This window comes from Cibotium barometz, chromosome 4 (genome assembly GCF_041138505.1).
Source record: "Cibotium barometz isolate CiBa-2024 chromosome 4, ASM4113850v1, whole genome shotgun sequence".
Lineage (NCBI taxonomy): Eukaryota > Viridiplantae > Streptophyta > Polypodiopsida > Cyatheales > Cibotiaceae > Cibotium > Cibotium barometz.
The window spans coordinates 45,776,282-45,848,370 of NC_141049.1; the positions used below are offsets into that span (position 1 = coordinate 45,776,282).

At 43.3% G+C, this 72,089-nt stretch overlaps 1 protein-coding gene across 21 annotated transcripts; it reads left to right on the forward strand.

Annotated features, from left to right (window-relative positions):
* Nucleotides 1-2,558: 2,558 nt before the first annotated feature.
* LOC147639312 (B3 domain-containing protein Os07g0679700-like) lies at nt 2,559-41,534 on the forward strand. 21 transcript variants are annotated; one of them, XR_015264608.1, is made up of 17 exons: nt 2,559-2,946; nt 3,040-3,086; nt 3,171-3,385; nt 3,636-3,747; nt 7,948-8,038; nt 8,153-8,921; nt 9,016-9,112; nt 9,288-9,462; nt 9,551-9,627; nt 9,755-10,186; nt 36,419-36,468; nt 36,640-36,756; nt 37,156-37,223; nt 37,330-38,196; nt 40,389-40,445; nt 40,577-40,634; nt 40,978-41,160. XR_015264608.1 is itself a non-coding variant. In XM_086789991.1 (16 exons), exons 5-16 carry the CDS (start codon nt 8,026-8,028, stop codon nt 40,391-40,393), a joined length of 2,565 nt encoding a protein of 854 aa, XP_086646117.1. In that variant the 5' UTR covers nt 2,565-2,946; nt 3,040-3,086; nt 3,171-3,385; nt 3,636-3,747; nt 7,948-8,025; the 3' UTR covers nt 40,394-40,847. The 21 variants fall into 21 exon arrangements, 7 of the variants coding, with proteins under 7 accessions (XP_086646038.1, XP_086646096.1, XP_086646117.1 ...); XR_015264606.1 differs by having other exon boundaries at nt 40,580-40,634; XR_015264616.1 differs by having other exon boundaries at nt 37,330-38,106.
* The last annotated feature ends 30,555 nt before the right edge of the window (nt 41,535-72,089 follow it).

Sequence of the window (72,089 nt, forward strand, 5' to 3'; positions counted from 1 at the left end):
GGAATGTGCTTCAAAATTATAAAAATGGACTTTACCTCTATAAGGACCTTCATGTTTTTGATGTTACACTAGAAATTGGAATGTATAATCTTCTTTGAGAATGATTTGCCACTTGGATTAATGAAAGTCTTAATCTAATGCTTTGTTCTAAAAGGTTTTTTTAACAAGCGGGTTGTGCTTATGAAGCTTGCGTATACCCAACGATTTGCCTTAGTTCTAACCATGTATTACTTATTGGATGGATTAGGTGAGGTGCTACCCTTGGGTGATGGTTTACTACCCCCAATTTTGTACAAATAAAGTTTTTTTGGGCAAATTACAGTAATAATATCATGGTTATGTGTATGTCCTCGAAAACTTGTTCCATTATTTGCACATTCTAAATTTCTAATGCCCTCGTCCCTCTTCATGGCATCTTAACGCTTTTGGTTAATGAGATGTAGCACCTTCTTTATCTTTACACACACACACACACACACACACACACACACACACACACACACACACACCCCTCTTGTTTATTGGTGAAGTCGACTATCTTAATAATTTAATAATTAATGCACCACCTTTGTTTCTTTCTTTATCTTGTGTAACTTGTAAGATTTTATTTTGAAAAAACTCTCTTCACAAGGAATGTTCTCAATTCAAAGTTAACTTTGGAAAATTTCTATTGAAGTGATTATGTGATCATGCAAATGTTTTGTACAGGAGATATAATGACTTTTAAAGACACAAAGCTTTACTAGGCTTTTTATCAAAATAAACTTTTAAGGTATGTCAATCCAAGACGTGCACACTGTATACGTGATTACATTGTGCATAACCTTACTTGAACCTATTTATAAGATGATGCTTGATCAAGCAATGCATGCATAAAGTGACTCCTATATTCCGTTCCACTGTAAAGTACAAGTAACATGTAAAGTAATGCATGCCATGATAATGGCAACATGCCCATTTGTTACGGAATGATGGAGGAGTTGTGCTATTAATCATGTCATGAGTGTGAGCATAAAAGTGAATCTTTGAGTAGAATCCATCCAACCTCTTTTGTGTGGGAAAGTGGAAGTGAGATGGTGATGAAAACGATGTGAGGAGAGAAACAATTTTTGCACGCAAAGATCAACTAGTAGGGCAAAGCTACATGAATACACAAAGTGAGCTAGTCAATCTCAACAAAGACTTATATGCATCTGGAACAAGGAACAGAAAGGTAGGCTTAGATAAGGATTGGGAAAGTGGATGTTGGCCATTAAAAAAAAAAAGAGAAAGACATTAGGATGGAAACTAATGTTATGTTTGGTTTTCAAATTGTTAATAATTTGAGGAGCATGATGATACGAGTTAGTGGCACACTTGTTGCATGGGAATGAATAAAAATAAAAAGAAGACTCACCAACCAAAATGTCTATTAATGGAGTAAAAAATGTGGTGTCAAATGTTGCATGGCCCAATTTGATCGCTGGCGGATTTAAGACTATAATCACCACTACTCAACTTTTTCATGCATGCTAATATTTAAAAATCAACCCTTTTATGCAAGCAATTAATGTCAACTCTAGGAATATTATTTTCATGACTCATATAAGCACAAATTCACCAATAGGTAAAGTTGAAGCATTTTTGGAGAAGGAAAGCTTCACACACCACATTGCTAGATGGAACTTAACTACAAAAGTACATCAAGTGAATGCATCGTGTTGTTGGTACATGTGGGCTAAAAAATGTTCATAATGACATATGAGCACTAAAGAACTTGGGTCTTTGGGAGACACCAACTTTACTTGGTCATTCACACGTGTTTTTTTTTTCAAAATATGAAATGATTGACAAAAACTATCTTTTAGCTCTTAAGAGGATATGCAGATGACATGGTTTTTATATGTATGTGCAATGATTGAAAAATTCATCCATTATTCTCAAGAGGATTGATGACATGGTTTTTATATGTATGTGCAATGATTGAAAAATTCATCCATTATTCTCAAGAGGATTGTGAAGCAGTGCTCATTATAATGGTGTTTCTAAATCATTGAATATGACCAGGCTACTTGAAAATTTTGGAGATTGTTGAGTCAAATTATAACTTATGCCAAATAATTACGAGCAAAAATGGGAAACGAATTTTATGCCAGCACATGTGAAGATAATGAGCTAGGAGTTTGGCACACTATACATACTTGTGACAAAGCTCTTTCGAGGGTGGGTTGTGCCAGCGCACTTCTCTCCCTTGACTAAAATGCCATTAGGCATTTGCAAATTCCCTTGGTGATGTGGGCCATGCATGCAGAGCGCGTGTGATGTGGTCAACATGCATGACAGACACATCATCACACTAAGGGGGGGTGGGGTTGGCTCACCAAGGCCGTGCTTAATAGACAGGAGTTCACATGTAGAGTGAATGGCAAGTCATCTTGTGAAAAAAAAATATCAGGAAACGACACGTCAGCTCTTAAGTGGTGGGTCATGCGCCATTTTTTTAACAAAAAGTTGTTGGGGGTGATAGCTGAGTCACACCAACCTCCTTAAAGCTTGATAGATGATGACACGTCAGCTCTAAGCGGGGGGTCATGCAATGAAAAAATGTGCCTAGCAAGCAGGGGGTCACACGCGCGAAAAGGAGTATAGTCTTCTTTACTGTATGTACTGTGTCGGGTCGAGAGCATTGGCTCCCTTTTTACAGTACAGGGGTGAGGCTTTGCGAGAATCGATGTTCCCCTCCCTCCCTCCCTCCCTCTGTGATAAACATTCCCACCTCGTGCCAGGCAGCCCAGCTCAGTAGAAAACCTTTGCTTTTTTTGTTTTTTTTTGTTTTTTGAGCTCTGCAGTCTGTGGGCTTTTCTTGTTTGTTTGGCCATGGATGTGGTAAAAATCACGCGAAGTTCTGAAGCTGGATTTGCCTGATCTGTAGCGTGTTTGAACGTAGGATCAAAGGGGGTTTCTTAGGTAGGATTAAGAGTTTGTTTGTTTGTATATTGATGTTGAGAAAAAGTCAGTCAAAATTTGCGCAGTAAGGTTGACACGGAAGTTTTTCTACAGAGCTTTTCTGCACGCCGCTTGATGCATGTACGCATGCTGTTACTCAGGTAACCACCCGAGAGAGAGAGAGAGAGAGAGAGAGAGAGAGAGAGAGGTTTCATCACACCTCATTCTTCTCTGTTAATGATTAGGTGACCTGTGTAATCATAATCATGATCTGGACGATGATTAAGATGACCTAGGGCATCATGTTTTGGACGCTGATCATGATCTGGGCCATTATGGGAAACGCAATCAATTGAAGTGATTCTTTGATGAGTTGCCAGCACAATGATGATTTGGGCGAAACTTGAACACAATTATGATTATTATGGGCGATAATCCTGCGATTAAGGGTGATAATCAGGTGATTTGATTTTCCAAGAATAATCTGTTGATTTAGGGTGACAAATAATCACGGTGGTGATCTTGACTTCTAGCATGCTCTGCTTGGGTGTTTTTTGCATAGCCCAAAATGAACCAAATGCACTTATTCAGCTTAATCCCACATCAATTAACCATCCTAACTTGACCTCAGCATAATCATCACATGTTTGCAATTTCATTTTTCGCTGATTTTATTTATTCACCTTAGACTCCCGCAGCATATTTTGCAGAGCATTCAAATGCAGCAATGCAACTGGAGGATTTAGCAGACTTGTAGATTTGGTGATCTGCATCTACCTCAGATTGAATAGTGGATGCTCATTTTTGAGTCTCCACTCCAAGGTAATCATCTTTTTATGCAAATCATATGTGCAGTTTTTCAATGATACAATGTTTGCCTTCATATATATCCAGATAATGTGTGCAACAGCATATGATCATTACGAGCCCACTGAACGACATACTAGAGATGATCTTTACACCTGTTTTTGGGAGGAATGGGGATACAGTTGGTAGCATGTCTTTTGTTTGGGAGACGTAAATTCTATTGCCTTAACATAAAGTTTAGATCTTCGGAGATTGAGTCAGAATATGCAGCAGAAATGATAACCAAACTTGGGTAGACAAGAGCAAGTAGACTGCAGAAAATAAACAGCACAAGAAACACAGAGAGATAGGTGTGTAAACTCTTCTCTATACACAAGATCCCGAGAAAACTGAATGAGTGAGTGGTGGGGGCAAGGGGCCTATATATACATCCCTGGGAGAGCAGTCGGCCAGCATAAAAAGTGCCCACAACTGTTGAAAATGGTCCCACGACTGCATAAATGTAGTCGGCCAGCAGAGAAGTGCCCACGACTGAGAAAGTGAAGTCGGCCAGCAGTCGAGTAGCCCACAACTCATCTGTATGCAGTCGGCCAGCACTGGAGTGCCGAGGAGAATTCACCTCCTTTGTCAGCCCTGAGAGTCTTGACCTGAAATCCAGACTCTTTCTCCACCATCACATGCCAATCCTTGAACCGAGCAAAAGCCTGGTCCTTCTGGAAAAGAAAGTAGACCCACGTGAATTTGGTACAATCATCAACAAGCAACATAAAGTAGAGAGATTCTCCCAAAGATGGTATCTGCTGAGGTCCACACAAGTTAGTGTGAATCAACTCCAATGGTTTCGAAGCCCGCCTGGAAGCCTGCTTCAGAAAGGATTCCCTGTGTTGCTTACCACGTATGCAAGAACTGCAACGTCCTTGCCTACTACCAACATCTGGCAAGCCAACCACCATCTGGTCCCGGAAGGCGCGCCTCAAAGCATCCACATTTAAGTGGCCAAACCGAAAGTGCCACAAATCTCCGACCTGAGAACCTGTCAATGAGGAGAGTGCAGAGAGCTTGTAGATGCCATTCTCCACACCGCCTTCCCAAACAACTTTGCCAGTCTCACGGTCCCTTAGAGCAACTGAATGCTCCTCAAATTCCACCCGAAAGCCAGTCTTGCATACCACATGCACTGACAGAAGATGAAAACCCAGAGCAGGGACATAAAGAACACGGGAAGCATGCTTGCCCCCCTTGCCGTCGGGAATAATCTCCATCCGGCCCTCACTATGTATCGGAATAGTGGAGTTATCGCCAATAAAGATACGACCTGACTGCCGTTTCAGATCCAGAAAGAAGTCACGCGATGGAGTCATGTGCCTGGAAGCACCACTGTCGAGAATCCATTCCCGGGTATCCTTCACGGTGAAGCCAACTGCCTCCTCGCTCGAAGATGATGAAGCATCAGAGTCCACCATCTCTAAGTGCACAAATGCCGGAGTCTTTGCAGCTGAGGCTGAGGAATCAGCACTCTTCCTTGTCCGCTTAGGGCACTTCCTCCAGTAGTGGCCTTTCTCGCCATAATCATTACAAGATCTTTCGGCCTTCAGCTTCTCTCGTTCTGGATCAGGCTTCTTCTCAGAAGGCTTCTCCGGTGAAGCCTTCCCTTTGCCCTTCTTGTTATTCTGTCCTTTCGACCGTTGGCCAGTTAAGGCCTCCGAACCTCCGCCATGAGGAGGGTTCGTGAAACGTTCCTCCTGGTCCAAGACCATTGGCACAAGCTCCTCCGAAGTAATGGTGCTGAGCCTGCCACTCGTGATCAACGAGGAATAGAAAGCAGAATACTGTCCAGGCGAGTGGGAAAGCAAAGTGATGGCCATATCTTCAGATGATATCTCTTTCCCAGCTTGTAGGACTTCCTGCTGAAGGGCCTGCAGCTTGTTGATGTGTTTCCGCATCGTCGAAGACTTTGCAGGGTTCATAACCCGCATCTGCACTCCCAAGGAGATCCGTTTCATGGGGGATACCCTGTTATACAAAGAAGCCAGGTGCTCCCATATGCCTCTCGCCAGCGTCATGTGCTTCACATGATTGATCACTTGTGGTGTGCAATTGAGGAAAATAAACGACCGGACCCTGGCGTTGACACGATCACACATGTGTGCTTGTGCCTCTCAGTCCTTCCTCGTCGATAGAAACTCCCCTTCCTCAGCTTCCGGCCGTGGAACCCCGATGATGATAAAATCAGCAAGGTCATATGACTCCAGCATTGACTCCATCATGACCTTCCAGATGCCGTAATTGGACCCGTCCAACTGTCGATCCACAGGGAACGTGGGGAGAGTCGGAATCTTCACGTGCTTCTCAGCCATCTCTAGTAAATCGGCCATCGCGGAGAGTAACCTGAAAGGGTGGGTGGGTGGGAAAAAAAAATCTGAAAACCTGCAAGTGGCTGTCCAGCACCTTAGCCCGCCTTCCTCTTGCACCTTCTCTTCCCGTTCAGCCCAAAACAGTCCACCAATCAGCAGCCTAACGCTCCCCCTCTTGCTCAGAAAAACTCCCAAGATCTATCTCGAGCCTAGGGCTCTGATACCATGTCAGAATATGCAGCGGAAATGATAACCAAACTTGGGTAGACGAGAGCAAGTAGACTGCAGAAAATAAACAGCACAAGAAACACAGAGAGATAGGTGTGTAAACTCTTCTCTATACACAAGATCCCGAGAAAACTGAATGAGTTGAGTGGTGGGGGCAAGGGGCCTATATATACATCCCTGGGAGAGCAGTCGGCCAGCATAAAAAGTGCCCACGACTGCTGAAAATGGTCCCACGACTGCATAAATGCAGTCGGCCAGCAGAGAAGTGCCCACGACTGAGAAAGTGAGGTCGGCCAGCAGTCCAGTAGCCCACGACTCATCTGTATGTAGTCGGCCAGCACTGGAGTGCTCTTGGCATCCTCTAGAAACCCTCCCCACTACTAGGAAAAATGGGAAAAAATAGGGAAAAATACGGGGAGTGTGGAAAAATGATAAAACACCTTATACAGGGCGGGCACACCCACAACAGAGGCCCTGGTGTATAAATATAGACAGGAGATGACTTCTAACAATTGAGACGTAAAAGAATGCACCCATAAAAGGGGTTCATTTTATAGGGGCCAAGATACCAAGGTAAGGAGTTTTATAAATGCCCTTTCTTCGGTCGGAAACAAAGGGGTGTATGGGAGCAAAAGGGCCTCGTCTGTAAGTTGTTTGGGGACAAAAGATTTCCCCCATGCATGTAAGGGGACGGACTCATCAGTGTAGGTCTCCCAATATCGAGTACTTCACGTGAATGTGTTAGTTCAGTCGGTAACAGCAGAGGTGGTCATATGTCCAGCACTAGGATGAAGGGGCCTTGTCCAAGTGGGGGATCAATCATATGCCTCCTGGGCTATAGCCCCAGCGGTACGCCCATGCCTCTGTAAAAGGAGCTACTGGATTGTGCCCTTTGTCCTTGCATCAGGAATTGAACTAGAGATGCTTTCATGACATTTTTACTTCAATTTTTCAGGCAGATTAAAGGGGTCATTTTGCATGCATTTTCTTCCATATGGCCTTGTCTTCTTTATTTGAGATCCATGGCAACACACACGGTCAAAAATTTTGAAATCAGGAGGTATCCCGTAAGCTGAGTGCTTCCATTCGACTTAACCATGAATACAGTGATGGAATGCGTATGAGCGCTAGGATTCCTTCTATAGCTTGCATTTGCAAACCTTTGATGAATGTCCTGAATCCCGATGCATGCAGAAAATCTTTGTATTCTTTTGCCATGTTCACAATGGTTGTGTGTTTCACGTGGCCATACGATTACGATTGATTGACTTGGAGGATGCGTACTTCAGTGGATCTAAATGGTAGTAGACATCACTTTAGATTTATGGAGGCTAGAAGAGAGTAATTTCTTCAAATGCTCTGTGAAGATCGTAGTCCTTGGAGTTGGACGTCTGGTATGTTTTTTATATCAAGGCAGGAGTTATAGTGTGCAGCGACTGCAGAGGCTCATACTCCCGCCCCTGGTGTGGGTCTATTGTTTACAATAATCTGCATACAATCTTCTGATACCATCTTCTTTGATGTGAACTTATACCTTTATTGTCATGGTTCTCATGTTACCTTGATGCTTTTGATGTCGGTGGATTAATGTGTTTGCAATTACACTCTAAAATAAACTCTTAATTCATTGCAGGAGACTAAACTTTTTGTGGTCTAAGTGTGGGTCAATTCGAGAAGTCAGGGGGAAGGTCACAGCAGGGACAAACCATCCATGGATTGCAGAGGTGAGGTATCAGCTGCCATCTCTATGGCATGACTACTAAATGCTTCAATGTCTCACGATGGTGCACCTTAATGGTTTACAAGGTGACAGATTTTCCGTAGTCACATTGTTACAGGTAATAGCATGGCGGATAGAGATTCTGGAACGGACTCCAACAAAGCCAACAAATATTATATGGAAAGCACTGAAGTCGAAAGCAAGGGTGTACAGAATCCATCGATATATTCAGAGCTACAGCAGGATGCTGCAAAATGTAGGGAGGATTATGTTATGGCAACAGCTATTGAAGAAAATGTTGCCATAAAGGAGGGTGGTGCCCAACCTGGTACTATCACAAGTGGGATGATGAGTACAGGTAGTGACGTGGTTGTTAGGCAGCTAAAACCTGTACTTGAAATTGACAAGGGTTTAACTCAATCATGCCATGCACCATATGGTAATGATATCCATTCAGTGATGGATGAAAGAAAGCTGCCCAGTAGTGCTTGCCTGACCATGCTGTTGGGCTTATGTCATACGAAAAGTGCTGATACCGATGGCAACAGTCTTGCTGTATTGAACCCGACTGGGATGCTTGTGAGCCCTTTCGAGCCTAATGGAGATGAAAGGACTCAGATAAAGATGTCCGGGCTGAATCCAATACGCACCAAGCCGAGGCAACTTCTTCCCAAACAACCTCAAGTACACCAACCGAGCTGCCTGGAGACACCCAAACAGCCGCAAATGCATCAACTGAACCAGCCAGAGACGCCCAAAAAAATCTCTCCACAGGTACCAATCCGAGTTGCGAGGCCACCGGTTGAGGGTAGAGGCCGAAATCAACTGTTACCACGTTATTGGCCACGCATAACTGATCAAGAGCTTCAACAAATCACAGCTGGAGAGTATCCTTGTAGCATGTCTAAGAAATTATTTTGTATATATATATATATATATATTTCAAGAGACAAGGATCATGTAGCCGTTGACAATGAACAGCTGTAATTCTACCATCACTCCGCTTTTTGAAAAGATGTTGAGTGCAAGCGATGCAGGCCGGATAGGGAGGCTTGTTCTTCCCAAAGCATGTGCAGAAGTACGAACCTATTCTTTCGTTTTGATTCGTTACCCCTTATGATTATCAGGTTTGGGTTGCATTATTTTCAGGCAGTGCCGTCCAAGAAATGTCGATAACTGCTTAGCTTTACAGGTGCCTTATTGTACTTTGCTGTGTTCGTGCCATTTTGTATACTCACAGCCAACTTCAACAGGCTTATTTTCCACCCATCTCACAGCCAGAAGGGTTGCCTTTGAAAATCCAAGATGTTTCCGGTAAGGACTGGGTATTTCAATTTCGTTTCTGGCCCAATAATAATAGCCGGATGTACGTTCTGGAGGGTGTCACACCTTGCATCCAATCAATGCAGCTACAAGCTGGGGACACAGGTAAAGGAAATGAAAATCCAATTCATTTATGCATTCTGTGATTATAGCTTGAAAATATCTGAGGAGATTTTGGGCAATTGTAATGCAGTAACCTTTAGTAGGTTGGACCCTGAAGGAAAGCTTGTCATGGGCTATCGGCGAGCACCAAGTTCCTTGAGTTCACAGGTTCAGACAGGCTAAACATTGAGGACTTGTTTACAAAGCATTTCAGACAGACCTTTCTTAAAACTTTACTTCAGACGATTTGGTCAGAAAATTGACCTCTAAGATCTATTCTGATTTTGTTATGCAGGAGACTCAACCATCCATAGTGGGCTCTACTACAACAGTACCTCTGACTTTGATAGATGGCGGTGGTGGCATGGATAATTTCTCAACTATTGCAAGCCTCACTGGCCTTTTGTCACAGTCGGTAAAAAGCGTGGAGGCGCAAGCAAATGGTATGCCTGGACATTTGAATTTGTCCGACACAGGCTATGGATGGTATAAATCCGACAAGGGGGTATACAAAGAAAAAGAAAGCTCGTTTTTCCATTCTTTTCTAGGTGGTGAGAAGAAAAAGTCCAGGCCAGCCAGCTCAATGAACAAACGACCACCTGCAGATGCAGACGAAGCTGTTGAATTCCGGATCACATGGGAAGAAGCCCAAGATCTGCTGCGTTCTCCGCCGAATGTTGCTCCGAGCATTGTCATGATTGAAGGCTACGAGTTCGAGGAGTATGAGGTTTGTTAAGTAAAGCTTTGCTTTCTCAAAAGGATCAAATTTTAGGGTAAACAAGTGTTTAGAATTCATGTAGAACTACCTCTAGAATGAATTTTCTTTGTTCCTTGGATCCGAGCTAGCTTGATACCTTGGAGTAGTTGAAGCTGGAAGAGTAGATGACCTCAGGGTTCAAAGTGTTGTGGAGTATGCACAGGCGGAAGCATAGACAAAAGATAAGAGAGAGAGAGAGAGAGAGAGAGAGAGAGAGAGAGAGAGAGAGAGAAGGAGAGACAGAGCGATTGTTGACAAGATCACCTTATTGATTAGCAAGAGGCTTACAATGGCAATAGCCAGCAAATGGGTGTTACAATGTGCTTGGGATTGGATACTGAACAAGTGATGAGGGGAGGCCTTTATATAAGGAGGCCTTGTAGCTGGCCGACTGCACATGAACTGGCCGCGATAGCAGCCCATGGCCTAGTGAACAAGAGAAAATACAAGTGTGCCAAATAAAAGGCCAAGTTTCCAAATCAATAAGATGCACAATATTCTAACACCCCCTCTACAGCTCATAGTGTGCAAAAAAGTCTGAAGAAGATAAGTTGATGAAGATGCAACCATGGACACTCTAGTGTTGCGCAGTACTGGATACACCTCAGAAAGAGCACCTGCCAACTTGACTCCTCGAAACAAAATGACACCTTGAACAACAAAGAAATTTTCTTAGCTCCGAATTCCCACACCAGTGTACATTGAACTCCAAGACTAGAGAATGATGAGCTGTTGGATGCCCATTCACTTCTTACAGGTGGTCATGGTATGCACTCATGGATCATTGATTCAGGTGCCTCCTTTCATGTCACAGGTTGCAGAGACTTGTTTGTCAGGTATACTGCTGGCAATGAAGGAGTGGTTTATTTGGGTGATAACCATGCATGCAAGATTCTTGGCAGAGGTGATGTGAGGCTTGTATTTTCAGATGGCTCACAGCTTATGCTCCATGATGTCAGGCATGTGCCTGAGATCAAAAAGAATCTGCTTTCTACTGGACAGCTTGATGATGCTGATTATGTTACCACATTTGGTAGTGGAAAGTGGAAGATTAGTAAGGGCTCACTGGTTGTTGCCAGAGGCTCTAAGGTGGACACTCTTTATTTCATGCATGCAGGTGTTTGTCACCATGCTAATGTAAATGCAACCGAGCTGCCGGAAATCTCTATGTGGCATAGCCGGTTGGGACACATGAGTGTCAAGGGAATGGAGCAATTGTCTCGTTTGGGTTACTTGCCTTCTCTAAAGTTTTCAAGTTTTCAGTTTTGTGAGCATTGTATATATGGTAGGCAACTACAGTGTCCCCACAAGAAAGCTCTTGGACAGAAAGATGCTCAGTTAGAGCTTGTGCATAGGTAGTAGCCTGTAGTCGTAGGCCCTATACTTGGGACTTGGGCACTAGGTGATTTAGGCCAATGCATAGGCTGGGTTTATCCTCTTCGTTTGAAGAGTGATACATTCTCAGTGTTTGAGAAGTTTGTTGCTCTTGTTGAGAATCAAACTGGCAAAACACTGAAGGCTTTGCGTTCCGACAATGGTGGAGAGTATACGTCCAAACAGTTTCAGGACTTTTGTGATGCTAAAGGCATCAAGAGGGAGCTCTCTACTCCTTATGATCCTCCACAAAACGGGACAGCAGAGAGGATGAACAGGACCATTCAGGAGAAGGTCCGTTCTATGTTGTCACATGCTGCATTACCTCATGGTTTTTGGGCTGAAGCTGTTATGACAGCCGTTCACCTTATAAACAGGTCACCTAACACGAGGCTTGGTGGGAAAGTGCCAGAAGAAGTATGGACAGGGAAGCCTCCGTCATACAAGCACTTGAGAGTGTTTGGTTGCGTTGCGTACGTGCACATACGCAGGGAAATGCACACCAAACTTGATCCTAAGTCTCACAAATGCATATTCCTAGGATATGGTGACAGAGGTGAAATGGGGTATAGACTTTGGGATCCCATGAATAGAAAGATCATACGCAGCAATGATGTCATTTTTGATGAAACATGCATGTATAAGGAGCCTGCAAGGCAACAGGAGCCTAGCAGAGTCATCTTTGATGATGATGGACATCATGGACAACAACAAAGGGCTGTAAATCAGCCATTACAGCAGGAAAACCAGCCCTTAAATGGTGCTGAAAATGGTCCAAATGGACAGCCAGAGATGGCAGAAGATATCCCTATGGATATACCACAGTTAGAGGAGATACCGGGCATTATATTTCAGCCTTATGGCATGGAACAGGAGCCACCAATGGGTGATATGCAGGCTGGACAGCAACCTGCAAATGATGGTCATTGGGTACGGAGGTCCACTAGACCCTCCAGAGCCCTTGACAGGTTTGTTCCAGGGGTTGACTACTTGATGCTCACTGACTGTGGGGAGCCCTCATGTTATAAAGAGGCTTTACAGAGGGCAGACAAGGCTCTATGGGAGCGTGCCATGAAGTCAGAGATGGATTCTCTGCATAAAAATGGAACTTGGAAGTTGGTGCATTTACCTGCAGGCAAGAAGGTTTTGCCATGCAAGTGGGTATACAGGCTCAAAGTTGCATCAGAGGCAAAGCCAAGATACAAAGCCAGGTTAGTGGCTAAGGGCTTCAAGCAGGAATATGGTGTGGACTTTGATGAGATCTTCTCTCCAGTGGTCAAAATGACCACACTTAGAGCCGTGTTAGCTTTGGTTGCACATGATGATCTGGACTTGATTCAGATGGATGTGAAGACTGCTTTTCTACACGGTGATCTCCATGAGGAGATATATATGCAGCAGCTAGAGGGTTATGCAGTAAGTGGAAAGGAGAAGCTTGTATGCAAGCTGAAAAAGAGTCTTTATGGGCTCAAACAGGCACCAAGAGAATGGTATCATAAATTTGATACATTCATGAAATCTCAGAAATTCAGGAGAAGTGACATAGATCACTGCTTGTACACCAAGAAAGCTTTGGATGGCAGTCTATTGATTCTCATTTTGTATGTTGATGATATGTTGATTGCCGGGAAATCTCGTAAAGAAATGGATGCATTGAAAAAGAGGCTGCATGAGACCTTTGATATGAAGGATCTGGGTGATGCAAATCACATTTTGGGTATGTGGATACTTCGGGACAGAAATCAGCATGTGTTGTATTTGTCTCAGAAGGAATACATTGGCAAAGTTTTGCAGAGGTTCAATATGGACGGGGGGAAGAAGACTAGTACTCCTTTGCCTCCATATGTGAAACTCAGTGCTATGGACAGCCCACAGTCGGATAGAGACAGGGCTGATATGGCCAAGATTCCGTATGCTTCAGCTTGTGGCAGTCTCATGTATGCCATGGTTGCTACTAGGCCTGACATTGCATTTGCAGTGGGAGTGGTTTCTAGATACATGGCCAACCCTGGCAAGAAGCATTGGGAAGCAGTGAAAGGTGTCATGAGATACCTGAAGGGCACACAGGATTTGTGCATTTGGTTTGGCAAACAGGATGCATTAGTGCATGGTTACATGGATTCGGATTATGCCGGTCATCCAGATAACCGGAAGTCTACTACCGGTTATGTATTTACATTCACAGGAGGTGCTGCGTCATGGATATCCAGGATGCAGAAGTGCACTGCCTTGTCTACTACAGAGGCCGAGTATATTGCAGCCACCACAGAGGGTTGCAAGGAGGCATTATGGCTATCTCGGTTAGTGGTTGATTTGGGCTATACAGGGGATATTCCATTGTTGCATTGTGACAGTCAGAGTGCCATCCAGTTGGCAAAGAACCCTGTCTTTCATGCAAAGACGAAGCATGTGGATGTGAAGTATCACTTCATCAGAGAGGTGATAGAGAACAAGCAAATTCAGCTTGTTAAGATTCACACGGATGACAACCCGGCTGATCTGTTGACGAAGAGTTTGCATCCGGAGTGGTTTGCTCATTGCAGACACTTGATGGGCATTGGATGAGGCCAGTTTCAGCCTTGATATGGCCTTGTATATTATCATGTACATGCTGATTTTTTCTTTTCCTTTACTTAAGGGCACTTTGCCTTTAAGTGGGAGGTTGTTGGGGTAAAGGCGTTATGCCCACCCTTATAGTGTGTACAAGCCCATAAGTTATAGTACATAGTACACTTAGTACTTTTAATGTACTAAGTGCACTATGTGTACTAGTGCAATATACATGTGTGATAGGGAAGTCACACACTCATGCCTTATGAGTTGACTTATCCCCACAACTCTCTCTCTCTCTCTCTCTCTCCCTTGCTTCTCTGTGTATGTCTCCCATGAATACTCTAACCTAACCCTAATACTCTCCCGTCACACTGCCTGGTTGGGCTGGCCCAAAGGCCTTGTTGACTGCCTGGCCAGGCCCCTTAGGCTGGCCGACACCCTGCCCAGCCCTTCCTTCAGCTGGTGGGCGAGTCTTGGGGCCTGCTTGGCTCCTTGGGGTGGCCCATAGCCTTCCCCGTGCCCATATAACTGTTCTTGGGCCAACCCTATGGGCTGGCCCCATTCCTACCTGCAAATCCTACTTCTACACAATCGTCTGACATCTGGTCACAGACCAAACATACATAGCAACTGACATCATTCCAAAGGGAGACTCACAACGCGGATTGGCACTGCTTCATGTGCTGGACAATGCACACTTGACCTTGGATGACTGGAGTGGAACCCTGGTTGACTCGTCCCGGACTGGGCTCACACGGGACCAGTTTTCCACCCCAGGTCCTGCACCTTCTGTACAGATATGTCTACGTGGCATCCAAGTGCGGGATGTTAGAAGTCATCTCCTGTCTAGTTTTATACACCAAGGCCTTTGTTGTGGGTGTGCCCGCCTTTATGAGGTGTTTTATCATTTTTCCCCACTCCGCATTTTTCCCCTATTTTTTTCATTTTTTCTGTGGCTTGGGAGGCAGCCCTGAGTTGGCAGGAGGATCCATTTGCTGGCCGACTACATCAGGATGTGTGTATTGGTGCTGGCCGACTGTACTTGACCAGTCGTGGACCCTCAGTGCTAGCTGACTGGCTCCATGCTGCTAGCCGACTGGCTGCATGCTGCTAGCCGACTGTTGAAACAGTCGTGGAGTGCCTTTTTCAGCAGGCCGACTGCTCATATGGGGGCATATAAATAGGCCCCCAGTCCCCATGCCATTTTTGTATCATACCTGGGATTTTCTTGTGTATATAGAACTGAGTTACACGCCTACATCTCTCTCTCTCTCTCTTGTGTTGTATTTTTCTGCATGCGTTTTTTGCTCTTGTGTTCCCAGATCTGGTCATTATCTCCGCTGCGTATTCTGACATGGTATCAGAGCCCTAGGCTCTAGATAGTTCTTGGGATTTGTGTGAGCAAGAGGGGGACTGTTGTGTGGCTGATTGGTGGATTGTTTTGGACTGTTCGGGAAGAGGAGAAGCAAGAGGACGGCGGGCTGATTTGCTGGACAGCCACTTGCAGGTATTAGTTCTTCTTTGTTCCCACCCACCCACCCTTTTCAGAGTACATCCCCGCAATGGCAGATTTGTTTGAGATGGCCGAGAGGCATGTGAAGATCCCGACACTCCCCACGTTCCCGGTGGACCGTCAGTTGGACGGGAGCAACTACGGCATATGGAAGGTTATGATGGAATCTGTTCTAGAGTCTTACGACCTCGCTGATTTCGTCGTTGTTGGGGTTCCACGGCCGGAAGTAGAGGAAGGGGAGTTACCGCCGATCCGGACGGACCGGGAGGCTCAGACACAGATGTGGGATCGTGTCAACGCCAGGGTCCGTTCGTTTATTTTCCTCAACTGCACACCGCAGGTAATCAATCATGTAAAGCATATGACGCTGGTCAGAGGTATATGGCAGTATTTGGCCTCACTTTACAACAGGTTATCGCCCATGAAGAGGATTTCCTTGGAAGTACAGATGCGGGTTATGAGCCCTGCAAAGTCGTCGACGATGCGGGAGCATATTAACAAGCTGCAGGCTCTTCAGCGGGAAGTTCTTCAGGCTGGGAAGGAGATATCATGAGAGGACATGGCCATAACGTTGCTGTCGCACTTGCCCTCTTCGTACTCAGCATTTTACTCGTCTTTGATTACCAGTGGCAGGCTCAGCACCATCACGTGGGAGGCGCTTGTGCCCATGGTCTTGGTCAGGAGGAACGATTCACGAACTCTCCTCAGGGTGGAGGTTTGGAGGCCTTAACTGGCCAACGGTCGAAAGGCTGTAACACGGGCAAAGGGAAGGCTTCGTCGGAGAAGTCGTCTGAGAAGAAGTCCGTTATTGACCGCGAGAAACTAAAGGCAGAGAGGACTTGTAATGATTGTGGCGAGAAAGACCACTATTGGAGGCAGTGTCCCAAGCAGAAGACCGAGAAGGGTGAAGATTCCTCAGCAGCAATCATGAAGACTCTGGCTTTTGTGCACCTGGAGGTGGACACCGCTGTTTCATTTTCTACAGGCAGGGAGGAGATTGGAGGACTCTCCGCAACGGATACTCGGGAGTGGATTCTAGATAGTGGTGCTTCCAGGCACATGACTTCTTTCCGTTCCGGTTTACAGGATCTCTGCAGGCTTTCTGGTCACATTCTTAATGGGGATACATCCACTATCTCAGTTCACAGTGAGGGCAGGATGGAGATAGTTCCCGATGGCAGAGGAGGGAAGCATTCCTCCCAGGTGTTGTATGTTCCGGCACTTGGTTTTCATCTGTTGTCAGTGCATCAGGTTTGCAAGACTGGCGTACGGGTGGAGTTTGATGAGCATTTTGTTGCTCTCCGAGACAAAGCAACAGGCCAAGTGGTTTGGGAAGGCGGAGTGGAGAATGGAGTTTACAAGCTTTCAGCACTCTCTCTCCCAGGTCCTCAGGTTTGTGATGAGTGGCAGTCTGGTAATGGCCACTTAAGTGTGGATACGCTGCAGGTGTAGGCTTTCCGGGACCAGATGGTGGATAGCTTGCCAGTAGATGGCAGCAGTTGGCCGGAACTTTCCAGTACTGATGTTGGTAGTTCTTGTGTTCGTCGGTCAGAGGAAACTGAACAGGTAACTTATGCTCTGATGTCTTGTAGTATTCGGGACAAAGAACCTCCAGTAGATGAGGATGTTCTTTCCACGGGGACCTTTCGGAAAGCCAGGCAGGTGGCAGTTGATTACTTGCAGAAGGAGGTGCATACTCCAGGCTTTGTGGTTTCAGATTCAGAGGGGGTGGTTGACAGGTTTCAGAAGGCCTTGCGTGGTCTTCAGCAGGTTTCCAGGACTTGTTTTTGCACCGTAACAGGTGTTGATCCTTGTGAGCAGTGTGATGCCTTTTTGACTCAGAAGCTGTATGGTTCATTGATCTGGTTGATGGACACCAGATTGGACGGGAGCTTCCTGATGAGGCAGTTGAGCTCATGGTTGCAGATGACTCTTTGGGAGGCAGGATTGCGTTTCCTGTGGTTTCTGCGGCATGCGAAGGATCATGGACTCTTGTACACAGGAGGGGGATTGTTGGATGGAGTCCGACTCCACGGTTGGAGTGACTCGGTTTGGGGAGGAGATCCGGACACGAGGAGATCTACTTCAAGCCCAGGAGCAGTTTTACGGAGCAGTAAGAGGCAGTCATCTTTTGCCTTGTCGCGGACAGAGGCAGAGTACCAGGCTGCTTGTGATGCTGCTTGTGAGGTGGTGAGGATGCAGAGGTTGCATTGCAGGTTTGGGCTTCCACTGGAGGAACCCATGGTCATCCAGAGGCACTTTGTTCGTGAACAGATCGTTGCTGATATCTTGCTAGAGTTCTGTTCGACGGAGGACAGTACGGTGGACCTCTTCATGAAGTCGCTCTCTCAGGATTTGCTCAGGCGGCACCCCAGCTCCCTGTGGTTGGTTTCACAGCCAGGAGGTGAGAGGGGGTGTTAGAAGTCATCTCCTGTCTAGTTTTATACACCAGGGCCTTTGTTGTGGGTGTGCCCGCCCTTATGAGGTGTTTTAGCATTTTTCCCCACTCTCCGCATTTTTCCCCTATTTTTTCCATTTTTTCTGTGGCTTGGGAGGCAGCCCTGAGTTGGCAGGAGGATCCATTTGCTGGCCGACTACATCAGGATGCGTGTACTGGTGCTGGCCGACTGTACTTGACCAGTCGTGGACCCTCAGTGCTGGCCGACTGGCTGCATGTTGCTGGCTGACTGTTGATACAGTCGTGGAGTGCCTTTTTCAGCAGGCCGACTGCTCATATGGGGGCATATAAATAGGCCTCCAGTCCCCATACCATTTTTGTATCATACCCGGGATCTTCTTGTATAGAGCTGAGTATTGAGACAGGATCTATGGCAGCTCTATACACGAGAGACATGGATATCGCCTACACAGCCTCTTCCACCGAAGATGCTATACTACAGAGATCACTTCATGAGTATCACTGATGATGGATTTATAGAGAGGCCTAGATACATGGAGGGCTTTTTACCACACGGCTCCCGAGTGGCTATTGGTCAGCTCAGAGTTTCATCACACCGATTGGAGATTGAGACTGGCAGAGCAGCACGGATCCCCCGAGAGGAGAGGGTATGCAGATTGTGCAGAGAGGAGGTGGAGAGTGAGGAGCATTATATATGCAGATGCAGAGCATATACAGCCATCAGAGAGAGATATCCCATTTTATTCAGAGAGCCACATTCCCTACGCCAGATCTTTGAGGCAGCAGACCAGCGCATACTGGGGAGATACATTCTAGACATACAGCGCCACAGAGAGACATTATTACAGGCTCAGACAGCCCGAGAGGGGGGGCGACAGACACAGATTACTACATTTTTTCAGAGATCCATACCCCTCCCAGCCCCTACACGGCAGGGAATTACTCTCCAGAGAGCAGAGACACTTAGAGCCCGCAGGAGACAGAGGACACCTGGCTTTCGGACACCACGCCTATACCAAAGAGAGATGACAGAGATCAGAGCTCAGTTTCATAGAGAGGGTGAGGAGCGACTGGCTCGCTTCAGAGCACACCCAGGCATGTTCTTCAGAGAGCTGTGGACACCCCCTTCACTGATGTATACCATTTTATACCCCCAGTATGGTACAGGATGGAGCTAGCTAGGTTGCATATCATGATTGTATACTCCATGCATATAGCTTTGCATTCTCCTAGTAATAGAGCTCCATCCCCTACACACCCAGATTCAGCTTTTTTATTCAGTACTTTTTCATTTTGTTGGGATGACAGAGGATACCCCATACATGTACTCCGATTTGTCTCATAGGCCGAGTTCGGTCTTTTGGAAGACGTTAATAAAATCTTTCTTTCTTTCTTTCTTTCTTTCTTTCTCTCTCTCTTGTGCTGTATTTTTCTACATGCGTTTTTTGCTCGTGTCCCAGATCTGGTCATCATCTCCGTTGCGTATTCTGACAGGATGCACGTGACATCCCCTTTTGCTTAACTTGACGGAAGCTGCATAGCCTTTAAATAATCCGTCAATAATGTCGGATAGTCATCTAAAAACTCTTTGTCAAGCCATACCGTTTCGTGGGTCCCTCTGTCATAAAACTTTGTGAGGAACTGTCTTTGTCTTCGGCCTGAGCCATGCTTGAAGCGGTGCAAAAGGATTTGTTTTGAATCATAACTTCAACTTCTTCAATGATATCTGGTTCCGCCTCGTCTTTAACTTCTGAAGGGATCGGACCTGCGTATGGTTATAACCAACTGACGTGGAACACATCGTGCATAGTCCAACTCGGAGGTAGCTTCAACTTCATTGAAACCTCGTTAATCTTTCTCTAGATGGTTGGGAAAAGGTCCGAAGCTCTTGAATGACAACTTTCGGCATCGCTTGTCCACCTGTTTCAACCTTTGCTTCATAATCCGAAGATAAACCCAATCACCTTCCAAAAACTTCATATCCCTTCGGTCTTTATTGGCCTGTCGAGTGTAGGCCTTCTGCGCTTTAGCCAACCTATCTTTTACTGATGCCAAAATCCCCTGGTAAGACTCCGTCAATCTGTTCGCTTCAGGTATTGAAGATGAGGTCCTGGTCAATAGCGAATGGAATGGTCTTCCAAACGCTGCCTCATATGGAGTCTTGCTAATAGCTGAAGAAAAAGAATCATTCAAAACAGCTTGAACTAAAGGCAAATATGATTCCCACTTACCTTGTTGATCGTGGACATAACACTACAGCACATCAAAGGCCAACTGGTTGTAGATTTTTCCCCTTGAGGTGGTAACCCTGGGAGTAGCCGGCTGGGAAGTCTTGGGCTTGCCACCATTGTGCTTCATTTCAGCACTCTGTGCAAGCGAGAGTGCGTCTTCGAAGGTGGCTGGCCAAAACATACACACCTCCCATTGGATTTTGCGTGTCCAGGCCATACAGGAATTGCTCTTTCTTGTCCGTATTAGATAAGCCTAATTGCAAACATAAGTTCGAAATTCTGTTGGCAAACAGAAGGACTGGTTGTGCGTTCTGACGCGCTCCCTTGAACTCGCCTTCAAGTCGCTCAAGGTAATGGGGGTAGAAATTGCTGCTTAAGGTCGCGGACAAACTCGCCCCAAACATAAGCTGCCATGTTAATTTGGTGTGGCCATGAGCCCACTCGGTCCACCAAGGAATGGCCTCACCTTCTAAGTACCAACTGGCTAAGATCACTCTGTCAGTATCATTCTTTCTAACTGCGGCAAAGTAAGCTTCAAATTGATGCAAACATGAATAAAGAGTTGTGGGGTCGTGTTTACCATTATACTTACTGAAATTCATTTTCTAGGGAAAATGATTTGAGGAAGCCGCTGGTGTCAGTCTTGCGTCCAAAGCCGCAAGGTATTGCTCATGTTCCACGCGTCGCATGGCGTCGTCTTCACTTTGTCGGATCTCCAATGCACGCATCTGCAACTCAAGCATTGAACTCGGTTGTGGTCGTGACCCGTCGAGAGGGTCCCTGTGTAGAGGATCTGGAATTTGGGATACGGAAGGAGAGGGAGGAGGAGACAGAATGAAACCGATCCCGTCAAGTGGAAATAAACTCCGTTGGACACCCACACGCGTAATAGCACAACTTAATATCACAATTTGAAATGGACAACTTAATAACAACTGAAATTTGAAATGAAATGAAATGAAATAGATGGACACCAGCACTGGGGCCGGAACGGCCCGACCCCCCCCCCCCTCTCAATATATGATATATTATTGGGAGTATTTAACAAATACAATGCTCCATGGGTTCAAAGAACCAGATGATGTCCATGTACAAAAAAAGGCAGTACCAAACAAAAGGCTCGAAGTAGATGTTCGAAGTAGAGTGACCACTTAAGTGGTCCAATCTCTACGGTCCTGTGCCTTCACTGGACTCCGCGGAGAGCGCCCCACTGGTGTTCCAGGACCACGCACAAAAAGGCGCTCCCATACTAACGCCTGGCTCTCTCGATCTCGGCACCTTTGGACCGTGGTTCTCCAAAAGCTTGGACTACCTGGCACCGAACGGGTGTTAGCCGTAGAGAGAGAATCCTTTATTAGATTTACAACAAAGTTCTTAACTTAAATCTGAATTCACTTACTTGTAGCTTGCAGATGGAAGACTAATACCCGGAAGTGTCTGTGTGCAGCTATACTAGTGGTAGACACCAAGACACAGCAGCCTGTCGAGGAGGATGAGGGGTAGCTGCCTGTGGAAAAGGTGTAGCCTATCTGAAGAAGGGAGATGTCGCCTATGGAAGGGCGACGCAACCGGCTGCAAAGGAGCAGCCCTTTGGAGAGGTAACGCCTGGCTGCTGAGCAAGTGTAGCCACCTTGTAGAAGGCACAGCCGCCTGTATGGAGAAGAGGAGCAGCCGCTGGAGATGGATACACAGTGGGCTGTATGAAGAGGTAGTGAAGAGGAAAAGTAGCGCAGCCTAAAGAGGCGTGGAGGAACAGAGTCGCCGGTTGCTGAGGTGGTGGAGATGGAAGCGCACGATCGAGTGTGTCCAGAGCAGAAGGGTGGTCGCCATCTTTTGAAGGTGTTGGAGGGGAGTTCCACGACCACAGGTGGCCGGCTCCCCAAGTTTGCATGGGGGCGGCCAGCTTCATGGTGTGGTGTGGGTAGGTGGTCATGCACCCACCCCCACACACACAAAAGGTTAAGTGTGGCTCCCCACCTTAGCCCATATGTGGGTGCCCCTAATGGGTGCCCACTTTTAATGAAATGTGAACATACAACCTTATAAAATAAAAGGTTAGAATTAAAACTTATTACACCAACAAGTGCAATACACTTACCACCTGTTCACATGCAACAAAACTCATCAAAAGACAGAGCAAACTTCACGATTCACTGGCAGGCGTCCCCGCTCAGTAATAAGTAACACGTCAAGCAGGCAAACACAAAAATACAAGTCATGCGAAAATAGTTTAAAACATGCAAAACATGAGTGCATGTGCAAATAGTATCTCGGACATATCTCCCGTTCATGGAACAAGTACAAAATATCTGTCGGGCACAAAAATGGCACGACATAAAACATAAATCCTGGTCTTCCCAGGAGGTCGGGGGCCGAGTTTTGAGCTGACCAGATCAGTCCATCAGGGGTGTCCTCTCGCCCCTTCCCTTTTTCTCTTCTTTGCGGAGGCTATGAGTATGTATTTGACGGCAGAGGAGGTTGGTTTGAGAGGACTTCAGCTCCCAGTCCGGGGGGAGGATTTGCTTGATGCTGAGTTTGCAGACGACACGGGCTTATTTTTGCATGGCCATGAGGCCAATCTTATTCGGGCAGAGCAGTCGCTCCAGGTTTTTAGTGCAGCTTCGGGAGCATTGATCAATTGGCGCAAGACAGTGGCCTTTTGGATCAGTAGTGCTCCCACTCCGGCATGGAGCTCGGACCCCGGTTTTAGATGGATTCCTCCAGGCACAGCAGTGCGGTATTTGGGATGCCAGATTGGCCTCGATTTGTCACCTGAGCAGCAGATTGCCCCGCTTCTTCTGAGTATTCGGAAGAAGCTACTGTATTGGAGTACAGCTCGACTATCCTTGGCTGGGAGGGTGGTGGTGGCAAATCAGGTGCTGTTAGCGACCATGTGGTACATTACGTCTTGCTGGATTTTCTCGAGCTCTTGCATCAGCCAGGTACAGAGGCTGATCAGGAACTTTCTGTGGTCTGGGCGGGACGGTCAGCCAGCTCGGGCAAAGGTTGCATGGGCAGTTATTACACTTCCGCTGGCTCAGGGCGGTTTGGGCATTATAGATCCAGTCGATCAGAGTAGAGCCTTATTGGGGAAGCTTATTGTTCGGGGGTTGCTTCCAGGCGCTGAGCCTTGGAAAGAGCTCCTCTTGCAGCGATTGCAGGCTCGGGCGCCCCCTGCAGGGGGTACTTGGGCACCAGAGATTCGCTGGATCTTCATAGAGATGAGGAGGACAGGCCTCAGTAGAGGATGGGAGGACAGATTTGCTTTGAGTATCCTGAGAGCTTGGGAGCTGCTGAGACCGGGGCTTTCTCAGCGGCCTCCTTCTTGTGTTGAGGAGCGGGCCAGGCAGCCGCTCATTTGGAGCCCAGCGGTTCGTACGGAGTAGGGGCATATGCTTGGTTCTCGGCCTCATCTAGCCTGGGGACCTTTAGCGGCAGGCCCGGCTCGTAGTTTTGGAGACTGGCAGGCTTTCTGCAGTCTACCAGAGGAGACCCAGGTGGAGAGGCTGAGTCACTTCAGAGGGGGGTTGATTATGAGGGATGATATTCAGGAGGCACTAACAGAGGAGTGGTTCACACCCCTCGAGCCAGTGGCCCCACGGTGGATGGGAGCCTTTACACAGTTGGAGATCCTGATTGCTGTCAGAGCCAGCACTGAGGATGGCAGATGCCTTTATTATGAGATTCAGGATGAGGGCAGACTCCAGAGAGTGGAGGTGGAGTCGCCTTTGGTTGCAGAGTGCACCTTTCAGAGGATTCGGGTAGTGGCTGCCGCTTCTCGGAAGTGGCATATTGACCCCGACCCTGCTGATGTGCTCCCGGATTGGCGCATATGGGCATATGCAGCGCGCCCCTTGGCCCGGCTACAGTGGGACCCCGGGGAGTACGAGTGGCATGATCCTTATGCATCCCTTGAGGCCACAGAGATCACTTTTTTCCAGTATACTGTTCGGCTGGGACGGCATATTTTGACGGCGAGGAGGACGGTTTCTCCAGCGGCAGCGGGGCATTGGCGATTGCAGGGACTTTCACAGGAGTTCCTGGAGGATTTCTGGGCTTGGCTCTGGGCTAGTCGACAGGCCCGCAGGATCTCGGCTTTTCAGTGGCTGGTCGCCCACAGGGGCTCAGCAGTTGGCACTTGGCTTGTTTACAGCGGTCTTCCGGCGGCCTGCATCCGATGCGGCCACCCTATGGAGACACAGAGACATTGCCTTTGGGACTGCCCTCAGGCACAGCAGATTTGGCTGCGGATGCTGCGTATTCTGGCCCCCCTCTCTCCAGAGGGTATGTTTACGTGGGGTGCCGCTGCTTGGTCGACTTCGTCAGGGCCTGCTATGGGCTATGAGATGGAGCAGGGCAGTCAGGCCATCAGATTTATTAGGGGCCAGCCTCGCCTGGTTCCGGCACCGGATTTCTCGTCCGCCAGCTGGACACAGGAGAGGGATTTACGATGGGAGCTCCTCAGCAGCCTCACCATCTGGTTCACCTGGAGGGCCCGGTGCTTTACGGCCTTTGAGGGGAGATTAGAGCCACCAGCAGAGACTGTTCGGGGGATTTGGCAGGAGTTGATCCACACCCTGCGAGGACAGTACGACCGCATCCGGGGAGACTCGGATGAGGCGATCTTACGGCGCCAGACCTTTCACGCCACTTGGCGCTGCGGCCCGTTCTACACCCTACACACGGGATCCCCCCGTTGGCACTACAGGCCACCTGTTTGGCTCTTCCCCCCCCTATTGTATGATTTAGCCGCTCAGTTCTTTATACTGATGCTTGTACTTTACAGCACCTAGGGAGAGTCTCCCGGGCTGCCATGATGTATTCACTGCTCTTCTCTCTCTTAGGAGCAGGAGAGATCTTTTGTAGCCCTACGGGCGTTTTTACATAACTAATGAAAGGATCTTTTCTCGGAAAAAAAAAAAAATCTTGGTCTTCCTATGGAGTGACAGTCCCATAGGTAAAACACAGTTCCAAGCACGAGCCTCCCTTTGGAGTGACAATCCCACAGGCAAGACACGACACAAATACTGGCTCTTCCATGGCGTGACAATCCCATGGATAGAACACAGTCCAGGTCATACACGGGTGGCACCAGTCTGGCTCCCGTCCATACGACACCATCCTGCTAACACACGGGTGGCATGGCTCCCGTGCATGTTAAGCAAAAATACTGGCCTCTTCACATGAGACACCGGCCTGGCCTCAAGTGAACGAGACACAAAATTGGAGATGGACCAAATGGTCGGCCAATTGGTGACATCCCCCCGGGCTTCTAAAGAGTTGTCCTCAACTGAAGAGCCTCAAGATATGCCTGCAACAACTGTGGGTAGTCAACAAAATAATCCTCATTTACCCACTTTGCATCAATAGGCAAATAATTTTTGAACTTCACAAGGTATCTCCTGGAAAGCTTTCCTGTAGGTAGCTTTCGCTCCTTGTGAAAGACAATCTGTTCTGGCTGGAGGATCTCCTCAAGCTCATCAATCTCTGGTGGATCTTCTGTGACAGGCTCGTCAGGATCTGGCCCCACATATTTCCGAAAAAGACTGACATGAAATGTGTTGTGAATCTTCCAATGACTAGGTAAAGCAAGCATGTAAGACACTTCATTGATCTTTTGAATCACCTTGAAGGGTCCATAATAGCGAGGAGAAAGCTTAGGATATGATCCTTCTCGTCCTGGCCTCTTCCGAAGCCTAGCCTTCTCAAATTTCAGCAAAACTCAATCACCTTCTTTGACTTGCATGTCCCTTCTATGCTTGTCACAAGCCATTTTATGCTTATCTTGTGACCTTGCAATGGCTGTCCGTACCTGAGCAAAGGCTACATCCAAGTCACGAACATATTCATCAGCTGCAAAAATCTCATCCTTTGTACGAAGGATGGGTGGCAATACCACTCTGCCATAAATAATCTCAAACGGAGCCTTTCTCGTGGAGGCATGGATCGTATTGTTGTAGGCAAACTCAACAAGTGGAAGATACTTCTCCCATGCAGTCTTTTGATCTGCCACATAACACTTCAATAAATCCAACACGGCTGAATTTGCAGCTTCACTTTTGCCATCCGTTTGGGGATGATAAGCTGATAAAAACTCAAGTTTAGTACCCATATTATCAAATAAATCCCTCAAAAAGAGGCTCGTAGTCCTGGGATCTCTATCCCCAACAATGGATTTAGGCATACCATGATGCTTGAAAATATTAGCAAGAAAAAGCTTTACCATATGATCAACTTTAATGGTTTTCTTGACGGGCAAGAAATGAGCTTGCTTGCTAAACTTGTCCACAATGGTCCAAATAGCATCATTCCCATGCTGGGATCAAGGCAAGTCCATAATAAAATCCATAGTAATACTTTCCCAAGGTTGCGAGGGAATAGGCAATGGTTGAAGCAAACCTGGAGGTTTTTACCTGTCAAATTTCACCTTTTGGCAAGTAATACATGCACGTACATAAGCCTCAATGTCTTTACGCATGCTTGGCCAAAAGAAATATCTCTCAATCATGCGTGTAGTAGGCATGATACCTCTATGACTAGCATAAGGTGGAGCGTGACATTCCTCCATAACCTTTGGACGCAAATCCTTCACGATACATAGGCAATTATCCTTCATAAGATAACCCTCGTTGATAACATAAGAGGCATGTGAAAGACCAGCCATCAAATCAGTCCATATATGGCAAAAATCAGCATCCAAATGATACAAATTACGCATAGCAGATAAGTCCCCATGAGAGGCCACTGAGACTGCAGCTACATAAGGCCTCCTGGATAAGGCATCGGCCACCACATTTTTCTTTCCTGGAGTATGCACAATCTGAAAATGAAACATGGAAAGAAAGTTTGCCATTCTCATCTGCTTCTCCGAAAGCTTTGTTTGAGATAGAAAGTATCTCAAGCTTTGATGATCTGTCTTGACTACAAATTCAGCCCCAAGAAGATAATGTTTCCATATCTTTAAGGCATGAATTACAGGCTACAGCCAAGAGCTCTTTCTCATAGATATCCATATGAAGCTCAGCATCATGCAAACAATGGCTCTCGTATGCAATTGCATGGCCTTCTTGATTTAGGACAGCTCCTATACAATCGCCACAAGCATCACATTCTACCACGAATGATTTTTGCAAGTCGGGAACAATCAATACGGGTCCACATATGATAGCATGCTTGAGCTGCAAGAAAGCATCCTGTTCTTTTGAAGTCCATTTGAAAGTGGTTTTCTTCTTTGTGAGATCATGTAGGGGGGTGGCTATCATAGCAAAATGCCTTATGAAACGCCTATAATATGAACATAATCCCAGAAAACTACGTACTTGATGTACGTTTTGCAATTCTGGCCAATTCCGAATGGTCTCTATCTTTGCAGGATCCATTGTTATGCCATCTTTGGATACAATATGACCCAGATAATGTATCTCTGAAAGGAAGAACTCACTTTTCTTGGCATTAATGAAAAGTTTATGCTTTCGCAACTCTTCGAACACTGTGACTAAATAAGTTCTGTGTTCCTGCTCATTCTTGGAGAAAACCAAGATATCATCAAAGAATACTCCTGTGAATTCGTGATGGGGTCGGAATATCCTATCCATCATACGATTAAATGTGGCAGGAGCATTGGTGAGACCAAAAGGCATCACCAAAAATTCATATAATCCAAAGGCTGTCCTGAATGCAGTTTTATGGACATCTTGTGGCACCACTCGTATTTGGTGATAGCCACTCTTCAAATCAAGTCGGCTAAAACAAGCCGAACCATCAAGCTTATCCAAAATATCATCAATACGCGGAATTGGGAATCTGTTCTTGATGGTAAGCTTGTTTAAAGCTCTATAGTCCACACACATGCGGAATGAGCTGTCTTTCTTTTGAACAAGAAGCACAGGAGAGCAATAAGGTGAGGAACTAGGCTGAACCAAACCTTTCTCTAAAAGCTCATTTACCTGCTTCATGATCTCTTCTTGTTGTGCGGCACTCACATGGTATGCGGGTTTGTTAGGTGGAGAACTACCTGGCACAAGATCTATGCGATGATCTTCGGGCATTTGGGGAGGTAATTCACCTGGCAATGCATCAGCAAAACAGTCGTTGAATGCATGAAGAAAATTCAACCTATCATTAGTCATAGCATCCACATTTTGATGACTTGGTACAATGCTATCACAAACAAAAACCAAGTACGCAGAAAGACTCTTTTTCATTGCTTTATTAATTTGGATGTGAGATACAAGTGGGATGGAATCCCCTTCTTTGCCAGCATCAATGAAATGCATGCGGCCTTTATGCATAAAAGAAATCATGTTGGTCTTGTACTCTTTGTGGGGCTCAAGCCTATGATGCCATGGCTTGCCCAGCAATACATCACATCCATTTAATGGTGCAACTAAGAAATGTTCATTATCAAGGTAGCCCTGGATATGTATGCGCAACTTCCCTATCAATGGGGTAACCTGCACCTCTTTACCAACAAAAGCAGCTTCGGCTTCAATCTGAGGTCCCATGTTTTCAACCAAATCAATGAACCAACATGTAACCGCTCCCTACAGGAGGCCTACAAATTAGAAGACAAAATCCCGCTCAGTAATAAGTAACACGTCAAGCAGGCAAACACAAAAATACAAGTCATGCGAAAACAGTTTAAAACATGCAAAACATGAGTGCATGTGCAAATAGTATCTCGGACATATCTCCCGTTCATGGAACAAGTACAAAATATCTGTCGGGCACAAAAATGGCACGACATAAAACATAAATCCTGGTCTTCCTATGGAGTGACAGTCCCATAGGTAAAACACAGTTCTAGGCACGGGCCTCCCTATGGAGTGACAATCCCATAGGCAAGACACGGCACAAATACTGGCTCTTCCATGGCGTGACAATCCCATGGATAGAACACAGTCCAGGTCATACACGGGTGGCACGAGTCTGGCTCCCGTCCATGTTAAGCAAAAATACTGGCCTCTTCACATGAGACACCGGCTTGGCCTCAAGTGAACGAGACACAAAACTGGAGATGGACCAAATGGTCGGCCAATTGGTGACACAGAAAACGCGGCGTTGAAGAACGGGTGCGCTTTTCCAGAGCCAGTACCTACGCCTTTTGCTCTTCCAACTTGTTACTCTGGTTTGCGATTGCTGGCATCATCTGTTGGAACATCTCTTTAACACTTATGCCTGCACTTTGGTCCCAAGGTTCTCGGTCTCTCTCGTCGTCGAAGCTCACCATAGCAAGAAAATGCACCTCCTTTCCGGAGCGCAATTTGACCATCCACTCTGTGTGCGGGAGACTTCCGGAGGCTGAAAACCAACTGTCCTTCGAGGGACATGAGTCACTGTAAAAGGGGTGGTCCACCGGAGTCTGAAAACCAACCACACGAGCGAGAAAAAATTTCTGGTTTCTTGCTGAATCTTTACACTTGAAGTAGGCTCTGATACCACTGTAACATGCGGAAGCTTCGAGGGACATCGGTAACTTCAATGCTTAGAAAAATCAGCACACTTGTCGCGACGAAATTAACGCACAAAACTGAATGTAGATGTGCATAAAAATAGAGAGAGAGAGAGAGAGGGAGAAGAGGACATAGTATTGGGTCCCGAATACCCTCTGTAGGGCCCCCACCGCGAATGGTGTATTTACTTTTATTAGAATGATGCAAAATCTGAAAATAAAATACTGACTGAACCTGTTTTGGCTGAGATAGATCTCTGCCCTTGGCCTTCAAACCTTCACCCTTGCGTTAGCTTCTCCCTTGGCTGTCCTGGCCCTTGAGTAGCTGTAGCACTTTGTGAATTATGAGATAAAAGAACTGATTTATGCCTTGGGTATTTATACCCCCTACTATATCCAGTCCGTTGGCTATTTTTCCCTCCATGACCTGTTTCTTCATTATTAAATGCTGGTTTTTTATATGTGTTCACACTAGGGCTGTCTGGCCACTTGTGGGCTACTATCAAGAATCATTTTTCAATTTCACGTATAGATGATATTCTTGATAAGCTTGATGGGTCTGCATGCTTTTGCCGCATAGAGTTGAAGAGTGGGTATCACGAGGTGCGTGTGGTACCACGAGATGTACACAAGATAGCATTCCGGACAACATTTGGACTTCATGACTATTTGGTTATGCTGTTTGGTCTGACGAATGCCCCACATTCAACAGAATGATGGATCACATTTTTTGAGAGCATTGAAAATTCACAAGTGTGTTCTTTGATAATATCTAGGTATTCTCCAAGAATGGACAAGAACATAGGGTTCATCTGGCCATAGTTTTTAGAGAGCTTCGTAAGCATAAGCTCTTTATAAAGGCCAAAAAGAGAGTTCTTTCTTTCGGAGATACACTATTTGGGTTACATTGTATCTAAAGATGGTGTGAGGATGGATCTTGTTGTTATGTCCACACTAGGCACCTAACGTAGGGTGGGTTAATCCTAGGTTAGAGGGGTGCCTGGCTAGGGGACGGCTTCATACTAAGTGAAGGAAGGCTTTAAATGGAAGGCATAGTTAGTAAAAGAACTATGGGAAAATCACTTCTAATAAAAGCTGGGCTAAGTTTAGGGCCCATGCTTGTATATAAGTGAACCCAAGCATAGGTCTAGGACATGATCTCCTAGTCTGACTCGTAGCTTAAGGCCCAACAGGATTGCTCACCGCGAGGACACACATGAGGGTGTGGCTTGTTGGTATGGGATGCCAAGTTTTACCGCAGAGGAGCTCTGCCTAGGGTGTAGCTCTGGCCTCAAGCTTAGGGGTGAGTCTGGACAGACTCTATGGTTGGGAGGTGAGCCTAAAGCCTTGCTTCTAGGTGTGTTCCATGTTAGATGATCCTTGGTCAGTCTTGGATTAGACTCAACTTTGGATGGTCGTCTTGTTGGTATCAAGACTACGCTTACTCACTTGAGTGGACAAGTTGTTCCTTGAGCAGCACCGTAAGTTGTGGTTTCCACTGTACTACCATTTCAAGGCATCCCCTTTTTAGGAGAGAAAAAGGAATGTGAGGAAACCTATGTGGACAACTGGTTAAACCAGTGGACAACCTAATTCGATCTTAGGCAAGTGACCGTAGATCGTAGGGTTCCCCAAGTACGGATGCTCCTCCAGAACAAGGCTTTTACTTGGTGGAGAGATCTTCAGCCCAAGCCAAGCACTTGGGACTAGTTTATTGATGCTTTTCGCAAGCAGTTTGTTGAGATAGACCCTTTCAAGGCCTATGTTAGATTGCAAGACCTTCGGATGAAAGGCAAGACTTTTGATAGGTAGCTTTAGGAATTTAAGGATGCCTTGTCACAATATAAGGATGACTCCAACCACGCCACTCAGATGTTCATCTATGGGTTGGATCCAGATCACAAGTTGGAAGTCTAGCAAAATGGGGCTTTGACACTTGAGGATGCCATAAAGTATGCCCGTAACGATGACCAAGTGCATGGTTATAGAAGAAGTGGTGAACATAACTAGCAAACCCCAAAACAACCAATATGGTAAGAAACGTCTGCCCACATCTAAGCATATTGTCTTTTCCATTCACCTTAGACTCTGCTCCATCCGCCGCCCTAAGTGTCTTATACCACTTGGCCTTGGAAGAAAAAGCAGCCCACAGAGTAGAACCCAAAAGATCCACACGATGGATTTTCTCTTCTTTCGGAGTGTTTCCTTCTTAATTCCAGCAAGTCTGTCTCTAATACCAATGTAAAGCCCCTAGGCTAACAGCCCTTGTGATTAAGTAAAAAAGGAAAATACACGCAGATTCTGTTAGAATTTATGCATCTCAATGTTTTGGGGTTGTACCTATTTTAGGGTATTTTATATATTTTTCTCCTATTTATTTGTCTTGTGCCAGTCGGCCAGCCCTAGCGGTAGTCGGCCAGCTCTCACATGGACTATATAAGGAGTTCCCCCATTATTCACTATTCCATCCATTCCCTTGCACAAGTTCAACATTCTCTTGCTGGCCTATTGCCATTGTAAAGCTTCAAGCTAATATAAAAGGTGATCTTGTCCACAAGCTCTCTACTCTCTCTCTTTTCTTGTTTATGCTTCCACCTGTGCATTCTCAATCATGGTATCAAAGCTTGGCCTGTGTGGTCCTGGGCGGTCCTAATCTCTGTTTGATTGAGGTGTTCGAATTGAAGGAGGGTGTTGGAGGTGGCAATTCTTGTAGCTACTCTCGGGTTATCGCATGACTAGAAGTTGTGGTGAATTATCCCATATGCAAGAGCATGGGAAGTCGAAGAGCCATATATAGGGTGTGGTGGCACCTTGTCATAGATATCTCCTCCAGTCGGGTTTTTGGGGGGGAGCAACGGCTAGGAGATGGGAGCCGAGCCACTGATGTTGCTCAGTACCCTAGGGTGGTGTGCGTGCTGCTGTTGCGTGACTTTGTCATGGTATCATTCACTTAGGTTCAGGTTGCTCCATCTTCTGCAAATCTGCTTGCCTTCTCATCTGTGCCTTGCGTTTTCTGCCCTACCTCCTCCTGGCTTCAGTTCAGTCCTAAACAGTGGCTGCGTTTTCTTGCACTGCTGCGTTTTCCTGGTCCAGCTAGCCTTTCCATTGTTGCTGGCTAGTTCTTGGCTGCGTTTTCTTCTACAAAGGCAAGCCGGCCTAGTTTCTTGGCTGCGTTTTCTTCTAAAGAGCATAGTTGTCAGGTACGATACGGTATGATTCATACGATATGATATCGTACGGAAAAAAACGGTACGATATAAATTTTTTTCTTATCGTACGATAAAATATGGTGTTTTAAAAAAATACTTATGAACTTAGGTATTTCCAAGTCCAGATATGGAGTATTTTAGAAAGGAGGGAAGCATCATAGTGCAGAGGAAGCTCAAACAGCCATAGATAAGCAAAAAAAAAGACCATTACATCCCAAAAAAGGATTTTTTTTTGGGAAAAAAAAAATATTTTTGAAAAAAACAACAAAAAAATATTTAAAAAAAAATCCGTACCAGTCCGTACGAGTACGTATGGTATCATATCGTACAGTATTTTGTACGATAAGCGGCCGTACGCCGTACGGAAACAACCCTACTACAGAGGCAAGCGTAGGAGTTTTTTGGTTGCAAATTCTGCTCCGGCATTAGATTTGGTGAGTTCTCTTGCATGTGGCGTTGCCAGACAAGTGGCTAGACATTTCCTTCTTCCTCCACGAGTCCCTACCCTTCTGGTAGGAGGTTCTTGATGGTTTCTTGGACTGTTTTGCTGCCGTCCAGCCTCCTTCTCTCTTAGGTTTGAGAGGGGGCTGATTGGTTCTGGAGCCTTGCTTTGTTGGAAAGCACTTGAGAGAAGTGTTTGAGAGCTGAGATTGGTTCATTGTTGGTGTGGATATGGCTCCCTCCCTGTACGAACAAGGATGACAAGTTGAAAGGACCCAACTATGCTCATTGGAAGCTTCAGATGCGGATCTGGTTCATCCACAAGGGTTTGCGGGATATTGTTCAGGGCACTAAAAGGAAGCTTGAGCGTCCTCAAAACTCTAGGAGGCAGACACAAGATCAGGAGGATGAATTCGCTGCGGAATTACAAGACAGGGAGAATCGGGACGCGAAGACGCATTCTGTGCTTGTGCGGACCATCACAGAGGTCTCACCGGCAGTGCAAACTCTCACCAGTGCTCATCAGGTATGGTCTAAATTGGAGGATCTCTTTGCTCGAGATTCGTCGATGAGGGCAGTAACCTTGCAAGGGCAGCTCTACGGTTTATTGTTCCCTGAAGGCAGTTCCATGGAGTCGTTCCTCATGAAGGCCAAGGTTATCTATGACTAGTTACTGGCTATGGGTGCTGCTTTGTCCTCTTCTCAGTTGGATGCTCTTATCCTCACCAAGCTTTCTCTGGACTATGATGTGAATTTGGGCATGTTCCTGGATTCATCTAGGTATATATATATATATGATGTGATTTCTCGGTCACATTCACTCAGTTGGATTTTGATGATCTTAGCTCCCTACTTTTGGAGGAGGAGTCCATTCTCGTCTCACAGGGTCAATTGAAGGTGTCGGTCAATAGTTTTGACTAGGCACTTTCCTCAGTTCAGAAGAAAGGTCGGAGTCGCTGCTTCTCATGGGAAGTGAGGACATTTGTCCAAGGATTGTTTGTCCAAGAAGAAGGACAAGACCAAGGGCAAGGCTTCATCTCAGAGAAAGAGCAAAGACATGACATAGGATAGTGATATAGATTCTAGTACCACTTCTAGGACTCATAGGGAGCTTTCAGTTCAGGAGAACCCAGATGGTATACTTTCTAGTACACATGTAGTCCCCCACCATGTGCTTCTAGCCAGATAAGGCTTGTGGGTGGGAGAGGGGGCTGATTATAGCTCCAGTTACTGGTGCATGGGGACCGTGATTCGGAGTTCCAAGCATTAGACATCTGGCAGGACATGGTTATCTTTTGTTTAGCAGAGATTATGAACTGGATTTGTTTCGAGTTCATTGTTCGAGGCTTTTGGGACGTGATGTGTTCCGTCCACTGTTGGGGATTATGGGCACGGTGTGTCCAGCAACTCTTCGTCTATTCTTGCACACTTGTGTGGAAATTCGTGGCCAAGCAAAGTTCCTTGTTGTTCGTGGTGGCATTTTTTTTTGAGGAAATAGGTTGGTGGATGCTCTCTCCGAGGGGATTCCAGTATTCGCGGTGCTGGAGGGTCCATAGTTGCATCTTCATCAGCTTATCTTCTTTCGACTCTTGCACATTATGGGTTTGAAAGGGGGTGTTAGAATTTATGCATCTCAGTGTTTTGGGGTTATACCTATTTTAGGGTATTTTATATATTTTCCTCCTATTTATTTGTCCTGTGCCAGTCTGCCAGTCCTAGAGGCAGTCGGCCAACTCCAACATGGACTATATAAGGAGTTCTCCCATTATTCACTATTCCATCCATTCCCTTGCACAAGTTCAACATTCTCTTGCTAGCCTATTGTAACATGCAGCGGCAGTATTCGTAATTGAGGATCCTGTCTCATAAATGCTCACACCGTCTTCTGTATCCGGAGTTTTGTGAGTTTAGCAATCCACTTTAAGACTTTAAACTTTAAGAGATTTGAGAGAGAGAGAGATGGAAATTGTACACCGTATGGGGTCCCGAATTACCCACTGAAGGGCCCCCTATCCCGTAACTGGAATAGTATTTGCTTTATTACTTTGAAGAGCCTGACAGTGGATAGACGCTAAGCCAAACGCAAGATCTCGGAAGACAAAGAGTCGGGTTGAACTATACACGGCTGTAGAAGCACCAATGATGTCCAATCTCGAGCCTATGCACTCTTTCCAATGGAATGAGGGAAAGGCTGCAAATCTGAGGCTGAGATAGGGGCTGGGCTGTTTGGGATTGTTCTAGGCTATGTATGAATGCTGTAAATGAATATGAATGCTGAGTTTTACCTTCACCAAGTGGCTGTAGCAAAACGATGAAGATATGAATGCTGAAAACTGAATGTAATGCTGAAAACGCAAAGGGGACTGAAGGCTGAATGCTGTAGATGCTGCGTTTTACTGCATAGGGGCTGACCTTGTTATCAAGCCACCCCCCGCCCCCGCCCACCCCCTCCGGGCCCCTATCCCGCAATCCAAATGTGAGAGTTGGGATTGCTCAGAGTTGGGATTGCTCCTCATCTTTAGATTGAGAGTGTGAAAAAAGTACCATAAGAGTTGGGCAAAGAGTGAAACAAGCTGGGTGTTTGGAATTACCTCATCAATATCAATGAGCTACACTCTCAAATCCTTGATTTTTGTGCCGGTAATGAACATACTAAGCCAACCCCGTTCAGTGGCCCATCCCATAGCATCCTCAAAACTGAAGTCATCCTCAAACGCGTCTGCAACAAGCACCCATGTTACAGCCTTCTCTGGGTGCGTGGCTATAGCTTGGGGCCTGGTATGGTCCTGGTTTTATAGGTAATCTTACCAATCATTCCAGATTAAGCCTGATGCGTCGCTGATGGTACAGTTCCATGATTTTACTAATGACGTGCAGCTCTGGCATGTAGTGGCATAACCATGATTTGTTTTGTGTAGATGCTACTTCTGTATGGTGTCCTAGCCTTTTCTAACAATACGTTATCTTTTAAAATTGTTTTTAATGCCTTCTTTAAAATTGATGCTCTCCAGGAACCCCCTGTTTTTGGCAAAAGGACCATTTTCACGAGCAAGAATCTCGGGTCAGTAAAGGAGAGGCCACAAAACTCTATCTCTATTTGCTTCTGTGAGGTTTTAGCTGGCTAAGGTTAAACATTCTACTGTATGATAAAACTAGAACCTCTTAGCCAATGTCATCTGAAGCCTAGCCGTGATTCATCTTTTATTTCTTCTCCAACTAACCTCAACTGCAGGCCTGGTGAAGATCAATGGGCACAATGTGATGATTGTGGTAGCTGGCGCAAGGTTCCTGCTGACGTATTCTTACCGACAAGATGGGTCTGTGGGGACAATGTTTGGGATGGAGAAAGGTAGATCAATTTCCAAAAAGTGTGGCTTCTTAGAGCTTTACCTTTGTATTGAGCGGATTTTTATGCTTCAAGGTGTCCCTTTGAGAGGTCTCACAACATGGTAGCATGTCCTGGCCGGCCAACTTATCAGGTGGCCCCTTGAGGCTGCTCTTCCGCCAGAGATGCATTTGCAGTTCTGAGATGTTGCAGTTTTTTGATGTGCGTGTCTGGCTGGTAATGGGTGGATGTTGTGAATCCACCCTTGTGCTGTTAAATGGATGTCATATCTCTGTTGGTGTCTCTTTGTTTGTCCTTGTAATAAGGTCATCATATTAATTTTTTTGTTGTGGAGAGTCAATATTTCGAAGTATGTGCAAGCATGTTTCCTCATCTGGGTTTAAGCTTGAGTTCTTTTGGTAGGAATTCTTGTAACGCTTTACAAGAAGTGGAAAATGAGGATATCGAATTTCTAGTGCAGCGTGTCAACGGTAAAGTTCTGACGCTATTTCCATCTTTCCAATACCAAGATGCTGTGTGTGACTTGTCTAATGGATCTGCTTCTGTTTTGTGGTGTATATGACATCTTGTGTGCAGATGTTAAGAAATGGGAGGTGGCAGAACCGCTCAAGGTAACAGAGCCTCTGTCCGGACTGGAGGCGCTAGCAAACGCGGCTACTACTGCTGAAGAAAACAATACAGCATCATTGTCGTCTCCTGCTGCAACAACGAAACATCCTCGCCATAGGCCTGGCTGCACTTGCATTGTTTGCATACAACCTCCCAGTGGGAAAGGACCAAAGCACAAACCCACCTGCAACTGTAATGTATGCATGACAGTGAAACGGAGGTTCAAGACTTTGATGATGCGTCGCAAGAAGAGACAGTCAGAACGAGAGGCTGAGCATGCTGCACGAAAGAAAAAACCCTGGATAAAGGATGATGGTGGGGAGGTGAACAGTGGTTCAAAATGGCAGAATGACAGTTATGGCTATTGCGAGGGCGTCTCACGGCAGGGAAGCCTGGTTGTGGCCTTTCCTGATGCGTTGCCAAGGGCACCCAATTTCCCAGCCACAACTAATGGAAATAGGTTTTCTTCAAATGTTGCATTAACTGGTCCTTATGCAGGCAGAAGCTATGTAGATGACTGTACAGGACACATCGACCTTAACAGCCAACCAGAAAGAGATGAGGAGATGCACACAAGTGCATTCAAAGTTAGCATGGTGCGGTTGTTGCAAAATGCAAGCCATCCTTTGGACAGCTATCTGAAAGAGCAGGGATTGGCAAGCCTTGTTGGTCCTCAACCAATGATGCACCCTTCAATGAGCTTTGGCAGAAGTATTATTGAATGGGGAGCTGACAAAAATAGTGGTAACCAACAGACACTGGTTTTAAGTTCAGAGAGAAGTCAAGATGAAATATATATGGCTTTAGGCATGACCAAATTTGACACAGCAAATGGTTCTCTCTCTCTCTCTCTCTCACACACACACACGCACACGCACACGCAGGCGCACGCGCACATCCATACATACGCACGCACACATACACATATTTAGATATCTTCTTGTGTGCCTGTTTCTGCATCATTTGTGTCCCCACGTCTGGGTTTGCTTGCATGTTTCTTTCAACCTTGTGTGGTTGGCCAATCTGAATGTGTGGGGAAATTCTATAAACATGCATGTGTGTGAATAGTGGACACAGGAATGGCGTTGGGAACCCCATCTCTTTAGTGAGACATTTTAGTCCACAATAACATGTAGTAGCAGTCTCAAAGCACTTGGTAGTAATTTATTTCAAGGGACTTTGAGAGCTATTCTGAGTTGAGCAGGCTGGTTCTTTTGAAGTATCCTGCTGCACTCATGGGCTCGTAGCTCGTACAAGTAGTATGCATGTCCGTCAAAGCTCCCTGGGTTCTGGTTAATTTCATGCCTGTACGCAGTTTGGCCTTGCATTCCTTTGCATTCCTTTGCATTCCTATGGAGGTGTTCTATACAATCTGCAAATTGACATCTCTATCTGGAAGGGAAAAGTTTCATACATTATTGCAGATTATATTACATCACTTTTAGGGAAAAGGAAATGAAGGCTACATGTTTAAGACCTAAGAAGGGAAGGAAACAGGGGTTGGGGCTCAGGGGAGAGTTGGGTGTTTCAGAACTTAGAGGAGGAAAAGGAGAGTTTACCAGCAGCTCCTTTTGTCCTACTCAAGGAGGGGGATTCTTTGTCATGGTGCACACCAGAAAAAACCACAAATCTTGAGATAAGGGGCTTAACTAAGAGAGGGATCTCCACTCACAGCCCACCACTTTGTTTGTCGTAAATTTAGAATTCAAACTTGTTCATAAAGGTGTGAGGTCTCTGGATTGAAGAGAAGGAAACTCTAGACTCACTGGAGTCTCCCCTAAGACAAGGGATTCTATCATTCATCAGAGAATAATAGGGTCATATAGTTGTCTAAGAGTTTCCTCTTGAGACTCAACGAGATAAAAAAGGGTCCTTTGTGTTGGTGGATGTGTTCATCCTTTGTGTTGGTGGATGTGTTCAACTTCTATCATGGTGCATAACAGGGGGTCTCCCATGATACATGGGGCTTCAGATCTGCCAAGTGCATTGCTAGTCATTTGTGCATGCTTGAAGGCAGCTAGCCATCTGATTTGATAATTGGGATTACACCAAGTATGGCAATTAGTAGATAATATGCCATCAAAGTGCAAACCCAATTATTGTGATTTCAGCACAATAATTTGATCCTTTGCTGGTTAGCATTGCTAAAGAGGCTCGAAGCACGTAAATTTAGAATTCAAACTTGTCCGTAAAAGTGTCAGGTCTCTGGATTGAAGAGAATGAAACTCTAGACTCACTGAGACGAGGGATGCTATCATTCATCAGAGAATAGTAGGGTCATATAGTTGTCTAAGAGTTTCCTCTTGAGACCTAAGGAGATCAAAAAGGGTCCTTTGTGTGGGTGGGTGTGTTCAGCTTCTATCATGGTGCATAACAGGGGTCTCACATCATACATGGGGCTTCAGATCTGTCTAAACTGCAATACTAGTCATTTGTGCGTGCCTGGAGGCAGCTAGCCATCTGATTTGATATTTGGGATTACTGTGGAAACCAAGTATGGCAATTAGGAGACCATATGCCAGCAAAGTGCAAACCCAATTATTGTAACTTCAGCACAATAATTCGATCCTTTGCTGGTTAGTATTGCTAAAGAAGCTCCTGTATTGAAGCACAGTTGTGCAGCACTGCAGTATTCAAGGTTTGATGGCTACTATATAATAGGTGAGGATTCTATTATAAAATGTTAAAAGCCAAGTTAAAATGAATCACTAGTTCCTCTCCACCAAGCAGTCGCAACTCATGGATGATAAGGCAAAGTTGCAAAAGCAGGGTGTTAGCTCACAACCTAATTGTAAGGGGATTTCATGTGCACCTAGTTTTGCTGAGGGAGATTGCATTTATATATTGATAACCTGGTTCTGTGCTTTAATATTGAAGTTTTCCTCTAAGAATAGGAATTGAAAGTCTTAGTCCTGCCTGATCAATTTAACTGGTAATGCTATTATTTGGTGGCAGATGCGCATGAATTGTTTTAAAAGTGAAAGCTCCCTTCTAATCAGCTAACAAATGAATGAATCTGTTTGCAGATTAAACCAATGTGAGAGCCTTAGCCTGGCACCTCTCCAAAACTTTCAGAGTGAGCAGTAAGTAATTTTTTAATAATACATGATAGGCATGAATACATATCAGAAGTTTCTCGAGAGTGAGATTGGTCTATTATCAATTCTGAACATTATCATGGAGTTAAAGACTACTTTTTGTATGTATGGTAAAGCAGGATAAAGGTGTAAGCATGCCAAACCTGTATTTTGAGAGTGGATTGAACTACTAAGGCTGGTTTTGAGCTTGTGATGGTCGTTGACTTATTCTCATTGGATTTAAGACAGTTTCTTGCTTGAGAGTGACTCCTAACTATAGTGACTGATTGATTGTATATTCATGCGGGAGAGACCTGTCCCAATGTTGAAAAATTAGTTAATTTGAGTGTATCTTAATCTCACAAACATATTATATCCTTTCCACATAAAGATCTGGTTTTTCTTTAAGAACAACAGTTCTAATGTTTAAGCATTTGTTAGTGAACCAATCGTGATTTTCTTGATGCGACAAGTTCCTGTGCCTCCAGAAGATGGCTTCCTTTCCTGACTCATGGTACAATTGGGTGGCCCGTTGCAGATGGCCTTTCCTCAGACAGCCCCTCCGCTGCAAGGTCTGTCAGTGGCCTCCATGCTGGCAGTTAGATTGGAAGCTTGAGAAGATTGCAGAGTTAGAAAGCTGAGCTTTTCATGCTTTTTCATGTGCAAAGGTTTTGCCCATGGACATGTCCTGAAGCTAGTCCTGAAGGGGCAGCCAGAAAAAGAGATTAGAACCAGGGATTTTGGAGCATGAAGTGCAGATTTGGCAAGTGTTGGACTAGGAGAAGGACAAGGAAGACCTGTCGGCTGCACAGTGAACTGTCGGCTGCAAGAGCAGGTCAGATCTGCGTTTTCCAGAATTATGTCCAGTCGGCTGGTCGACCAGCAGTCGGCCAGCATGGTCGACCAGTCGGCCAGCACTCCAATTGTCCAAGGGCCTATATAAAGGCACTAGTGCTCATAGTTAGAGTCATTCACTCCCCTTTGGGTGTGGGTCTAGACTAGGAGTAGAATAGGTATTTTACTACCCTTTCAAGGCAGCCCATGGCTGTAAGGATTATGTACCTTTTTGTACCATATGAAGATACTGAATTTCCAGACATCTCTCTCTCTCTTCTCTCTCTTCTGTCTGCGTTTTCTGCATCAGCATGTTCTAAGAGGTGTTTAGGGCTGAAAGAAGACTCTCAGAGCTTACGCATGTAACATTGGTATCAGAGCATCAGGCTCAGCAAGGCTAAACGTTGATTCAGTCCCATATGACGGTGTAAAGGTCACAGGTACAGCAAAGTGCACAGGTACGAACCCCAAGGCAGGGAACACAAGCCCGAGAAGAGCTCCCAGGAGGTTATTTGGTGGTGTTCCACAAAGCCCAAAGGGGATGGTAATCCTGTGAGCCAGGAAAGACTCTTGGGCAACGGTTCCAAGGGAGGATGATCCTCCAAGGGGTGGAGTGAGAGTGCCATACTCATTTCTCAGGAATGAAGACCAAGACGGTGTTTAGAGATAGGGGAGGAACGGATTGGGGACTGGATGGAACAGATACATAGATCTTATTCAGAGTTTGAGTGGTTTTGGAGACCGGGCCGGGGTTTCAGTGAAAAGGGTTGCCCTTGATGGATGGGATGACAAAGGGACTCTGGGAATAGAATGGGATGATGACAGTCATCCAAGAACAGGTTGGAATCCCGTCATCAAGTTTAGAAGAAGGGGATGCCATGTGCAAAGGTTTTGCCCATGGACATGTCCTGAAGCTAGTCGTGAAGAGGCAGCCAGAAAAAGAGATTAGAACCAGGAATTTTGGAGCATGAAGTGCAGATTTGGCAAGTGTTGGACTAGGAGAAGGACAAGGAAGACCTCTCGGTTGCATAGTGAACTGTCGGTTGCAAGAGCAGGTCGGATCTGCGTTTTCCAGAATTATGTCCAGTCGGCCAGCACTCCAGTTGTCCAAGGGCCTATATAAAGGCACTAGTGCTCATAGTTAGAGTCATTCACTTCCCCTTTGGGTGTGGGTCTAGACTAGGACTAGAATAGGTATTTTACTTACCTTTTCAAGGCAGCCCATGGCTGTAAGGATTATGTACCTTTTTGTACCATATGAAGATACTGAATTTCCAGCCATCTCTCTCTCTCTCTCTCTCTCTCTTCTCTCTCTTCTATCTGCGTTTTCTGCATCAGCATGTTCTAAGAGGTGTTTAGGGCTGAAAGAAGACTCTCAGAGCTTCCGCATGTAACATGCTTGGACGGTTGCTATGGAGTCGTCGCTTGCGTATTTCCTTAATCTTGATGATCCAAGGTTTAGCAGATGATTACTTTTCCTACTATGGAAGACAAAGGATCACGTTTTAGTTGTGCGTTGATCTCCCTCTGTTCATCATCCGACCGGCCAACTGGAGGGACTATGACTATATTGATGTGCTGCTAAAAGAAAAAGTCCCCCTTAGAAAAGATTAACATTGAGATGGTCAGAGTTGCTTTTTGTGTGGAGTGTTTGTACAAGATGTCGTATCAGGTATGGCCCGCAAGTAAATGCCATCACTTTTCTTGAGTTTGATTGTGAATGTGGCTACCAGGGAGGGATAGAAGTCTCCTTCATGTGCAAGTTTCCGTGTGCATGTGGCACTTTGAAGGAAGACTCCGTGAGGAGAGTCAGAGGAGTGATCAAGTCCTCAGCTCGAGGTTCACAATTTTTTGTGCACACTCACAACGGGAGTTGGAGTTGTGGCCATTGCTGGAGGGGTTGTGATGAAGAAAAGAGTAGGGAGCACAATTTCTGCTGTCTGCTTTGTGCTATGCTTTTGGCATAGCCTTTGCCTTTTAGTGTTTGGTGGTGCAAACCTAGCAAAATCATCTCTCTCTCTCTCTCTCTCTCTCTCTCTCTCTCTATTGTCTTTTTGCACCTACTTTATCTTCCTCTCGCATTATGTCTTAACATTGGTGAGGAGGAAAGTGCGTGGGGACAAAAGTGAGAAATGGCATTTGCAAGTGGAAGAAGGGTCAAGAGGATGGTAGGTGCATTGGAGGAGGTGGAAAGTGGGAGATGGAGTGTGGTGGATAAGTAATTGAACCTCAATAGGGCGGGAACTTTATGTGGTAGTTGGGGCCAGGTCGGAAGTGAGAATTGGGAGTCTTGTGCGTGGGAAGCAGAAGGTTTGAAATGTGGGGGTTGGAAGCAGGGCCGAAGTGGAGGTTGGAGAAAGGCATTAGAAGTGGAGGTGAGAGGCAAGGGTTAGGAGGGAGACTAGAGGCACGTTAGAAGCCGAGGTTGCCATGACACACAAGGGGAGAGGTGGAAGCTGGGACGTGAGATCTCTACATGTAGTCAAGGTCATCATGTGGAATCACAAAATCAAGGGCCAAGATGGGAGGTAGGCACGCGTCTGTTGGTAGTGTGACATGGAACATCGACGGTATTGTGACATTGCTGTTAGAAAAATAAGCCCAACTTGTCCCTTAGCCATAAATCAAATGTGCATAAGATAAAATGTTAGCTTAAGCTAAAATCAAAGTGTGTAGCATCACTCCACATGTCCATCCACATGTCAAGGGGCATCCCTATATCAAAGGAGTCGTGGAGCATCTTTAGGAGAAGCATCTAGCTCATCTACATCATCAGTGATGTCATCCAGGATTGGATCCAAAGGCTATAAGCACTCACATTTGGTAATGAAGCAATCCAGTGAATTCTCATATTATGAATGGCTCAAATCTCTTTCCACCTTGATTTCCTTCATGGTATCAAAGCCAATTACATTCCCAAGGCTCTCATTAAGTTGATTCAATAGTTACTTAGCATATTTATTAAGTTATTAATAACCCACTATTAGTGGAGCCAAAATAGGCTTTTCCAAAACAGCACCTACCTGCATTGGAGGGCTTCCACCATCTTCTATAGGCCACATCTTGGCACGATTTCTTCACAAGGAACCTTCCTCTACTCAAGGCGCAAGTCACCAGCACATCAATTGTTTGATTTTGCCGTTGTTGGACTTGGCATGGCCGTTTTTCCTAAATTGTCACTGTTTCTCAATAGGCGACTGCTGCAAAGCTTTGTTCTCTCTCCACAAAAGGAATTGGTTCACTTCGTCTGAGCTATAAGTGTGTCCCAAGGTTCTCTACCTTCCCCTAAAAGGGCTTGCCAAATGGTGTAGCCAATCTCCAATGCCAAGTCGATTTGTAGATGGAGGTTCTGGTGCAGATTTTCTACATAAGCATTTTTTTAATGCTTGGTGGTAATGATCTTGCTTAATCTTTTTTAATGATCATAATAATGTTATCTCATGCACTAAAGACTAATCCTCTACTTTTATTAAGCATTATCACATCTCATTATCCACATAGATGATATATGTGTATGTGGTCATGTGAATGCCACCTCTTGTAAAGGGATTATAGACATTGTCGTGAGTCTATCTTCTCAGTGGGGTAAGACCTCCCTATCTATGGCATCCACACCTATTATGGCTTCTAATTCTAAGTGTCCAAGATAAGTTCAATGCCATCTCCACCATCAACAAGAAGAAGAAATGTGCAACCTATGGGAGGACTAATCACCAAACAAAGGATTGCTTCACCAACAATCCTTGTGTGCATTGTGGAAAGACAAATCATCCATCACAAAGATGCTATCTCAAGGACAAGAAAGAGAAGGTCAACATTGTTCAAGAAAATCACTTTTGTAGAAGTCTCCGGTTTTGTTGGAGCTGGAGATGATGATGATTCCTATGCTTTGTAAAAAGGTTGTCATTGTTCACTCTTGTATGGTAAAAAAGCCTTAGTTGTTTTCTTTCCCTTGTTGTTTGTAAAGAGTACTCAAACCTTGTTATTGTATGGTGGAGACTCTAATGTATAAGGGGGGTGTTGTTAGGCTCAAAACTTTTACTAGAGTGCAAAGTTTAGCTTAAGGGGCGTGTTAAGAAATATGAGTCCAACTTGTCTCTTAGCCATAAATCAAATGTGCATAGGATAAAATGTTAGCCTAAGCTAAAATCAAAGTGTGTAGCATCACTCTACATGTCCATCGACATATCAAGGGGCATCCCTACATCAAAGGAGTCGTCGAGCATCTTTAGGAGAAGCATCTAGCTCATCTACATCATCAATGATGTCATCCAGGATTGGATCCAAAGGCTATATAAGCCCATGTAGCACTCACATTTGGCAATGAAGCAATCCAATGATTTCTCATATTATGAATGGCTCAAATCTCTTCCCACCTTGGTTTCCTTGAATTGCATCTAGGCATGACACTGTGAGATGTTAGGGAAATTATAGACTACGGCTTAGTAGGAAAGGCCGTACAATTATTAGCTGGTTGCCTCGGGCTGTCCAGTCGGATGATAGATGATGGGTTGATATGGTGTAAAAAATTGAAGGACAAGATGGAATACATATGTGGAGTAGCAGTGTTACATGCCTTGTGAGGGTGATGTGACATGGTAGGCATGACAATGTATATGGCTTGCAGGAGGTTGAGATGGTGTAACCTGGGACTGAATATGTTGCAACTTAGTGGCGGTGCTGTGTGATGCTGTGGGAATTCTAGGAAAGCAAAGGGTACACCTTAAGTGGAGGGGTTGCATGATGCTTAGATGTTGATCCCCCTAGGGGGATGATGGACGACAGGTTTGACATGATGCTCCATAACATGGAGGTCGGTTGTTGAATTGCTTGTGTGGCATGGAGCCGAAGCGTTGACACTTCCCCGCGCGAGTGCCTAAGTTGACAGTTGTGGAGGTGTGACTATGTGTTGAGTTAAATAGCTTTAGTAGTTTTTGGTGGTGCAGCAGGATCTTGTCAGGGTAAGCCATCGAATGTTGTTGTTGTGGAAGTGTGCTTGTGTCATGGCTTGTGAGGCTATGTTATTTGTAAGAGGGCAAGGGAGGTTTGTTCTTTATAAGAAGAGGGGAAAAAGGTTTTTGTTCTTTGAAAGGAGAGCAACATAGGCTTGTTTTTAATCCGAGGAGCAAGATTGGCTTGTGCCGCCCAATAGGGCAAAAGTTATGAAGCGGGTTTAACATAGGAGAGCAAGTTCGTGAACTCTTTACCTTCATCACCTTCATGTGTTTGCATGGTGCGTCTATGTCCATTGGGCATATCAATCTTTCACTTTTTGTGGTAGGGCCTTTGGCATTGAATTACCTCATGTGAGTTCATCTCACATTGCAAGCATTAAGGTGAAACTCGGTGGTGGCTTTTTAATGGGTTCATCCTCATCATATTTTTCATTGACTTAAGTGAAATTTCCATTGTTTTATAAGTGAAATTTCCACTTTTTTATATTGAAGCCTTTGTTGTAAACGACCAAGTTGAGCCTTGGGATATGAATTGTTTTGAGTGTGGTGGTGTTGGATGTTTGTTTGTTCCTCAATGTGCAACATTAACATGCAGTGATTCACAAGGATTCTCTCAGGATGGGGGATGTTAGCATCTAGAATGTTGTGCGACCCTACCTTGGTGTAATGTGGCTCTATGGTGCTGCAAGTGGTTGAGTAAGGGTTTCAACTCTTTGTCCATGTCAATCTACTGTGCCATAAACTTCATGAAAAGGACATTAGCGCTCTATTTTTGGGCGGAGCTCTAATGAAGGAGCGGGAGTGGGAGTAGGAGTAGAAACCTCATGGTTCGGTCCCTTTGGAAGTAGTCATAAATCATGTTCGACGTCATAATGTTTCAAACATTTGGTGTCAATCCTTGGCTCGCTTTATCCCAGGTTGGCCATAGCCAGACATCTCAATAACCACAACTCTATGGCAATCGAGACATGTCTCTTATGTTGTACCATTAGGGGCAAATATTTCACAAAACACCCAACAACAAGCACACATAAAGCAAGTAGGAGTTCCAATTTCTCGAGGAGCCCATTACAAAAGCTTCTTCTCCATGGAACCAAGTTTTAGTTCTTCTCCATCGAACAAGGAATATAAAATATGGAACATGGAACATTGGGAAGGATACATAGTCAACGTCTGGGACTACCTCAAAGAAAAGGGATCCATAAGGGCATTCATATGATGTGTCCTCAGCTGCAACAAGCTTGTAATCTCAAAGCTAGGCTGACATAAGACCAAGTGACCACAGAGCCCCCCGACCCCATGGGGCAAGAAATTCTACATGTAAAACATAGGGTTTTGTGCAACCTCTCCCTTCTTACATTCCACAACCACGTGAATATGCTAAAGACATGCTTAGGAAGGTGTTTGAAATGGAAAGGGGGGTTGTGGCAAACATAGCACCTAGTGGCTCAAAGTTGGGCAAAACAAAGCCAATCCACATCTCAAGGATAATGACCTAAGTTGGTAGAACTGGAGATCCCATTCAATATTTAGAGAAGTTCATTCAAATTTGCGAGACCATGGGAAGGATTGATGAAATTTTTCAAGAACTGGATGCCTTTACAAATCACCTCAAAGAAAATGTTATGGTGACTATGATAACCTAGGAAATGCCAACTTTTGCCTCCTGCTAAGTTTAAATTGAACCTATACCTTCCTTACAAGCTCTTAGGCTAGGGCTGGGGTACTTTGAGTTTCTTTAGAAGGTTTTTGTAATCAATGCATTTCTTGTTTTTGGGAGGAGCTCATTGAGTGGGAGATCACTTGCTATGTCCATAAGGGATTTAGCTTTGGAGCTCTCATTCAAACCACTTTCAATAGTCATGACATCGTTGTCGTTGTTGCTAGTTGATCATGCATTACATTTATGCGTGCTCTTTGAGGTCTTGTTATTTTGGACCTTTGGTGTTTTGTTTTATTAGCCTTTTTAGGCTCTTTAGCTACTTGCTTTGAGATGGAAGCTTGCGCTTTCTGCTTGTTGGCAGCCTTGGATGTTATCTTGCATACTTCCCTCATCTTGGCTTGGAGCATTGTGATGGCATTAAGGAGAATTGTATTAATAAATCCTCCTTGTATACTCAGTATAGGTTAAGGCGTGATAAAGTGGCTACTACTGATGCTTTTGCTGCTACATGCCATATTATTAAAGTCTCTTTTGCTCTCTCTTACACCATGGCTTTGTCTAAAGTTGGAACATATTCAAGACACCTATAGTGATCATACTATTTCTCGTGTGGGTCTTGCTATTCATAAGACTTATAGCTCTCATGTTCTTGAGTTTCTATCTCTATAGGTAGAATCACATAGTGCAATTATAGTGGTATAGTTCTTGGAGAAATCGTTTGAGGTGGTAACACCAGAGGGAGATATGGAAATAGTGGTGGTCAAAATGTACCTCTTGGTAAAGGGTTTTGGTAAGCATGCATTGAAGGTTGTGCCACTTGAGGAGTGACTAGGTGGGGATGGCAAAGACTAATGGTTACCTTGGTGCAGGGAGCATCTATTGTGGTTGTCTGAGTCCACCTTGCTATCCAATTACATTACACACATGAATTTATTTAAATAGTAAAAGGAGCATCTTTGGCTTAAAATTCACTAATAATTAAATCAAGAATCATAATAGATAACTATGAATTACAAATTTGGATTTTGGATGTTTGTCTGGATATGTGTCTGGATGTCTGTCTGGATATGTGCTTAGGACTGATGTATGAGGTCTCAATGCTTAGCACAGTGGTTAGTTTCCCTTGTTCTTTAGCTTATCAAATAATTAAAATGCATGATTCTCTTCTTGTAAAAGGTGATGCTACTTGAAGTTGATTCTTGACTCTATTATATAATAGAAGACATACACTAGTCAATGATAGGTGATGCTTCCACTAAGATCCATAAGGGCTTGTTTGTGAGACTTTGTTTGAACTACACATCAATACTTTGCCTAGATAGAGAGTGATAAATCATAACAATATGTCTATTGAGGCTAAATATATAGCCTATAAGACCTTGACAAACGCATGCAATGTACATATTACAAAGATTAAAGAATATGGTTTTAAACTAGCAAACAAAAAACTAGGGGATAAGTCCCTATCTTAGAGTACCTATGAAATAAAGGGGGAGAGAGTAATGCTATGTAAGATCTTGAATAACCAGCATAATATAATAACAAAATATGATTGGTTGAATAAATAAGCCATTGAAGTAAAATTTTGGCTCAAATAAATTTGTCATATTTTATGTATTACAAATGTGCTAGATTCCACTAGGCCAGATAACTTCTCCAAACAAATCTCAAATGGGTGAGTTATGGCCAAAAAAGGAACATTATGAACCCCTCTTAAAGGAAGGAAAGAATGAATTAATTAAATTGGATTAGTTGAATGGTTTGAATTAACTCCAAAGTCACCTTACACTTCAATGGAGAAGGACTAAATTGTGGACAAGTGTTTGGAGTTTGGTATGAAGAAGTGGAACCGTGTCTCATTTAAATAAACTGGGATGTCACTTGCCTTATGTGTTCTTGCTCAAACTAGGAGGAGTTTTTGTTGCTAATTTTTGTGAACTTTCTTTGCAAAATTTTGGTTAGAGAAGGCCCAAGCCAAATGGGCCCAACCCGAGGGTAGTAATCAAGGGGCACTAACACCATTTCTAAAGCATTCAAATCTAGTGGAGGCTCCCAAATAACAACGAAGGAGTAGGTGCAACCCACAAGGGCTCACAAAGACCAATGCAAGCATACGCGAGGTGTGGAAGGAGCAAGGTGCTTTTTATCTCATTTCCCCAAGTGATCAAGGCCTAAGAGGTGCTCTTTTTTTTAAAATAGTGAATTTTGCATGTGGGACTATTCCATGAATTTAGGGTTTCTTGTGGGGACTATTCCATAAATTTAGGGTTTCTTGTGGGGATGCCATGTGTCACCTCCATGTGCAGTTTTGAATTTTATGCATTGGGGAGATTGTGTGAGATTAGAAATCTTATATCTTGAAATAGACATAACATTTTTGGGAGCTTATTTTTTTGGGTAAATTAAAGGTGCAAGAAGGGAAGATTTAAAAGAGGCACAAAAGTGGAGAACTTGCAAAGCCTTACATTTGTAAATTGGGTCAAAAGGGCTGAATAAAAACCATCTAAAAGCACAAATTAAAGGGTTTTGCATAGGTTTGGTTGTGATATTTTCCAAGTTTTTTATCCAATTAAAGCATGTTCTTTTGAGGAAAATTCATTTGATCCAACAAGGAGGGGATTCTGAGTCTCGAGTAAGCATTATATTTTCAAGCATTTTAGTCATAGGAAACCATTCTTTTGTGAAAAAGGGGAGAGTATCAAACCTTTAGGTCAATAAGGTAAGGGGAGATGTAACTAGAGATTTGTCATGCAACTGCGAATGCAAGGTCATACATGGTTCCATATGGGCCAATGAATTCTCATCTTTTTTGAGTGGGAATTGCATGGGCCTAACAAATTAGAGGCTAGAATATCCCTTTGGTCTAAGTCCCCATGACTCGCATCGTGTATTCCAAGGGTTTCTCATAAATTTTGCAAAGGACCCCTCTGCAACTTGCAAAAGAAGAAGACTCCACCCAAGAAATACCGGAAAAGGATTTCATTACAATATGCAAATGTGGGCAAGAAGCACAGATAATCATACAATTTTTTTAGAACCCTATTGGACCTAAAATAAATGTTTTTAAAAAAAATGATATGATATGACATTTATGCTATGTATTTATAAAAGGATATGAAGGATTGATCTCTTTTTTAAAAGTTTTCTTTACAAAGTTTAGATGAGCCTCACTGTGTGGCTAACTCAACATGTCATTATGGTGCATGTTCCACCTCTGAGGAAAAAATATACTTTATGCTTTTTGTTGAGTTGAGACTCCCCCCTTGGTAGTTCTTGACATGTCATTGTGGTGCATGTTTCACTTATATGGAAGTGTGTGTTGCACAACACCGTAGTAGGGTTGGTGTAGCATTGCAGGATCTTGAGACATGTTCCACTATGGTGGGAGACGTGTGGTGGGCAAGAGTCTGTGGACCCTACTGGAGCTCATGGGTGTGGTTGGGTAGTATGAGCTATTGCAAGGGTATCTTTGCCGCCAAAGATATATGATTGTAACAAAATAGTATTCTTTTAGGGACTTTGTCTTGCAAGTTATGTTATTATTACTTTTGTGAAATCATTGAAATTTATGATCTATCTTTACTTATGGATGTCACATATCTTTATAACCGTTGAAACAAGGTTTTAAATTTGTGAATAGCTATACCATAAGACATTAAAGAAATTTTATTAGTGCAACTATTGTGTTGAATGTGCTATATCTTTAAACTAGTTTAAGAGAACCTCACCAAGTGGTATCAAAGCATCCACTTATCATGAATATTATAGTGGAATACATATATATGAAAGCTAGAGCAAAGGGAAAATCATTTGGGGAACCCAACTATAGTACCCTCCTACTATAACATACAATGGTCAATCCATAGTGTGAACTTGACTATATGGGCTGGAAATATAACTATGGCATACTCTAGTAATCCAAATATGGTTGGTACACAGCCTATCACGCTATTGTCATATTAACCATAATCTCACAACCATGTTAGTGAGATTATGGCATACTCTAGTAATCCAAATATGGTTGGTACACAGCCTATCACGCTATTGTCATATTAACCATAATCTCACAACCATGTTAGTGGCATAAGTGCGGAAGCTATCACCCAAGCATGCCATCAATGTCCATAGCACTAGTTGAGATTAATATCTTAACACTCCCCCTTGAGCTCATTTCTACACACTATACTCCAAGTAAGCTCCTAAACCTATAGAGCTTCTCTAAATCCAATACCTTTGTGAAGATATTAGTCACCACTTGATCCTTTATGCTGATATATACCAGATCTACATCACCTGCTGCTGCAAGAATCTTCTTCATCGTAAAATGATAATACACCTCAATGTGCTTTGTCCTAACATGGTATACTGGGTTACTGGCTATATGCTACTCATGTTATCATAATGAATGATAACAATCCTATCTCCACAGGCTTATCCATATCACCAAAAGTAGCTTGTGAAACCAAGCTACCTCATAAGCTGCCATAGCAATGCTCCTATACTCTTCCTATGTATTCGACAAGGTAACTGTGGTTATTTCTTACTGCTAGCATCACTTTCAAAAGAAAACATGATGCCTTTGGTAGTTATCCTATCTATGAAACTACCAACCCACTTAGTATCTGTGTACCCATGTAGTTGTATCTCTGTGCTAGCTTCATAGAAAATTCCATAATCAACTATGGACTTTATGTACCTAAGTGTGGATCTAACCACATCCAAGTGTGGCTTCCTAGGGGCCTACATAATCAACTATGGACTTTATGTACCTAAGAATCTATCTAGCCACATCCAAGTGTGGCTTTCTAGGGGCCTGCATAAACTGCCTTACAAGTCCAACAACATAGCTTGAGTCTAGCCTAGTAATGGTCATGTAGATCAAGCTACCCACTTTGCACTTGCACATAGTGGGATCCTCCAAACTGTAGCATTATATGGTAGTGATGTGTGTGAACACACTTAGGACCGCCAAGGTACTTTTTTCCTCACTATAGGAGGTTTTTTTCCCCGTGCATATGTACACCCTCTTATCTACTCATTTTGGGGTGTGTACTTATCTTTTGTATCTGGCACACATTTGTTTATTCTAATCTAGTGATTTTGTGTGATCTCAAGCTTCTCTATCTTGTGTGTTTGCATTGTTGCAACCCTAACCCTAATTCCAACAATTGGTATCAGAGCTTGCTTTTTTGACACTTGATCTAGTAGTCTGCCTCCCTCTTCACGACCCTGTTTTTATGTCTCCGATTGAGATACCCTCTTAGGAGAAGAACATATATACTATAGTGTGTTGTATACAATGTATACAACATTTTCGGGGTTCGCGACGTGATTCGGGCGTGTTTTGGGCACCGCAAGGTTTCTGCAACGTTCTGGGAGAGGTGTCATTTTGGATTGGTTCTGCTCCATTTTGGGTGTTTGGGCTATGTAGCGGCAAAGATTTGGTATGCATCAGTATCTATAGTGTCTTCAATAACATCGACTATCATAATTTTGCCAGTAACACTCTATTCTCTACTCTGTGTTATTTTTCATACACTTTGTAGGTGATTCAGTCAATTGGCAGCCATCCAGGGTTGCATTCAGTGAATACTGAGTACTTGCAGTGTGTTGAAAGATTTTGCATTTGGTAGAAAAGTCATGGTGGCAATAGTGATGTATTCAACATGTTGTCACTGAGGACAAACTTGATGGGACTAACTACCCATTGTGGTCCTATATGATGATGCATGTATTGGTTGCTAAAGGCCTTTGGAATGTGGTTAGTGTGGTAGTGAAACTCGTCTTGTTTCACAACTACCAGTGCAACTAGGTGCTGCAGGTACATCTGAAGTAGAATCTGATACAAATGCGGCTCCTCCACATGCACCACCAGTACCTTCCACTGCTGCTCAAACGAGATGGGATGGAAGATATGCACAAGCACATGCAGTGCTGCTTGCACTTTCTATGAAGCAAAGCATTATTCCTCATATTCGGTCATGTAAGACTTTAAAACAGGCATGGGATGCACTTGCTGCATTATAGCAAGTGCGCAATGAAGCACATGTTACATATTTCCGCAAACAGTTGGAGTCTGAGCACATGAATGAGGGAGACTCAATGGATAGCTTCTTGACCAAGATCAAAGATTTTAAGGAGCTAGTGTGGATGAGATATGTCCTGATAGTACATTGGTGCCCACAGTTCTCAATCCATTGCCGAATTCTTATCAGAGTTTTGCCTCTACCCTTAGACTCATGATAAAGGAAAATCCAAATGCCCTTACATTTGATGAAATGGTTTCAGTACTCTTATTGCAAGAAGAGCAGTCTAGGCAAAACAGATCTAATATGTGAGTTGGTGACCAAGTTTTTGTTGCCAATCAGAAAGGCAAAGGTAAAGCTTCTTCGCATGGTGGCTATAAGCCAAAATTAGAATCCTCAGGTATGGATGTAGAGAAAGAATGTGATAAGCCTAAAAATAAGGACAAGTGTCACTATTGCAGGAAACTAGGGCACTACATACATGAGTGCAAGAAAAGGCTAGAGAAGGAGAAAAAGAAAGAATCGGGCATGGTTGTGGTGGCTGATGCACTTGCACCAAGTGCGGAGAAGAAGGAATCTGCAAGTTTTGCTTAATATAATTGGGCATGGACTGTACATTGTAGTTATGACCCTTCTGTTGATGATGTATGCATGTCAGTGGTGATAGAATTAGATGCTTGGTACTTTGACAGTGGTGCTAGTAAGCACATTACTTCACAAAAAAATTTGTTCTCATCTCTGGAATTTGTCCCAAGTGCAGGAACCGTCACATGTACAAATGGTTCCTCATATCCTGTCTAAGGAGTTGGTAGAGTTGTGCTCACTATTGCAAATGGGGCCACATTTACTCTTTCTAAAGTTTTATATGTGCCAGGCATTAAGAAGAACTTGCTGTCAGTTTCAGCCTTAGCCTTATCAGGCTTGACGGTGAAATTTATGGATGACAGATGTATAGTTCAAGATAGAAATGATGGTTATTCTATCATTGCCTCACATACCTTGTTTCATGGCCTATACAAGATAGATGTATTTGAGAAGTTACAGAATGATGCTTGCTCAGACTCTACGACTCGTGCTATGAGTGATGCTGAATTATGGTATGCACGATTTGGCCATCTAAATTATGGCAGCTTGTTTCACCTTAAGGCATGATATGGTGTCTGAGTTGCTAACTCTTGAGAACCTTACTAGACATGTATGTGAGGGGGTCGTCAGGGATACAATGTATCCACGAAACGAGCCAACCAGGGAAAGGGAATTGGACGTACCTACTCCAATTCCAGAAGAAACAGAAGAGGGATCCCAAGCAAACACAATGTCCAGAATATTCGAGGAAAATGTGTTGGGTGAGTCCATCCATTCCTTCCCTATAGATAAATGCAAGTCACACACTTGTTGGGGAGAACCCTCGATCTCCAAAGAACCCAGAGACATAGGAAGTCTTGTAGTTGTACTGTCCATGCCTGTACAAATTCCATTAGGGCAACTGTTATGCAATTCATCAACCCTATGGATAGACATAAAAGAATGGGTAAAAGGCCGATACTATAGATGAGGTTCTGCACCTTTGGTAGAAAGAAACTTAAGACACATAAGGAAAATCCGAGTCGTTTAAGATTCTAGTTAATCAACTGGGGCGTTAGTACAAAAGTGACGATATAAATGCTACAATCCCGATTCATCATAATGGATACCAGGCTTTGGCAATCCTGGATGGTGGGGTGGGGGTTAGCATCACCACAAAACGTTGCTGGGAGAACTAGGGAAAACCCAATCTAAAAAAAGCAGATCTAATTGTTAAAATGGCTGACGGAACATCTTTAAGGCCCATTGGACTTCTAGAGAATGTGAAACTCAAACTCTTTACGTTTTGCTACCGTCATACATTTTGTGGTCATGGACTTCCTGCACCAACTTGATTCATATGACATAATATTAGGGAGACCCTTCATGAGGGAATCCAAATTGGTACATGATTGGGCATTAGATCACGTATATGTGCGTAGGGATTTGCAAATTTTAAAGATATATTTGGGAACATGGAAAGCACACCCCATGGAAGGGAAATTGTTTGGTAATGATTCGATCACACACAACAGAACGGACCACATCTGTACAAATATGCCAGCCCTCGGTGGGAAATTCCAAGGAAGAAGAGGAAATGGAAATGTATGTGTTACTTCCTCCTCCGGACTTCACTGAAAACTGGATGCATGTGTTAGCTACCATTGATGTGATGCAACCCAGGGGGACCCAGTATGTGGAATCTGGAACTGTCCCCACGACCTCTGTCTGTATGGTTAATTGGCAAAACATTGGTGAAGCATCAAAAGAGGAGACCTCTAGTATAGAAGGGACCATAACACAAGGCCATACCAATGCTCAACGCCTCAGAAGGTGGCAAAAATAGAAATGATATATTGCTTGAAATGCCCTATTATGAAGAAAACCCATGGATGCCTAGTGGCTAAGATACATTGAGGCCACTAAGGTACACGATGAGTTTTCTAAGGATTCGGGTGAGGAGTTGAGTAAGATATCACTGGAGGGAAGACACAAGGAGAGAGTCACCTTCCAAAAGCTAGAAACACCTAAGCTTACAAAAGCTGGGCGTCGAAAACGTAATAAAGCCTTAGCAAAAGTGAAATGTGAGGCTAGAAAGATCATGACTAAAACAAAAAGTAAAAATGAAGACAAACCAGACTTGCTCTCAATACTCGACCACTTCAAAACTTGTACTATTGATGAGCAGAAAGTGGTCCGACTAATGGCAACAAGGGTTAAGGAGGATGTATCATATGATGGCCTGATGGAAGTCAAGGAAGTTGATATTGTGGGACCAGGGGAGGAAGATCGACCCATATACATTCCTAAGGACTTGAATTCGGATGAAGAAGATGAGCTCGTTGCTCTCCTTAATGAATTTAAGGATTGTTTCACCTGGAATTACAAAGAAATGAAGGGGGTACCACCTGAGGTGGTACAACATATGATTCTAATCATGGAAGGGTCAAGGCCAACCAGGCAACAGAAACTATACCAGATGAATCCTAAGTATGCGGCAATTGTAAAGAGGAAATAGACAAGCTCATTTTTGTAAATTTCATCTATGAAATCAAACATACGGATTGGTTGTCACCAATCGTAATAGTGCCAAAAAAGAATGGAAAACTCAGGGTATGTGTTGATCTTAAAAAGTTCAACCGCAGCTACTAGAAAAGACCGTTATCCCCACTACCCTATACAGAACATGTTTTGGAAAGAGTGGCTGGTGAAGAAGCTTACAGCTTCTTGGATGGATTCTCCGGTTACAATAATTAGGTGTCCATAGCACTAGAGGACCAACATAAGACATCTTTCAATACAATGTGGGGACATTTGCATACAAGGTTATGCCCTTCAGTCTCACCAATGCCCTAGCAACATTTCAACGGTTGATGTGCACAGCCTTTAAAGACTACTTACAGAAGTGGTTGGAGGTATTCATTGATGATCCGTGTGCACACTCTCAATGGGCAGACCATCTGGCATGCTTAAGGAAAGTGTTTGAGTGATGTTGATTATATTTTATATCCCTGAACCCTTTAAAGTGTTAGTTTTGGGTCAAACATGGTGTGATATTGGCACACATTGTCTCAAAGAACGGTATATCCACGGGGATGATAGCAAGGTCAAGTTGATATTGGAGCTGTCATCGCCTACCAATTACAAAGGTGTGCAAAGATTTATGGGCCATGTGGGATATTACCACTTCTTCATAATTTTCTATGCTAAAATCGCCAAACCATTGTACAAGCTACTCATTGTCTTTGAATAGACTGAGGAATGCCAGGAAGCATATGATCGACTAAAGCAAGCATTGGCTAGTGCACCAATTCTATGACCCCCCAATTGGGATCTCATATTTCATGTGCATATTGATGCATCAAATTTTGCTCTATTGGTTGCGTACTAGCCCAGTCAAGTGAGTTCAAATTGGACTATCCAGTCTGCTTCGCTAGTCATCAGTTAAATGATGCACAGGTGAACTACACCACCACAAAGAGGGAAAGATTAGCCATGGTTTACGCCATCAAGAAGTATCGACATTACCTATTAGACAACAAATTCGTATTCTTCATGGACCATCAAGCCTTATTATACTTAGTGAATAAGCCTTGCACCACGGGGAGAATCACACGATGGTTGCTATTATTGTTGGAATTCGACTTTACAGTCATAGTGAAAAGGAACACAACATGTGTTAGCCGATCATATGTCAAGAATTCCAAATGGGTAACCAACAATTGGTGTTGAAGGTGATCTCCTTGATGCTTGTTTGTTCAAATAGGATATGGTACCTGAATGGAGCGAGGAAATCTCAGATTATCTAGCTCATGGTTTTTCGCAGGAAATACCTTTGAACAAAGATAAAATGCGACGGCTTATCAAGCTTGTTGCACCTTATTAAACTGATTGCGGGAGAACTATATAAGCTATGAAAAGATAATGTGCTAAGAAGATGTGTGAGAGAAGATGAGTTTGTCTCACAATATTAGATGAAGCTCATTCACAGATAGCAGGCGGGCATTTTGCTAGAGAGATCACGGCTCGTAAAAAGTGCTTCAAGCAGGACTATGGTGGCCTACGTTATTAGGAGATGCCATAGAATTTATCAAAAGGTGCGAAGAGCTATCCCACAACAAAAGGACAAGATGTCGTTCACTCCTTGAAAAACGGGGAGCAGATTTTGTTGGACCTATTAGTCTAGCGGCACATCCATACCAAGCCTGATATGTGATCACAAAATGGGCAAAAGCCAGAGCCTCAAAGAGAGCTGATGTACAAACAACAACAAAATTCTTATACGAGCACATTATCTTGAGGTTTGGCTGCCCATTAGGATTAGTTAGTGATCGTGGCTCACATTTTATTAATGAGGTGATTGATCATTTATTTGCGGGATTCTTAGTGGTCATCGGAGATCATCACCTTATTATCCACAGGCTAATGGTCAAGCAGAGAGTATAAATAAAATTTTGTGTACTATCTTGACAAAAACCTTGGAAGTAAGTCGAACAGACTGGGAACATAAGCTGACAGTAGCCCTATGGGCATATCAAACATTATATTAGGTAGTGACGGGAGACACTCCCTTCCGTCTAGCTTATGGTGTTAAGGCAGTAATGCCTATGGAATACCTAGTCCCAAGCTTAAGGATTGCAGTACAAGAACGTCTGACAGAGAATGCATTAGTTGAAAGGCTAATTGACTTAGAGAAGCTTGATGAGATCAGGCTAATAGCATCACATGGACTCATGGTCGAGAAACCACGCAGGAAACATTGGTTTGACAAAAATATGAAACAAAAAGAATTGGAAACGGGGGACCTTGTCCTCATGTATGGTGTAGGAAGCACCTGGAAAAAGAAACTCAAATACCGAGGCCTGGGACCATTCCAAGTGTTTGAGATCACACCTCAGGGGTCAGTTCGAATTGAGACGATTGACGGCATATAGATGGAGGGTTACGTCAATGGAAGTAAACTCAAAAAATATTTTGGACCACTGACTTAAGAGATGCTCTTGCAAAACAAGAACATCTCTTAAAACAACAGAAATAGTTCGCAAAGGAAAAAATCCAGAAAGCTCAAGAAGAAGCTAAGGCAAGGGAGGCCAAAGCTAAACTATTACTCCAAAAGAGACTAATACATGTCAACATGGCTTCCTTGACTCTCTTGGATGAAAAGGAACTAAACATTGAGCCAGCACGACTCAACGTGGGACTTACTACTGCTAAAGGCCATGCAACGAGCATTGCATTAATAGATATAGGATTAAGTCATAACTTGATCTCATATGAAACTTGGGTAGCATTAGATAGACCACGCCTTGAACCCTTTGATGCGCAAGTACACAGTGTGCACTTAATAACTACGAGAGCTGAGGGATTTTTAAGTGTTAACATTTCCATCAAAAATAATTCCTTGGTCGGGAAGGTATTTGTCATGCATGCAGGTTCCATGGAAGAGGAAATGATTCTAGGAACGATCCTGGATCTACGCTAGAGCAAATGCAATATCTAATGGGAAGAGAGGATAGCATTGTTGAGGGTGACAAGGTCATGTCCATACCTTTTGGAGCTTGACAAACAAAGGGAAATAGATCATGATTGATGAAAAAATGACATCGAATATAGTGCCATCACCTTATAAAACAGAACAAGTATCAGTCCCATGAAACTCGCACAAACAATACCCAAAATCTAAGGATACACACAAGTGGGTGCCCAAGATTCAACTTAAAAACCAACCCCACAAGAAGGACACCATGAATAATATGGGGACAACAAGAAAAATCTACAAAGAAATCAAAAGTCAGACCTTTCTTACACAAACAAATTGGCAGGACTCTAAGCATCCCAATACCCCACAAGGGTTTCATAAGCAATGGGTCCGAAAACACCTACTGTGAGCACAAGGATACTACCAAGGCAATATGGCAATATGGGTACCCAAACTCCACTCATCAGTGGCCAACACCACAAGCGATTCAAGTCACAAAAGAGAGATTAGTAAAAACATACAGCATCAACTTCTAACCCATGCGGGAACCTCGCCAACCTTTGTGTGGAGGAAAAAATAAGTCAACAAAATGGGTTGGGAATTGCCAAAACAATGACAGTAGCCACTTCGGTCATAGAACTGAACAGGGAACCTAAAGGTAGAAACAACGAAGTTTAGCAAAGGGACACAGATAGAAGCCCTCCACGACAAAACCCAGTAACAACATTGTTTAGTTGGGTGGAAGGAAGAATTAAAAACTCCCACATAGAACTAAAACGACTACATCAACAAATACCCAAAAGTGCCCAGGTGTCACCTTGGTTTTTGTGGCAATAAAAAATGAAGGTATCCAATGGTTGCACAATGGGTACAAGGTAAGCAGGGTATCATTCACTCAATATGTGCATGTTTGAATGCTCGAGCATGAAGAAAAAAATAGAAGGTATCAATCTTGTGCATTCATGATCTAAAAATGTTCACGCCGTGAACCAGTTCAAAAAGAGTTCACATTGTGAACCAATTAAAAAACGTTCACGCCGTGAACTGGTTCACAGAGGTTCACGCTTGTGAAATGATCATTTCTCATGGGCCAATCAAATAACAACACGTAGTTTTCTTCATTAAGGCAGCCGCCTTGTCTGACGGCTGTGTTATAAAATCAAATTTCTTTCCTTCCTTGTCATTTTGCATTGTGTGGCCTTTGCTTTTCGATTACACTTCCGCTACCTGATCGTTGTGCATCTTCCGTCCTGGATTATGATCGATTGCCTTCTATTGAGGTGGGAGCTTGATCCATTACCTTTTTTATTTTCTTTTTCCTTTTTATTTTTTGATCTTCATGATTGATCAATATCTTCTCGACAATAATTGCTGTACATAAATTACCGAATCGTAATTATTTTAAGAAGACTTCACGGTATCCTTACATGCATTAAGCATAGTTGGCACATTAACGAAAGAAAAAAAAAGGAAAGCGAATAACATAACAAACAGCACCTTCACTAAAGTTTCATGATAGTATCACCTTGCAGTGTCACGAAACCTCACTGGTTCACGAAACCTCATTGTTTCATGGAACCTCACTGGTTCATGAAACATAAACTTCACAAAACAATGTTTCACGGAACCTCACCGGTTCACGAAACCCAACTTCACAAAACCGTGCTTCACGGAACCTCACCGTTTCACAACGGAACCTCACTGTTTCACGGAACGTCACCGGTTCACAAAACCTAACTTCACGAAACATAACTTCACAAAACTTCACGAAACCCACTTCACGGCCAGGTTCACAAAACCACTCAGACCCTGCACCTTCATGCCACAGCTTTCACCTATCTATTAACACACCTTGTGATTACTCCTGCACTAACACACTTCTCATTTCAACTAACCGGTTACCCATTAACAAAAAAAGCAGTTTTGTGCTTTGCTTAATCTTTAACCATAAGTGGTTTTTACAAATTGGACATGTATGACAAGTGTGATGTTGCTTGTCCAGAAAACACTTTTAATGCAATGAAAGATGCCCAATTGTGGCTTGCTAGGTTTGGCCACACTTCTAATAGTGGTTGATGCTTTTGCAACAACATGGGATGTTAGAGGATTCTCCTCAACTTGATCCACCACCAAAATGTGTTTATGAAGTATGCATCCTTGGTAAACTTGCTTACCGCACCTTTACCAAAGAATGCAGTAGATAGATCTCATCATAAATTACAACTTATACATATTGATGTGTGTGGTCTAATGAGGACTACTCCTTTGGGAGGAAACTTATACTTTGTTTTATTCATTTATGATTATAGCAAGTATAATTGGTCTTATGCTATGAAGAAAAAATAAGAGGTATTTTCTCATTTTCAACACTTTGTTGCTATGGTTGAAAATGAAACTAGCTTAAAAGTTCAAACTCTTTGTTTAGACAAAGAGGGGGGCAAAGGTTGAAAGGGGCTATATTACCTTGATTACATTACTCAAGATTCATCCTCAAATGGGCGCCTACTTCAAATATAGCCTAGAGGGCATCTTGCTCATTTATGGCAAACCCACATGGGGGGAGATGGCATCTTATGCTTGTAAGACATCATAGGTGATGTCATGAGGTCATGTACTACTTGCCTATATAAGAGGCTCTTGCTAATGAAGATAACAACTCGTGTGTTTCCATGTTTATGCCTAAACCATGTTTCATTAGTATCTCCTAATCCACTCATAATCTTGCTTCTAATCATGACCTAACCATGACCATAGCCATGTTTGATCCTCCTTAGATTTGCTAATCCACTCTCAAAACCAAGAAAGCGGATAGATCTACATAATAAAAAATGTAATAACAAGGCTTATGTTATCTAAAAAATTATTCAACTATAAGTGTCACATAAGTGTCATAAGAGCAGATCTCTTTTCCACCAAGTGTAAAATCACGGATAGGCTCTTGGATGCAATAGAGTCATGAACCAAGAACCACATCCCGAATAGGTCTGTTGATGGGAGTAAGAGTAGATCTTCTCTTTTCTACCAAGTGTAGAATCACGGATAGGCCCTTGGACATGATAGAGTCATGACCTAAGAGTCATATCACGGATAGGTTCGTAGACGAGAGAGAGCTTCCCTCACATTATGATTGGGTATCTTTGGTTAATGTATAAACATGTTTTCATTCTGATTAAGCCCCAAAATTAACATGAATATGTAGTAAATGTGTTTGCATGCCAAATAAGACTTTTTCCCTTGTACACATTTCTGAAAATCTCAGCATGTATACCAAGGTTGAGATTGTATATGCACTTTATAAGACTTCCTATCTGGTCCATCTACTTCTGTCTCAAATATCTCATACCTATACTTGTTATGCACTTCATAAGACTTCCTATCTCATTCATTTTCTTCTATCTCAAATATCTTATACTTATACTCGTATTAACAATCTTTTGAATCGGTACTTCTCGGTCCATTGTTAATGATGAATCTATTCTCTTTTTTGCTTCTCTTGAAATGCATGTTTTCCATTTCATGCAAACTCCACTTCTCCCAACTGAGTTCATGATGAATCTATTCTCTTTTTTGCTTCTCTTGAAATGCATGTTTTCCATTTCATGCAAACTCCACTTCTCCCAACTGAGTTCATGCCCATCTTGTTAATCGTCTCGTGGGGGAGTCTTTGATGCACATCACTAACAATACCTTCCCCCATGCCTTCACCTATGATGTTTGATGTTTCCATCCCGAGATGCGATATTTCACAAGCTACACCATCTGTATGGCCAACCTAAATCTAGCATGGACCAATGTATTTGCCTCTTTCCGAGTCAATTTTGTTCCCTCCTCAATGGGCCAAATAGAAGGCAAAATTGGTGTGGGTGAGATATTGATATCTTGGTGCCAAGAGTGTACTACATCATCATCGGGGCAAAACCACATGAATTGTGGCCTCTTAAGTCCTGGTCCTGTGAGGGTGATTCTCAAAAGAAACATGGACATGGCACACTTGTAGACCAATTGTGGATGATTTTATTGCATTTTATCCTCCTTGTTCCTTCAATTATCCACGAAGGCATTTCACCTTACTATTGAAAGGTGTTCTCCTAATTTCCACTGTGTTCAATGGACGGACTGCTCCATAACACACCTTCCATCCACGGAGTTGTGCTACAAATGTTTCATGTTGAAGTGTTGTATCTTGCTGTGTGAAAAAGATTATCCTTGGTCGGCCCCATGGCTATCTATTTTTATTTTCATAATTATACTCGAGACGATAGGAACTATTATCTCCACATTAACCACATGAGATGGAGATGATATGGCCTTCTTTTGTGACAAAAAATTTCCCTATCACCTTCTAATGCTCGATTGTCTTGATCCATTAAAGTTCCACCAGCCGCTCTTTCTACAAGGCGAGCCACTTAAGTTGCACAAGTAATATAGATGATATTATATCTAAATGAATGTTATGCAAGCCACGGGCATCGTGTAGTTTGATGACTCACATGTGGCGTTTCCAATGGAGTTTACCCCTAAGGAAGCTCTTAGCATTATTTTTATTATCACTTATTTATGATGAATCAATAGTATGTATGCCATTGTATGTATGTGGAACCTTGTATGTGTGGTCTTGAGAGTATGTGCGAGAGTATATGTGTGTGGTCTTCTGTGTATGGGAGAGTACTCATATGTGTGTGACCTAAGGGTATGCGTATCTTGTGACCATTTTTTACATATGGTTTTTGGCAAGCTCTACTAAGAAGGATGCCATAGTGTTATGTACGAGAGTATATGTGTGTGGTATTCTGTGTATGGGAGAGTACTCACATGTGTGTGACCTAAGGGTATTCATATCTTGTGACCATTTTTTATAGATGGTTGTTGGCAAAATTTACCAAGAAGGATGCCATAGTGTTTGATATGCTTTGCGGGATGCAAACGCATGTGGTAAGAGTATGTGAACTTATGATGTGCTTTTGTGTGTGTCGAAAAATATAAGGAAATTTATAATAAGTGTCTCAAGAGGGAGATTCAAAGTGGTGACACGTACAATCTCAAGAGAAAGAATTGTCCAAGCCCTAGCACAAGCAAATAGTTTGGATTATTAGTCATGTGGACAATGCCTTTTTTTGGATTTTTAGTTTGGATTTGGCAGATGGGATTGTTATTTTTGGATTGAGATTTTATTAAATTAAGCATTGATATGTTGTGTTGTCAATGTCTATTAAAACACCTCATGCTTATCATGCATGTTATGAGAATTCTATGTTGTGTTGTCAATGTCTATTAAAACACCTCATGCTTATCATGCATGTTATGAGAATTCTATGTTGTTTTGCTTTTAAGTTGCAAAAACTACAAGACTGGTATTATGATTTGTGGTTGATCGTATTACATTTATAGACCATTGTTGATCGTATTGCATGAATATGTTGATCATATTACATTCATGGAACATTGTTTTTAATGGTGGTAGAGACAATTAAATAATAAGTAGCCATTTATCTAGTTTTGAAATGTAATGATAAATAGTCTCCTCGTCATGGTATGCTGTATACATTTTACTCTTCATCAAATTTTTTGTCTCAAATGCTAGTTCACTTATATATATATTTGCATGTAATGGGCTAGGTGCAATGAGATTTTTAAGCACCCAAGAGACATGAAAGATCCAAAAGCTTGCCATTTTCAAAAGCTCACCAAGTAAGCTTGCCAAAAAATCACACCCATGGTATAGTTATTAAGTAATTAAAGTACATCAAGGCACTGCACAAGAAGTTCAATATGGAATCTTATCTTTCATGCTAGGACCAAGCACATTGAAGTGCATTATCACTATGTTAGAGAGAGGCTCCATGACAATCTAATCCATTACAACACACGTGTCAATTCGGTAGATCTTTTTTTATTACCAAATCCTTATCACGTGAAAAGTTTGAGGCCTTCCATAAAGCTTTGGGCCTCTTCCCTTTAAGAGACTAATTTGCAATCTTTGTAAATCTCACATTTGTACAACCATGATGTCATGCACTTATGCCATGGTCACTTTTGTCCCATTGAGCTTTTTCGATGGCCATCCAAGTGTGAATGGACACCTTAGGGTAGCTAGCATATAAGCAACCTCGTTTACATTTTAGGGTTGCTTGCTCATTGTACTTTCTCTTTGTACTTTGTAGAGAGCTCTCATCTCTCTCCTTTGAGCTTGCTATTCTCTCTCACACTCTACACCCTTGTGTTCTTATCATTGAGCATTGTGTATGTGTGTGTATAAGTTTGGCTCTCCATTCTCCAAGATCCATTAGGTTGCACCATCTTAGATCGAATCATTCATGACTTTGGAGTATGGAAAAAATAAGTAAAAAACATGACTATTGATGAGCTAAGCACAACCATATTAAAAAAACTCAAGCTAAAAGGGGTAAGAGAGAGGGGAGGTGACATAATCACGGTGCCACTATGGAGCACCATCATCAAAGTCATGGAAAAAGTCATCACAAAATTTATAAAATGACTACTTTAAAATGATTACTTTTTCCCATCTCATAGGATGGTTAAAAGGCACAAGAGGAACCATAAACAAGATGGCCTACGGAGAAATAATCCAACAAATGATTCAATACTCTTTAATTCCAAGCCTTGTCATATTTAAAAAATGGGTTAAAAAACCTCTTCTTCAATCTCAAGGATACTATGAAGGAGGGGAAATGATGTAGTAATACCAAAGTAGAGGAAGCTATTAATAAGTGGTGCATAGGAAAGCCTCAACATTGATGACCACCAAGCCCACAATATCAACTACGATCAGTGCACACCTTAAGCAAAAATTAGTTAAGAGGATTAACAATTATGGGTGGTGCTAGTGATAGTTTTAGAAGCAAAAGGCTATTATGAAGGTGTCACTCAAATCTAGATCCCTAACCAGAAGGAAGATCACAGGAGTTATTCTAGAGTTCTCCATAGCAAATTTACAACCAATGAAGGGAGAACCCAAAAGTAAAGGAAGGGTGAACCCTAAGAAGCCACAAGAGCCTCAAAAAATATGGAGACAAAAGACACAAGAACCTTCTTGTAGACAAAGCCCTAATTAAGGATCAAATCATGGAGTAAAATAAGTAATACCTTTAAATGCCTACTCTAAGGGAAAGAAGAAGGTGGAAGAAACATAAGAAGCCATCCCTAACAAAGGGATGTATCCACAAGGACCTACTATAATATCTATGAACATCCCCATACACTAGATGGAAGAAGGTAGAAGAAGAACTATAGTGTTCCAAGAATGAGTTGGAGAACCCTCTATCTACATTTACCATCAAGCTCAAGGAGGTATAATTTGGAATAAATCTACATTTACCCCATCAAGCTCAAGGAGGTATAATTTGGAATAAATCTACATTTACCCCATCAAGCTCAAGGAGGTATAATTTGGAATAAACACCAAAAACCATCATAAGGGTGCTAACAAAAAAAAAAGAGATAATCTAGAAAAGGAGAAAAAATCACACATAAAAAACCAGTGAGTTTTTTATGTTGTGAAAAACTTGAAGATTTTCACATCACAATGTGGAACATAATCAACACCCAAAACCATCATAAGGGTGCCAACAATACAGATGTAAAAAACTAGTGAGTTTTTTATGCCATGAAAGACTTGAAGATTTTCACGTCACACAAGGTGGAACACAATCAACTCCAAGCCACTCAGAAATAAAAAATAAAGCACATGAAAAATATAGGTATTTCATGTTATGAAAAATAGGAAGATTTTCATGCCATGAAAATCAAATGGAAAAATTAATGTGTACACATCAACAACAATGTCAAACATCACCAGAATCACTAACAATCTCTAACATTGCTATGAAAATCAAAGGAAAAAATTGATGTGCACATATCACTAATAATCATTAAATCAAAGGTTTTTCACGTTGTGAAATCTACTCAGTTTTCATGCCGCAAAAAACTCCTCTACATTTTCATGTTTTCTTCATTGATTCTTACTGGAGATCACCTTGGACACCAACCTCAGTCCCTCCAGGTGTATTTCCACTATTGATTTGATGCTGGACCATGTAAGGTCACAATCATGGGCTATAGAGGCCATTGACATCTATCTAAAGAAGGTGAATGGAATTTCAACTATAATGAAATTCCAAGTCTAACTATGATTTCATTTATTTTTTGATGCTTATGATGTTTTTCTAAAATTGAGCAAGTCCATCCCAACATCAGTTATGCTGAGAGGAAGAAAATTTGTCGCTAAATAAACTATCCCAAGATATATGTAACCATGCAACCCAAAACAAGAGGCGTCCCATCTAAGTGGTGGTTTAAGTGTTGTATTTTGTGTAAGTAAGTCTTAAAAGTGCCATAGGTACACACCCTAATCCCACGCATCAATACCTACTATAGCCACAAAAGTGGGTCCTTGAGGTGGGGGTCTCCCAGACAGTCATGATCATCATTGGCAATGGTTGGTGTGTGACCGAGTTGCATATTCAACGTTCATATCCATATTCATTTCATGATTCTCATAATAGATGATTGCATATTCATCATCCTCTAAGAGATATCGTGAGGTGGCCTCTCTTATATTCTTGCTATCTCATCTTCACTTCATGATTCTCTTAATAAAACAACTGCATAGTCATCATCCTCTAGGAGAGATGGTGAGGTGGCCTCTCTGTTGAGATGGTTGGTGTGTTACCGAGTTGTAGATTCAACTTTCATATCCATATTCATTTCATGATTCTCATAATAGATGATTGCATATTCATCATCCTCTAAGAGATATGGTGAGGTGGCCTCTCTTATATTCTTGCTATCTCATCTTCACTTCATGATTCTCTTAATAAAACAATTGCATAGTCATCATCCTCTAGGAGAGATGATGAGGTGGCCTCTTTGTTGAGATAGTTCCCCCCCCCCTTTGAGGACCTATTTATAACTACAATAGTAGCCATAAGCAGGTCCTTAAGGTGGGGGTGGACCCAAGCTCTCTCAAAGGACACCTCACCATCTCTCCTAGAGGATGATGACTATGCATCCATCTATTAAGAGAATGACAAAGTGAACATGGAGATGGTAGTCATCTATGGAACTCAATCGCACATATCAACTCTAATTAGCCACCATCGGTAATGATGACAGAGTGAATATGGAGATGGCAGCCATCTATGGAACTCAATTGCATGGAGATGGCAGTCATCTATGCAACTCAATTGCACATATCAACTCTGATTAGCCACCATCGATAATTATGACCATGACCAGATAGCTATTGAGATAACCACATCAATAATCCTCCACCTTCCTTGTGATGTTCCCTTGTTCCACTTATGCTGCCTTCCCCATGATTTTGTGTAGTGAAAGATCCCTGCCCCCTCCGCGCAACGAATTCGGGGGGAGGGGGGGTGCTAGCGGAAGTAGCACTTCTTCCGCAGGGCAAAGCCTCTCACTCGGGGCCTCACCCATTGATATTCGGACAAGAGACTAATCCCTCGATTCTTCCAAAACCGAAGAAAAACTTTCTTCACCCACAAAGCATGGGCGATTCCTCCAGGAAAATCTATACTAACGTAGTCAAGAGCCTTAACTAACCAAACTGATCCAACTGAACCTGTAAGTTACATGGTCCGATCAAGGGAAGAGACTTGCACTTGGATCATAGAGACCAACACTTTTTTCCTTGTCAAGAGGCATAGCCGTTGATTCTTTTTCATAGAACAAGGACCATCTAGGATTTACTTCAACTATTGTAACTTAATAGAATTGAGTCTCATTTTAGGGATCCATCAATCTAGCCTAACCCCATCCAATCCCATGGGTTAGCCAACTACCCAACCAATGTAGTGATAGGATCCATTTAGAAATTTGGTTATGTTTTGCCCCGGGTACCAGGGAAAAGAGTTCCCAGGTCCCCTAGCCGGTGCTTCAAGCAAACTTCAAGATAGTCACGCCACTTACACACCCAATATGAAATTGCCTATTTCACAGATTTAGCTGTCTTTAAAACAATCTTTTAATGAAACCATAGTATCACTAATTATAATCCTCCAAAATATCTAGCTTGAGTTCCAATTTGCAATCATTCCTTCATTGGTGTACCTATGGCATCATTGGTAACCAGAACGCTCACCACCTGTCCACTCAGGGGCCTTTTCAATAGTTCCTAGCTCATAGTACCCGGAAATATATTCACTTAAGAAAATCCAGATGGACTCTCCATTGAAGATCAACAAGATCAACCAACAGATCCATATAAAAGAGCCATGGACTCATCCATTGTTGAGGACCAGCAAGGCCAATCAACCAGATCCATGCCCGAGTTCAGAAAAACAACTCTAACACCTTGTTCCTTTTTATCCCCAATGCACGCGTGGGTATCTTCGATGACCCAGAGCCTGAGCACCGTATGGTCAGCACCCTCTAGGCTCCTTCGCATGTCACCTAGCGCTTCACTCATAGGCCGCTTCCTTGGTCCCTCATCCACCGTACCGGAAACTCACCATTTAAATCGAACTAAGGTTGGCCAAGATCTCAGCCGACCTTGCTACGTGAGACGTCCTCCATTGACTCTCCGTCAGCTGTTGCAACTTTATCACTTAGGTCTCCAACCACGACCTCATTCACAAGATGGTCACAATGCTTCCCCAGTATTCTTGACATAAAACAGGTCATAAATACAGTTTCTAACGAACTCTCATCTTTTCACATTGTTCCACATCATGTCTCGTTATTCCACATTCTTTTACATCAATTCACATTGCTTATTCCACATCCAGTCATATGTATTCCCATCGTCCTTTATCCATTCTCATCCAATCACATCATATTACATCTCATCACATTGCTTATTCCGCATCCAGTCATATGTATTCCCATCATCCTTCATCCATTCTCATCCAATCACATCATATTAAATCTCATTACATCTATCCACATCTATCCTGATCACATCACATCACAACATATCCACATTGCATGTCATCCATTCATATCACATCACATCCATCTACATTCATATCACATCACATCCATCTACATTCATTTAGATCCACATCACATCCACATATCATCACATCACGTTCACATCTATTTATATCACTTTACATCCATTCACATCTACCCAAGTCCACATCACATCACATCTCATTTATTTATATCACTTTACATCCATTCACATCTACCCAAGTCCACATCACATCACATCTCATCTATCCACATCATATCTCATCCATTCATATCTAACCAGATCCACATCACATCACATCCATTCACATATCATTACATCACATTCACATCTCACCACATCCACTCACATATCATTACATCACATTCACATCTCACCACATCTCACCACATCCACTCACATCTCATCACATCCATTCACATCCATCACACCCATTCACATCCCACATTCATTCACATGCATATTTATCACATCATATCTCATTCTCATCCATTTACATCACATCACATCCTTTCACATATCATCACATCTTATTCTCATTCATTTACATCACATCACATCCTTTCACATATCATTACATCTTATTCACATCTCATCACATCCACATCCACATCCATTTACATCACATCCACATCCACATCCACATCCACATCCACATCCATTTACATCACATCACATCTCATCGACATCTCATCACATCCAAATCCACATCCATTTACATCACATCACATCCCATCCACATCTCATCACATCCACATCCACATCCACATCCATTTATATCACATCACATCTCATCATATCCACTCACACCTCATCACATCCACTCACATCTCATTCACATCTTATCACATCTCATTCACATATTATCACATCATATTCACATCTTATCACATCACATTCACATCTTATCACATCCGCTTTTAGCATGATTTTCTACTTTCGATACCGATGGAACTTTTCTAAGTTTTTGCCAATTACTTGGCCTAGTTAAAGGTACTTTTTCTCGATGGATATTTTCATATTCTTTCTCAAATTTCTCAAGTGAAATATATTCAATATTCTTCTTTTTTAGTAAAAGATTCATGGGATTTACAAAAATCAATTCTACCCATATTTTCCAATAAAATTAATAATACTCAAAATTTCACTTTTGATAAATACTCATAATTTGAATC

Bases quoted from the DNA above. Each gene is read 5' to 3' on its own strand.
- LOC147639312 (XM_086789912.1), top strand. The intron at 9,463-9,550 runs GTAAAGGAAATG...ATTGTAATGCAG, and splicing joins GCTACAAGCTGGGGACACAG to TAACCTTTAGTAGGTTGGAC. The intron at 9,628-9,754 runs GTTCAGACAGGC...TTTGTTATGCAG, and splicing joins CAAGTTCCTTGAGTTCACAG to GAGACTCAACCATCCATAGT.